The following is a 51,947-nucleotide window of genomic DNA, read 5'->3' on the forward strand; positions in this document are numbered from 1 at the left end:
TACATCGATTTAACGTTGCTAAATTCGACCTAAAGTCCTAGTGTAGACCAGAGCCGAGTGTGGAACCAGTGGAAACTCAAGGGGAGGGGTTTATACATAGGAGGAGTTGGAGTCAGTGTTGGAGACTCGGTGGTGGAGCAGCACAAGGCCCGGAAAGGTCTGCTATAGGGGTTGTATTCTAGGGATTTTGCCAATTTGTTGGATTTAAATTATAGGCTCCCTTCACCCCACTGGAGAAGAAGAGGACTGGAACTGCTGCAGACTGCAGATTAAGACTGTCACTGCAGAGCCACATAGGGAGTTTGAAGAGAGACCGTAGCTTGTTTCCTGGCCTTTAAGGAGGTTGCAGTCCCTACAGAGGATCAGGACACCATCCCACAGTGACTGAGAAGTGTAAATCCTCTCGGAGAAGAGCCCTAAGGGACTATATTTGTGTGTGTGTATGCATAATTATATTTGGTATTTGCAATTGTGATAGTAACAAGTACAAAAACTTGGGGAAACCCCCCTCGAAAGTGTTCTCTTTCAAGAGTTATTAGTGACCATGTTCATAGTGGTTTCAAGGGGTATAAGTAAACATATGTATTCACAATTGATATTTAGTAAATATTTTCCTTTAGAAATAGTGTGTCACTCTCCTATTGAAGATTTAACTCTGCATAACATATTAAGTCCTGATAAGGCTAAATTTTGGTGTGTACCACAGCAGAAAGGTACGCTGAGGTACTATACATGATGTTAGCATAGTGCTGTCTCCAAACTCATTACATACGCAGTCAGTGCTGTTGGATGTGCTATCAGCTGATGCTGAAGTATAAAGCCAAGGTTTTGAGTACTTGTGGTCATTAAATGACCTCAGGAAACTTTTTTTTTTTAAGAATATAGTTTTAATTCCCTTGTGCTGACCACATTCCCAGTTTGAGAAAATGGATTCTTCTTGTCAAAAATTGCCCATGTTGTTTGAGTTTCACACCATATCCCTTTTCACTTCCTGCCCTAACTCATTGTACAGAGTGCGATGCACTGACCAACAGATTTGACAATCTACCCCAGAGATGGTGAATTGGTTCCAATATTTTGTATTTCAATGTATCTGTGCTCTGAGATCTTTCTAGATGAAAGACCCTGCCACAATCACTGAGCTAACTGCAGCTCTGACCACTCTTGGTCTCTTCAAGAGCTCACCCTCTCAGACTTCTAACCGTCACCTCTCTCTTGGGGTGGAATCTTATGATTCTCCCATTTTCAGGCTGAGCCCTGGGCTGCAGTCCCCTGTGATTACCTCAGGAGATCTGACTTATCTTCAGCACCTGCAATCTGTCTCCTCTGGGAGCAATGACAGTGGTAACCTTAAAGCAACATTTCCTTCAAGCAAAGTATTTAGAACAAAATAATTTCAGATAAAATTTAAGGTAAATTCAGATAAAACAGATCTTAAAAGAATAAATGGTCTACATACTTGCCTGTCTTTCCCAAAGGCCATCTCAGTCTGTTCTACCTAGGAACAGCAGCCAATGGGAGCTGTGGGGGTGGTGTCTGTGAGTAGTGTGCAGAGCCTCCTGGCCACGCCTCCGCCGAGGGGCCGGACATACCAGACACTTCTGGGAGCCACGTGGAGCCAGGGCAGGCAGGGAACCTGCCTTAACTCTACTGTGCCACCGACCAGGAGTTGCCTGAGGTAAGCACTGCTCAGGCAGTGCCTGCATCCCAAACCCACTCCTACACTCCAATCCTCTGCCCCAGGTCAGAACCCCCTCCTGCACCCTAACTTCCACCCAACCCTCCCACCTGCACCCCAACCCTCTGCACCAGCCCTGAGGCCCCTCCCACACCCAAACTCCCCCCCAGAGCCTGCACCCCAAACTTCCTCCCACACCCCAACCATGAGCCCCCTTCCACACTCCAAACCCCTCAGCCGCAGCCTGGAGCCCCCTCCTCTATCCCAAGCCCTTCATCCTGGGCCCCATTCCAAAGCCCACACCCCCTCCCACACCCCAACCCCCTTCTCCAGCCCTGAGCCTGCTCCCACACTCCAAACCCCTGGGCCTCTGCCTGGAGCCCCATCCTACACCACAAACCTCTCATCCCCACCCCAGAGCCCGCACCCCCAGCTGGAGCCCTTACCTCTCCCACATCCCAAGCCCCTTCCCCAGCCCAGAGCCCCCTCCTGCACCCTGAACCCCTCATTTCTGGCCCCACCCTGGAGCCTGCACCCCCAGCTGGAGCCCTCACCCCCTCCCGCAGTCCAACCCCCTGCCCCAGCCCAGTGAAAGTGGAGTGAGGGAGGGGGGCTGGAGTGAGTGAGGGGCAGGGCCTCGGAGAAGGGGTGGGGCCTTGGGAAAGGGACAGGGCAGGGGCAGGGCAAGGGTGTTTGGTTTTGTGCAATTAGAGAGTTGTCAGCCCTCCTTTCCCTCACTGATACCAATCCTATTTTGAGGGCTGATCCTTCAAACCCTTACTTCTCCAAGTAGTCCTTACATGAGTTGAGTTCAGTGGGGCACGGGTAAGTAAAGATGGATGTATTGGACCCAGTACTTTTATTTACCTTGCATGCAGTAGGCTTCCAATGGAAGTCCTCCCTGTTTTTCTCCCAGATCCCCACCCCAGCACAAGCAATCGCTTCTTTTCAGAACAGCATCCTGAAGAGTTGCTTCAGGTCTCAACATTTCAGGTGCAATCAATGTAGCAGCCCACCTGAGTGATGTGCTTGCCTGCTCCACAGGGTCCCAGAGGCACCCAGCACAGGCAAAGGATGCACAGGAGGCAGGGCCTGCTTTAGTTTTCAGTGGTCTTCACACACCTCATTGTGGGCCTGAGGGGGGCTGAGCACTCAAAGTCCCATTGACTGCAGCTGGAGCTGCATGTTCTTGGCACTGTTCAGGGACAGGTCTAGAGAGAGATGTAAAGTAATGCAACAGAAGGGACTCAACGTAGAGAGAATAGGAACAGCATGCTGGGTTTGCCTACCCCGTCTAGATGTCACCAGCTTTCACTCTGATTTTACCAGTTCACAAAACTTATTAATATAATACTTCTAACTTCTTCTCTTTATCATTTGTTAGATGCTACCATCAATGTGCCCTCAGCACTGGGCAAGACAAAACCAAGGCAATCCCTCCTCAAAGATCTAACAATGTCAGAGACAAACAGAGAAGGCAGGATGCGGAATGCAGGAACTTGGAGCAACATTATGCTGTGGTTTCTTGTGAGCCCTGGGGAAGAAGCGTCTCTTGGAGGGACTTTGTGTGGGGTGGGCAATGGCTGGGGAACTGTTCCTTGGTGATGGAGTCGGAGGAGATGAATGGAGTGGTGAAGCTCTCCAGGGAGCAGCAGAAGGCGTAATGTGTCCCAAGTCCCAGAATTGGGATTGATGAGTTGTATAAGAGATTATTTTATTGCTGGCAATGGCCCTTTAAGGAAGAATGAGACTGGTGTCATGGACAATACCCATTCAAACCAGAGCGAGCATGTGAACCCTACCCACTGGCTTTCAGGCTGGCACAGAAAGGAAACCTCTCCAAATAGATGAGGAAGTCTGATTGGAGCTCACTGATTCACACCCACTCTGCTCACCTTGCCCCATGAGCCAATCAGAAGAACTCATGAGCAGACACAAGACTTTGGGGGCATGTGTCACAGAAACAAGCCTGGCAATTTGCAGACTGTCCCCTCTGACTCCGATCTGGGGCTCCTGAGTGTTCAGTGCAATAACCATCCTTACACCCTGGCTCTCACACAGATAATTAGGCTTGCTGCATTATTTCTGAGTGTGCGCACTCTCTCTCTCTCTCTCTCTCTCTCTCTCTCTGTATTCCTAGTCTGTAGCTCTATTCAGCCCTCTGACTCATGGGCTGAGACCTTTGCGCTCTCCGTAATGCATCACAAAGTGATACAAAATGAAGACACTTTCATCATCTCTGCATCGGAGGAGAATTATCGCCTGAGCACTGAGCAGTCCTGTTATTGATTTAAACCATAGCCTCAGTCTCTCTGTTGGAGTGGCTGGTAATGTCCTTCTGGGTCATTGCATTTAATTGGATTCCCTGAGCTGCCAGGCAAAGGGGGAGAGTTAGAATAAAATCCGTCTATGATGTTCACTTCAAAATCCAACTCTGTCTCCCCTTCTCCATCCATGGAACAGGCAGATTCGGATGTCTTGGATATCAGCACGAAAGTGCAGCTGTATGGCGTGCTCTGGAAGAGACCCTTTGGGAGGCAGTCTGCCAAATGGTCCAGGAGGTAAGATGCAGGATTTGGCTGTGATGAGGTGCAATCACTGCAGGACTCTGTCTGGTCAGTGGAAAATGCAAAGTTCAAGGGGGGAGGGGAGGGCTAGATAAGCAGCTAGACCCTCTGAGGGGTTGACAAGCTGGGGCAGAGAGGATAAAATTAGGTGTTCAATTAGATGGGTTTGGGTGAATCTCTGAAAGAGCCATTGGGTGAGCAGGGAAGGATACACAGGCAGGCTCCAAGTGGGATAGGGAGGGCTCAGAGGCAGGGGTTAGATTAGCAGTGTGAACCTCTGGGGACAGCTCCCCCATTCTGAGACTGCTGTACACACCGGGCATCTCAGCCAGTTTCCTTCTAGCCCTGCTTCACCCCTGTGCCATATACACATCACTTCAGCATTGGAACTGGTTCCAAATGTTAGTGTGATAATTGTGTGATAGCGGCCGAGGTTGCTTCTCTACCTTGTTCTGGAGTTGAGGCTTGATTCATTAGTGTTTGTAAAGCTCCTTGAGATGCTTGGCTAGTGTGTGTGTGTACTGCTGCCTTCTGGGGGGTGGAATCAGAACTGCTTCACTCTGAGTCATAGGTACTATACTGCTAACAGCAAAAAGAGATTCTCTTTCTGCTTCTGAAGAGGGAGAGTACAAGTTCTATCCCCACTGTTGCTATAAAGTTGGTATGGTGTGTTGCATACTGGTGACCAGGAAGTTTGCAGGTGGCTATACCTTTGTTACTTATTATCTGGGTAAAAGTATGTACTTTACTACAGAAGCAGTGGGTGGTTCTTTGTTTGTTTAAAGTTGATGTTATTTCAGTGTAAGTTTCCCTACATTTTTAAAAAATTTCCGGTGACCTTCAAACAACAAAAGGTGACTATTTACATATATATGCTCTTCTTATAACACTTCACACTTTTATTGCACCTTCTGTTTAAGGCTCTCAGTATGTTACACACTCAAACAGATTAAGCCTTTCAACACCACGAGAAGCAGGGAAATACCATTATCCGTCCGAATTGTGGTCTAACAGTTCAGATCTCGACCTGGCAGTCAGGAGACCTGTATTTCTCTCCTGCTACTGTCAGTGATTTGCTTTGTGATCTTATGCAAGTGACTTAACCTTTCTGAGTTTCAGCTTCCCCTTCTGTAAAAAGGAGATGACAGTTCTTCCCCAGAAAGGGGCTTTGTCACCACCTGTGGGAGAGCACTGTAAAAGGCAGAGTTATTTATTTATTTAGTCCCATTTTACAGGTGGGGAAACTGAGGCACACAGTGGTTAAGTCTTTTGCACAAGGCCCCCCCCCCACACACACACCTTTGTGTGTACTGCAACATTTTTCTGCAAACTGAGGCGTTATTTTCTGGGAGGTGCTTTGTGATAAGTAACCGCAGCTTCGCCTACATACATTTGTTACATGAATTATGTTTCAAAACAAACGTGATTGTGCTGCTGAAAAGAGCCAAGGATTGGTGTTTTCCCAGCAAGAGAGAATAACCAAGGGCAAGATCTCCTTCAAGGCAGATTAAAAAGAGTCCTTAACACGCTCATTTCCTCTCAATCAGAATCTCTTGCAACCAAACTGTCCAACTCTATCCGACGTTTGAGTCATTATTTATTTAACACTGTTCTATTCCTAGAAGTCACCCCCTTCGGCAGCGAGTTGTAAATATTTTAGTGATAGCAGGTGGCAAGAGGTGGGGGAGACGCTCATGAGACAGCAATGCGATGGGATGGAATGTTTGCTGCAGCTGGAACTCTGAGGTACTCTGGGAGAAAAGAAATGGGGAGGGATTTGGGCTTGGAAGGAGAGGAATTGATTGGGTATCCTGAAGTCAGGAGGCTGGGGTAAATGGTGAAAGGGAACAAGAGGAAGCCAGGAGGCATGAAGAGAATGGGGAGATGCGTGAGGGTATGGCTTCATGGCAGTTAGCGTGGGTGATTGCCACCTAGGTCTGAGCACCCAGGTTCACTTAGCCCGGGGGCAACTGGCCCCATTTCAAAGCCCTACTTGCATTACTGTGTCCTCACATTTCTGTACTTGCCCATGTGTATCTGTGGGCATAGCCCATGGTTCTTTGCACTGAGATGCTCTAGGATTCTTTTCCAGTCAGTTATGTCAACTGCAAGAGAAATTGTCTATCTTCTGCAGAGAACTGTGGGAGGGCTTTGGAGGACTGTCAGCACTTGGGTGACTTTTTTGCCTACATCCTCACTGCAAAGTGGGTGAGTTCCAGTGAATGAAAGTGAATCCCGGACTTTAACACCCCACTCTACCCAGCCGAGTAAGCTAGCTCAGTCTTAAAGGACTACCAACCCTGGGTCAGATGGTTTGCTGTGTGGTTGGTAGGGGGGTTGGGGCTAGAACCTGCATAAGAGCCTGGGCTGACTCTGGTGCAGTGAAGACATACCCTAGGAAGGAAAGGGAGACGCCTGGAAGTGAAGCATATGGAAGGCTGGGGCATAGGAGCAAGAGGTTACAGGGGACTTGAAAGCAAGGGGTGTGGAGTGGCACTGGGGTCCTGGAAGAAAAAAAGAGAGTTTGAGCAGGGGAAGGGAAGTCAGAGGAACCGTTGGAAGAAAATGGGACATAAACTTGCTGAGGCTTTCAGGTTCTGCAGCATGTTGAATCTTTCTCAGACTTTCCCAACCCGTGTTTCTTTTTGCTGTCTTCCCTCCTGCAAGCCTCGCAGTTTGGATGTGCATTTGCATCAGTGCACATTACAGATGGCAACTCCTTGCAGAGCTCTCAGGGCTTTTAACATGTCAGGATTTGCAGAGGGCTGGATTTTAAGATGCCGTGTCACCAGTTTCTGCTTAAAGATGCTAGCTCTTGAAGTTCTTGGTAGAACTAGCATTACTTTCTCAAGCACAGAAGGGTTTTACTGTGAAATCATCTCTTGCAGGCTTGTGTAAACTGATCATGATGAGGCTCAAGAAATAATCCACCCACCCCAGTATAACAAAACATGCTTGGTCAGGTATATTAGGTCAGAGGGTAGGGGGACTTAGTGTTTTGCATCTTAATTTAATTCAATGGATATTATTGGTCAATGCTGGAGACAGGTGACTTGATGCACTAGTGGTCTTGTTGATTATGGCGAAGCCTTTGTTGTTATGAAATCCTATTATTATTGTTTGTTTGTTACTATTATTTGCATTGCACCTTGCATAAAACCTAAAGGCCCATTCCCTGCCCTGAGGTGCCTACAACCTAAGTGAAGTATGACATCATGTGATGCGGGGAGAGACCAGATCAGGAGATGAGGGAAGAAGGTTTACACAGCTAAAGGTGCGCACCTGCTAGAGCTGCATGCTTCACGTGTTGGTTTCTGCTTTATAGGGTTGTACTAAGGTCATTGCTGGAGAGACTGGAAAGAAACGTATGTAGAGGGGGGGACTCAGGGATGTCCATGGGCTACTTCATCAGGCAGGTCACTCCGGGCACGGGCAACAACATTTTACTGATTGGTTGGGTGAAACTTTGGCTATGTCTACACGACACCACTTATAGAGGCGCAGTTGCCTCTTTGTAGCGTTTCTGGTGAAGATGCTCTAAGCTGACAGGAGAGAGCTCTCCCACTGGCATAATTAAACCATCCCCAGTGAGCAGCGGTAGCTATGTCAGTGGGAGAGCATCTCTCAGAGGGGTGTTTTTTTACACCCCTCAGCAACATAAGTTACACTGACAAAAGTGCTAGTGTAGACATAGCCTTAGACAAGTGGTTCTCAGCTGTGGTCCACCACTTGTTCAGAGAAAGCCCTTGGCGCACTGGGCCAGTTTGTTTACCTACTGCGTCCACAGGTTCGGCCGATCGCGGCTCCCACTGGCCGAGGTTCGCTGTGCCCATCCAATGGGGGCTGCGGGAAGCGGCTCAGGCCGAGGGATATGCTGGCCACCCTTCCTGCAGCCCCCATTGGTCTGGAGCAGCGAACCGCGGCCAGTGGGAGCCGCGAATGGCCGAACCTGCGGACGTGGCCGATAAACAAACCAGCCCAGCCCACCAGGGGCTTTCCCTGAACAAGCGGCGGACCACAGTTGAGAACCACTGCCTTACACAATAGCTGTGTGTGCACCTGCCTTGGCGCTATGGGCTGAATATTGTTTTCAGTAGGGCCGTGGAAGGTGGGGAGGAGAGATCTCAAAGACACTGAGCTTAGACAAGAACAGATTCAGAGGCAGCCTGAAGGAGTAGCTAAAAGCATGTGGCTGACCCCAGAAGAAACCTGCGGAGAGGTTTTTGGGTCAGGTTGCAGGCTGAAAACAGTGTTCTTGGTGCTGTGAGCAAAAGCAGCTCTTTCCCACTATTTGATTCCTTTTGAGTTCAGAGACACAGGAATTTGGTGCAATTTGATTTACAAAGAATGTACAGAGAAATACCTGACTACCACCAATTTCTGCTCCAACTGGAACACCCACCGGGCCCCCAACTTTGACTAGCTGCTCGGGTCAAACAGCAGCAGCCGGCATTTATACAGCACTTATCACCACGATGGCTGAGTGCCTCACTCACATTTGATTCATCCTTGCAACCCCCTCTGTGAGGCAGGGGAATATTCTCATCAAGCCTATATTGTAGACCAGAAGTTGAGAAACCAAAAGGCAAAGTGACTTGTCCAAGGTCAACCAGGAAATTATATTCCAGCATAAGGAACAGCCCAGATCTCCTGAGTCCCCTTTGCTGCCACTGGAGTGGAGTGTGGATGTGGATCCGGCCCTGAGCTGGTATGTATGAGGGGACTATAGTCCTGTTTCTGCAAACTCATATGTATGGGCAGGCCCTTGCACCTGCCCCCTGTCCTATTGACTTCAGTGGGGCTCTGTGGGGCTGCAGGGGTCCACCTGCACAGAGCTCCGTGCAGGATCAAGGCTCAGTCATACCTTGTATGGGGATGAACTTGATGATATCGAGCCCTGTCCCACAAGACACTGAGTGTCCTGACTTCCCTTTGAAGTTAGGTGGAGTAGGTGGCACTCAGCACCTGACAGGATCAGGACCCTCATTATTACAGTGGTAATAAACTCTTTCATGTTGTGGACCACTCCTTCAGAAGGACCTTCTCATGCACCATCTCCTGCTCCACCCCCAATGACACCTTCTTCCAGGAAATGTAATATCCCAGTGGTAAGGAGTTAGGATAAATTCAATGCAATGAGTGCACGGGCAGTTACCTACCTCCACCTTGTACCTCTGCTGTTTATTTACTCTCTACGTATAAAGGGCTTTAGATCTATTAGGACCAAATTTACCCTCTTTCCAGCAGTGCTCAATGCCCCAGTCTTCCCAGACAACAGATGCTTTTTGGCTCTGTCCTTTTCTGTGGTTTGCTACCTCTCACTTTGAATCATGGTTGAATTTACAACAAAGAAACAGTTGATTAAGGGAGCCGTGAAGCTGCTGCACAGGATGCAAAAAATTTTGTTTGGAGTCTAGTTGGCCTAAACAGTCTCTGGAGGTTTGTTAGAAGCGCTGCATCTAGTAGAAACTGTCGTTGCTTGAAGACCAACACAGGTTCCATCTTTGTTGCAGAATCAGCTGTGTGGGCCACCTGGAAATATTTATTTTGCAGATCACCAGCCCTTTATGGACCACACTTTGAGAATCACTGCTCTAATGGGATCTCATGTCTGATTACTATGGGGCAGGGCAGATGGGGTTCCTATTTGGTGATTCCACATGTGGAATTTGACATACAATTCACCTTTTTGCCACAGAAATGTGTTCAAGCATCCAAGATTTCATTTTTTAAAAATTCTGGTCCTTGTGGTTCTGAAAATAATCTTGAGAACAGAATATGTAGACTGTAGCAGTTTTTTCTTCCTGAATTTGCAGACAGCCTGAAATAATAGTTTGGAGAGGTGTGAACTGCCCCTAGGCGTCTCAATGAGTTATTAACTCTACAACTCTGAGATCCAGTTTCTACATGGTTAACTATTTCCCTTATCTCTGTCACAAACAACCCTCTCCTGGAGGAGAATTTACTATTAAAATAAACAGAAGGGACAGAGAACTGATTTTATTATTAATTTTTCATATTTAATTAAAAACTTCAATTTTAAATGTAAAGGAAGATGCCTCAGAGCTCCCAGCCTGCTGCACCAGAGAGCTGCAGAGCCCAGGGACCTTGTCAAAGAAAGTAGGTCTAACTGGCTGCAGAGTGCAGGGGGACTTGGGAGTAATAATTAACACCTTTTATGTTGGAACGCTGATGATAATAGCCACCTTCCACCTCATCTAGACCCTGTGCAGTTGTTATAGCCAGATACCATAGAGCCAATTTGGGTGGAGGGGCAAACAGGGTTAAAAAGCAAGTAGGGGGAGACCTTCCGAAGTCAGAGCATCATTTGTAGCAGAGTGTCAGCAAATGTTGGATGCGGGCCAGCTGGAAAAACAAGTTTTCCTAGATGAGTTCCCTTAGTTAGCATTTTATTATGCAGCCCTCCCATCACTCTCCATATGTTCATACACCACACTGCCCTCCCCACCTCCTGTCTCATCATCAACAGCGGAAATGCTCTTTCCTGCCCTGGGACTATCAAAGACAGGGGTTGGAATGGAGCAAACACAGATTAATGGTAATTAATCCATCTACCAGTATAAGGAGGAATTCAGCTTCTAACCCCTGAAGAATCTTCATTGACCATACCCGGCTCCATCAAACTAAGTGCTTGTGACTGAATGAGTTTAGGGACAGGGAGCTGGGGCATGTGGACCAAATCCTGCAGTGCTGGCTTAGGCAAAATTCCTGTTGAAGTCAATGAGAGCTTTGCCTCTATAAAGACTACTGGATTTGGCCATGTGTGTATAAATGAGCGAGAATGGACCTGATTCTCCACTGCTTTGCCCCTGGTGTAGCCATTTACATAAGATCAGAACAGTAGCAACTTACGCTCACTTTGCACAGGTGTAAATAACTGCTGAGGGTACAAGGCAGTGGAGAATCAGGTGAAGACTCCTGCAGAGATCAGAGGGCTATAGGGAAAAACAGCAGAGAAAAGGGCTGTCTCAATCTACCAACCTATACTGTGGCAAAGCCCAGGTTATTTCATTTGGTTGCTTGTCTCTGTTACTGATCCAGAGTGGCTGGGGGAGGTCTGGTACTGGAACAAGGCTGACAGCCTGAGTTCATCTGTCATTATTGTGACATCTGTGTGCTGTGCTTTGTATAAGCAATAATCTGAAGTGATATTTGCAGCATCCTCTCCAGCCAGGAGGAGAGGGAGAGATTAATGCCTCGGGCAATGCAACGTCTTTCAGTGGAAAAGAGCTCCCTTCCCAGCAGCCCCCTGAGAGAGAAGCAGCAGTCTTGGTTCCCTGACTGGACACTGCTGGTGCTTTTGACTGGTCAAGTCCAAGTTGGGTGACTGCTGTGGTACAGAGCAACTTTGGAAAGAAATTTCTGCTGCCTGACTTGTGATTTCCCCCCTCTTCTCCCTGCAGCTGCTTATTCCTCCCATGGTTCCCAACTAGCAGCTCAACCCCTTTCCCTGCCATGGACACTACAACACTAATGCCGACGGCAGGAGTGGAGCCAGAGTGAAATGCACAAGACCTATCCCTGCACTGAGGGGCTCATCTGCAGGAGAGCAGGGCAGGAGCGTGTGTCCTTTTCATCCCCATCTCCAGCATTATGTGTATGCTCCCTGCAGCCTGACCATCCTGCTACCACCTGCTGAGCAACCAGACCCCTGCCCAGGACTCCAGGCCTCCCAATACCTCCAACAAGTAAATCGATCCTCTCCTGCCTGCTGAAGGTGGCTGAGCAGACCCAGGGAAGAGGCAGTCAGGGTCCCAGGCTGTTGCTGAGCTGGAATGCACATGGAGCAATTAGGAGGGAGTACCAAGTCTTGCTTGCCCTAGGGAGCTAATACTGAGGTTGCACATGGCCTGGTTTCCAGCAGGATGGCTACTACAGGTACTGGCAGCTCAGAAAAAACAGTGGCAATGAGAATGTTTATTCCCAGGGGACTGAAGGGATTAGAAGCGATGAAGAGGCTTTCCCAGCTTAGCTTGCCTGTCTGACTCCTGCCTAGGGCTCTGGCCCTGCAGGTGGTAGCACGTGGGCAGCTTGCTGTGTCCATGTGGAGCCCCTTGCAATAGATGGGGCTCTGTGTAGGGGCAGCAGCCCACTGTGCTCTAACTATTGCAGGATCGAGGCCTAAGCTGGCAGCGTCTGCAGGCTGTTACCATCTCACACCTATTTGGTGATCTACAAGGAACGAAATTGAGGGCCAGGGGGTGTCTCAATCCAACTCCTAGTGGACAAATGTGAGCTCCCCATCCAAAACCCACCACCACTGACTGGCACCGTGTTGGCCATTTCAGCAGAGGTCAAGGTCGTTAATGGGCCTTGGAGATTGAACTCCCCTCTCCTCGTTGGACATGGTCCCTCCAGCTCCGGAGTCAGGTTTGAGCGGAAGCGGGGTTGAGAAGTGCTGCTGTTCCTGTAGCTGCTCTGTGGATAAACAGAAGCCATCAGTCTTCAGCGCTCTCATCAGCTCTGAAAATCACAGGCAACCTGCATGGTGATTTTTTTTTAAAAAGTGTTACTTAAAAGCACACTGTGGATGTCCAAATGTATACGCCGCAAGGACTGATTTTCACTGTGTGGCTGCCCTGAAAAGGACTGCCACAGCGGGCTCCCCGCCCTGGAGGGAGAGAGAAAAATGTTCATCAAAAGCCCGCCCTTCCTGGTGTGTTATTTCCGTGATCTGTGCACCTGTTCCCCATAGCATGGCCTTCACTGCGATCTCCTTCTCCAGCTGAAACTCACCAGCATATAAGACAGACAAAGAAAACCTATATCTATCCCGAGGGGCAGAAGAAATTACAGGTGCTGCCGCCTCTGAGTTAACTTGTTTTTCAGGCCGCCACTGTCCAAGTATTCCTGAGATAGCCTCAGGGAATGCCAATCATACTGGTCCAGCATCTGGGACTTGCTGTATTTAATCCTGGACCAGTGCCAAAAAAGCACTGCGAGACTAAAGCCCCAGTGATGGTTTTAAAGTCTAATGATCCTGATACTTAGTGTGTGGCACGTTATCACCTCAAAACACTTCGCAGACATTCACTAACCAACCTCATTAGCCATCAGTGCTAGAAAAAAGGCACTTTGTCAGCAGAGATCAGGGGCCTCAGCTTCTGAATGGGATGTAGCTTTGCTTTCTGACCCTAGAAATGCCTCTGACCTTCACCTGAGTCCCATAATTCTGATTACTATAATTTCTTCTCCTTCCCTACTTTAATTGCAACATGATTTCAGCAGCTGTTACCTTGAGATTGGCTGGAGCTAGAAACAAATATGACAGCTGGAACCAATCTGAGAGCTGGGCATGCGGATTCCAAGTGACATAAAACAACCGGGTCAAATTGTTCTTTCAGTGAAATTGATGTGCAAGGGGAATCTGGCTTGCTGAGCCTAATTCAACCCTGGTGTAACGCAAGTGAATTCAGTAAAGTCACACTAGGGAGAAATCTAGCCAATTGTTTCTGACATTCGTAGTATGGGCCTAACGCTGGAGATAGGATTTTAGGGACTCATCTGCTGTAACCTACAAGGGTGGATTTAAAAGAGAGGTTCTGCAGGCAAATGGCATGAGGGGCCCAATGGCAGAGTGTTACATTTGGGGGATAGGGAGGCAAAGAGCCCAGGGTGACTAAACAGATGCAAAGGGTGAATGTTTCCATTGTGCAATATTTCCTGCTTTTCGTTTGTTCCATGCTCTTCTCTCCTGTCCCTCACCTTCCCTTTCGTTCTCCTGCCAGTCTGTCTGTCTCCCTTCCTGCTCCTCCCACAATCTTGTCCTGTCTCCCCACCACCCCCTCTTTCCCTCCCATTCCCCAAGATGCCCCTACCTTACTTCCTATGCTCATTCTGTGTCTCTCAGCTCTCTGCTGGGTGTCTCTCTCACAGCCCCCAGGCTTCTCTGGGTCTTTCGCTCCCCTCTTCACACTGCCTTAGCCATCCTCCCCTTCAGGGTCTCTCAGGGTCCTTCCATAGTGATGTGATGACTGTGTTCTAGAGGCCAACGATTATAAAGTGGCAATCTTATTGATGATAGCCTCCCTTGTAGGGAGAGACCATGAGATATGCATGTAACATTTCATGAGGTGCCCATCAATAGTTCAGGTTTGAAATGGTTTTCTTTTCCTTTATTATTATTCATGTGTATTATTGTATTATTTATCATTGAATTCTATTTCATTTATTTATAATTCCAAATCCCCCTGGATTCTGCCAACCTCTCGGAGGCCAGGACTTTAATCCCCCAGAAGCACAGCGCTGCTCAGAACTCAACTCTGTTTTCTCAGAGCAAAATCTAAATCATAGGGATTATTGGGAGCACTAAGCAGCCGAAAAACTAATACTATAGAGCTTGGATTTAAAGGAGGGGGCTCTGCTGACTTTTATTAATTATATGTACATAACAATAAAATGTCCTTACTTGTATTGCAAATAACACCTGATGTTGAAACTGAAATAATTTTTAAAAAATTTAATGTACTTTTCACCATTTACACTGTTTGCTGCTTGCATTTTTCTTAGTGCAATAGACCACTCCATTTTGTATTTGTGGGTAGTCAGTTTCACATTCTGATTTCCATGCGCTAGCAGAGTGCTGCAGCGTTTGAGTTGCAAGCCCTACAGGAGAAGATATGTTTAATATATATTTTTTTAAAATTGTTGCAGAAGTGGTGCGAGATCCAAATCAGGCATCGAGTCCTCACACTGCTAGACACTGTAGAAACTTGTAATAAAAAGACAGCCCCTGTGTGATGGGTTGGATCACAGAAACCCCCTTTTGGACTGCCACCTGATGTGCCGAGACTACCTCTGAGCCCGTTTTCCCTGCCAGCTTGGGACTTCAGTGCCCTGCCTGGTTTGAGTTAGACACTCTAGCCTGCTACAAACACAGACCCAGGTCTGAACAACGTCCCTCAAAAACTGCAGGCTTAACTGAAAACAGTTTAAGCGTTCCTGTCTCCAACACTCAGATGCCCAGCTCCCAATGGGGTCTAAACCCCAAATAAATCCGTTTTACCCACTATAAAGCTTACAGAGGGTAAACTCATAAATTGTCCGCCCTCTATAACGCTGATAGAGAGATATGCACAGCTGTTTCCCCTCCAGGTATTAATACATACTCTGGGTTAATTAATAAGTAAAAAGTGATTTTATTAAATACAAAAAGTAGGATTTAAGTGGTTCCAAACTTAGACAGAACAAAGTGAATTACCAAGCAAAATAAAATAAAACACCCAAATCTAAGCCTAATACATTAAGAAACTGATTACAGATGAAATCTCACCCTCAGAGATGTTTCAGTAAGCTTCTATCATAGACTCGACACCTTCCTAGTCTGGGCCCAATCCTTTCCCCTGGTACAATCCTTATTCCAGCTCAGGTGATAGCTAGGGGATTTCTCATGATTGCAGCCCCCTTTGTTCTGTTCCACCCCTTATATAGCTTTGGCACAAAGCGGGAATCTTTTGTCTCTCTGGGTCCCCACCTCTCCTCCTAAATGGAAAAGCACCAGGTTTAAGATGGATTCCAGTACCAGGACCCCAAGCCTTCATTCCTCCCAGCCTGGCTCATAGAAAGGCCTGCCTGCAAACAGAGCCATCCACAGTCAATTGTCCTGGTTCATGGGAGCCATCAAGCTTCCAAACCACCATTAATGGCCCACACTTTGCATAACTACAATAGTCCCTCAGAGTTCTATTTCATATTTCTAGTTGCAGACACAAGAATGATACATACATACATACAAATAGGATGACCACACTCGTAGATTATAAGCTTTGTAACGATACCTTACAAGACATCTTTTGCATGAAGCATATTCCAGATACATTATATTCACACTCATTTGCATATTTTCATAAAATCATGTAGAGTGCAACGTCACACCCTGACCTAAAGAGCTTACAGTCTGGGTTAATGATCAAGGGTAACAGGTGGATGAAACAAACAAAAAGCTAGGATGCTGGCATGCAGTGGAGAGGAACAAAAGACTGGGGCAAAGAGCTTTGGGATCAAAACGAGCTAGTCAGCTGGTATGGATATTTCTGATGTCTTGCCTGGGCACCATGACAGGGCACTTTAGAGTTAACAAAGTAGAATGAATCCCTGGGTGCCAGCAGGTCTGGAGCTGCTGCAGCAGTAAATGCTGATGCATTTTCCATTAGTGTAAATGTATTGGAAAATCCCATCACTCAGAGGTGAAACCTAAATGGAACCACTGCATCAGGAGGGGTTCACACAGAGCCATGTTCAGCTTTGGCAAATGGGCTTTGATCTTTTTTGAAACAGTAATGGCAAAGAGTGCTAGAGGCATGGGGATGTCTCAGCCCCCTCCCTTCTCTGAGTCTCTCAGTCCCTCCCCGTGCTGTCCCCAGGGATTAGTATAAACCCTGGTCCCTGACATGGGTCAGGAGGTAACTCATGGGATACACCTGAGGTTTCTAGAGACACCTGTGAGGGTGTTGTCAAGATCCACTGAAAGTGCGGTGAGCCAGCTGGGCAGTCCAGCATCTAGCACATCTTGGGCATAACTTTAACACAATAATAATCATTACCAGGATAAGCCTGAGATCTTTAGAAACACTGAGGGAAGAGAAAATATTTAGTCCTTTGTCATTTCTCACTGGCCTCAGGACTGAGATTTTCCAGTTTCAAGATATTTCTTATGCCACTTCTTGTGCAGTTTAATTTAATCTCACTCAGTGAAGGCCCTTGTTTTTTCTAATTCTAATTTGCAGGTAGCCTACTAAATGCTTGCACTCCAAGCACAAGAGAGAAGAGCCTAGTAAGAAGAGCAGCGAAGATATTAAATGAGCAACTTTAGAAAACAGTTCAGAGGTCAGCACCGAGGTACTGTGCTGGTTCTGTGAGCGCGTGTGCTAACTGCCTTGCCCATACATCACCATCTGTTAGCTAGTGTACAACAAAGCATTGACAGTGGCTACAGATCAGGCCAGCCATCGCTTTACCAGCTGGAGGAATGGTGTTGCTAAGGCTCCTCTGAGGAGTAAGTTGAGAAATTAGTAACTGCTTGGAGGGGACCAGGTGCATGAGAATGAAGCGGTGGTCAACAGGTTCTGTTCAGATGATTTGTTGTAGAGGGAGCTACGACCCTTCTTTGACCCTATGATCAGTGAGTTTACCCTGAGTGGTGCTCTTAGATCTAGAAAGATACTGCTGGGCTGAGTGCAGGAGCAGGTGCTTGTGTGGGGAACAGAATGCGGAGCAGCCAGCCAGGCCTGAGGCTCTGGGAGTGTGAATCAAAAGGGCTATGTTCTGCTGACGCAGCAAACTGCCTTCACCTTGCCTAACTCTGGAAATGCACACAGTCCAAAATATACTCCTGGGCAGGAGTGGCTGGAGTCTGAGGTTTGGCAAGCCTCTCAAACTGTTTGTTATGTTCACAAAACTTTTGGGTGTAAAGCCAGGGCACTGACCCACTGGCCATTGTTAAAGATGACATGGCACTTTTCAGAAGATGAAGCGCTGACCAAATTCTGAGCTGGATAATTACATTCTGCCTCATTCAAAATTCCCTCTGCAATTTCAGTGCGGTAGGAGATTATTGTTTACTTGGTGTCTTAAACGGCTGCATAGTGTTGCTGGGCTGTCCTGTACTAGGACACGGCTGCTTAGTTCCACCTGATAGACGTCTGCATTGCAGTGGTGGGCAGAGTGTGTTAAATGGGAGCTGCCATTCTGGATCAGAGTTATTGTCCATCTAGCCCGGTATCTGGTCTCTGATACTGGCCAGCACCCGATGCTTCAGAGGAAGGTGCAAGAATTGTTCAAAGAATGCAGTTATTAATTATTATTATTATTAATTATTATTTAACAGGCCTATGATGCTAGGGCTCCTCTCCTCTTTACACTAGAGGGAGGGGGTAAAATGGGGCCCAGCTGGATCCACCCCTTCCCCAGCACAGAACCGTGTAGGGGAGACCCCACACACAGTGTGAGGGCAGTAGTGTCCAGGGGGTGCCTCCCCCATGTGTCTTTGGGAAAAAACCACAGAGAGAATCCAGCCTGACTCCAGCTGGCAGGTGCAGAAGAGGCCAAAGCAGGGACCTCTGGACATTCAAAGAACTTTCTACGGTGTTGACTGGGCTTTCTCTGTCCCTGTCCTGATTGGCTGTTTGCTCTAAACCTTCTTCCCCCACCCCCAGTCTCTTACCCTCAGCTTCACTCCATACCTGCCCCTCTCACCTTCTCCTTCCCTGTCCCATCCCCCTCACCTCTACCCTTCCCGTCTCTTTTTTTCCATTTAGTTGATCCCCTCCTAACACCCTCCCCCGCAATAAAATCAGTCCTGGCACTAACAGGCCATTTGCTGCCATCACATTATTCACTCTGTCTGTGTCCTGTCCCTTCCTCCATCCTATGTTTGTCTTGACTATTTAGATTGTAAGCTCGTCAGGGGAGGGACTGTGTGTTGCTCTCTGTCTGTACAGCACCTAGCACAATGGGTCCCCATCTTGTTTGGCTCTTAGGCACTACTATAATAAACATTATTATTCATAAAAAACAGTATGGGATTAGCCTGCCCATAGGGGGAAGTTTCTTCCTGACCCCTCTCTGTTAGTGGCTGGTTTATGCCCTGACACGTGAGGTTATAACGCTTCTCATTTTTTTAATCCTGTCTAATGGAACTCAGGAATATTTTCATTATTCATATAAACATCTAATTCTTTTTTTGAACTTTACTAAGCTCTTGGCCTCCAGACCTTGCGATAGTGACTTCCATAGGTGTGTTTTGCAAAATGTGTAAAAACATATTTCCTCTTATCAGTTTCAAATTTGTTGCCTTTCATTTTCGTCAAGGATCCCCTGGTTCTTGTATAAGGAAAGGCTTACCTTCTTTGTGCCACTAATTATTTTTTAAACCTCTGTCATGTCCCCACTAAATCTGCTCTTTGTATGGCAGTCTTTCCATGCCTCTTATCACTGGACCCCTTCTATTTCTGTTATGTCCCATGTGAGCTAGAAGAGAACTCAGCATACCAGAGAGAGTACCATCGCTTTATAAAAGGGCCTTCTGATACTTTCAGCATTATTTTCTATCTCATTCTTTATATATGTTAACAAACATGCTAAAAGGAAATAAAATACATTCAAAAAATAAATAAAGCCCTGTAATAAACAAATCAACAAATAAAGCAACCAAAAAATACCCAGTCAGAGGGGATTTTCCCCCCAAAAGGAGAAAAGCTAGAGATTCCATTAAGTCCACTAGGGATTTTGCTGTTCTGACTGTTGCGTCACATTGATCCCAGGGTATTGTTGAGCCATCCAGTGACGCTTCCCTCCCACCACCCACCTCAACCACCTCTACCGGCCTCTTTCCTGAGTTGTTACATTTAAATTTGAACTGCTCATATGGCAATTAATTATTCCTTACAATGTATATTGCTTACCATGGTTTTCAACACTGGATTCCATCTGCTATCATGTTGTCCTTTCCCTTAAGTTTGGCGGGTCCCTTGGAAGTTCCTCACAGGTTTCTCTAGATTTGACTGATCTACATAATGTTGTGTTGCAATTTTTGCCACTTCACTGTTCACCCCTTTTTTGCAGCTTATTGATAAATGTACTGAAGAACACCAGTCCTAAGACCAGATCCTCAGCTGGTATAAAGGGTCATAACTTCTCCCCTGGTATGAAATGTTGGGCCTATGTTTTACCATGTTGAAAATTGACCATTTAACCCTGTTCTTTGTGTTTTGTTTCGTAGCCAGCTTCTGCACACTGCAGTACCTTATCTCTTAACTCATGGATTCCTAAACAGAGGGAGGCTTTTGTCAACAGCATTTTGAAAGTCCCAAAAAATTACAACTGGTGCTCCTTCATTCACAATTTTGAGGCAATGCTCAAAGAATTCTAATAGATCAGGGAGGCCTGATTTTTCCTTTACAGAAGCTGTGATGTTTTGCGCCTATTATACCATGTTCATCTGGGTATAGTGAAACCTAACCAAACAGGGCAAGAAAGAGTTAATGTGATACATATTTCAGAGACTTTATTTCCTTTGTATTTCCGGATGACAAAGAATGACAACTTTGCCGGGATCTCTGCTTAGTAATTCCTGGGAAACTATCTTCCATTCGTTAGTGGAGTGAGCACAGGACAGGGCAGGGCAAAAGGAATTTTGAAGTTCTAATCCCACTTCTAATGCTGATTCACCGGGTCAACTTCACTACTAGCATATACTACTACAACTCTATTGTCCTTGACAGTGGCCAACCCACTTATCCCAAGCATAAATTTGAGTTGCCTAATGACCTGGAGCAAGTCACTTGACCTCTCTTTGCCTAGGTTTTTCCATGTATAGAATGGAAATAATAAAACCTCGCAGCTGAGAGAGCTGTTGTAAGGGTAAATTAGGTAATGTTTGTTCAGTGCTCTGATGAAATAAGTGCTTTTTAAAGGATGACTATTAGTAGGAATTTATTGCTTTCCTCCTCTTCCCCCTTTTAGGTTCTTCATCATCAAGGAGAGTTTTCTGCTTTACTATTCTGAGAGTGAAAAGAAGAGCTTTGAAAGCAATAAGTACTTCAATATCCATCCCAAGGTGAGCACCCCCCAGCTATTTCCTCTCTGACTCCACCTGGCCTCTCACAGGCACCTGGAGATCATAACAGGCAGGTTCTCTGACTCCAGCCTTGTAATTAGATCCAGAGGAACCTCCAAGAAGCATGGGGACATGGATTAACCTCTTCTGAAAACTAAAATTAATTCAGGTTCCCCACTACCACACCAGCTGCTTGGCAGGGTATAAATCTAACATGATACTGGATTTATACCCTGCCTTGTTTTAGCGATTTTCTCATCATACCATCGATCCTGCAGCCACTTGAATAGCCTCTGCGAGGCTAGCCTGCTAATCAGGAAGTTTATTGCTTTACTCATCATCACTAATTGTAATTAATTCATAGTCACATATGCGGATTAGAAGCCCACTAAACCACACACCTGCAGCGTAGGGAAGAGGACTCAGGATCTTTCAGCTCCCTGGGCTTTATCACCTGAGCTGAAGCAGAATGTGTATTTCTGTTAGTGATATTAGTCTTATTCTCTGTGGATCTCCAGCTTCTCCAGGACAACACAATCGCATGCACTTCAGCAGGTCTGATTCCATCCAGCACTGGGTAGCAGTGACACACTAGCCCTGGATGCATTATGTACGTGGGAAACAGAATCATGTAGGGAAATAAAATGGGGGGGGCTACACGTGAGGACACTCCCTCCTCATTTTAGCTCTTGTCGTTATGCTCTCCAGGAGAACTTTTAGACCATTGGGAAGATCTGCACATCCCTGATAAAACAGCTCCTGTTCCCTGTTGCCTACGTATCCCAGCCACCAATCTCCCAGCTCAGGTGGACGGGATGAGACTCTCTTTGATGTGAGCGAACACCTCTTTTTAGTCAGCTCCAGGGAGTTCCCCTGGGTGATGTGAGGCACTCCTGCTTCTCAGGATCTCAACATACTGCCTCCATGATGCTTCCTGCGCAGGGGAAGAGCCAGCAGCAAAAACTGGGGCTAGGAATCAGTGTCCAGTTCCTGACGTTTATTGTTTATAGTTATGCCTTGTAGTAAAACTTCACTGACCCGTTCAAATTCTCTGGTTCATCGCTAGGGCGTCATACCTCTGGCCGGCTGCATCGTGGAAGCCAAAGAAGAGCCCAACATGCCTTTTGCCATGAAGATCTCCCATGAGGACTTCCATGTGCGTGAACTTTTCCCTTTTCAGGTCAATGAACTTAGTGCTGGGGAAAGGTGTTGGATTGACAGCCCTGGAAATTCCTCTCCTTTGTTTTGCAACCCTCCTCGCCATGCCCCACTGCCCTCCCAGTGTGCCTCAACACCCCCCCCCCCCGACAGTCTCCATGGCACCAAAGCAGCAGAATGGGCTAACAGGAGGAAACGAGTTAGTACCAGTTGCAGTGGTGGCAGTTCCTGCATTATGTCCACTTGGAACCGGACTAGGGATGGGGGTTGTTTTGTGCATGATGGCGGGCACGTCTGCATGTGCTCACGTCAGCATCTCTCGTTTGATTCTTCTTTTCCAGGGTAACATTGTGCTGGCGGCGGAGTCAGAATTTGAGCAGGCTCAGTGGTTGGAGATGCTGCAGGAGTCTGGAAAAGTGTAAGCACCGGGGATATATTTCCATTATTTTCTTCTCTTTGAAGCATTGCGGGAGGTGCTGGGGTTTTGAGGAGAACAAGGCCCAGCATTGCGGGAGGTGCTGGGGTTTTGAGGAGAACAAGGCCCAGCATCGCGGGAGGTGCTGGGGTTTTGAGGAGAAGAAGGTCTAACAAGAGTGACAGTGTGGAAGAGCTGAGGTGCTCCTTCATGGCTCCTCGCTTTCTGCTCCCAACAGACACCAAAACGTTTCAAAGTTCAAGTGAAGCATCCTCCATCATACTAATGTTTCACTGTGTTGCTAATACAACCCTGGTTGTGGTGAGGACTGGGAGTGATAAAATGCCACATGGCCTCTGCTGTCCTGCTCCTTCTCCTCAGGTGTGGAGGTCCTTGGACTTTGAGAAAACAGTGCAATTCTGCTGTGTGTGGGGAGCAAGATCCTGCTCTGGGGTTATGCTTCACAGAAGCTCCCTGCGCCTCAGGGAGAAGGACTTTTGGGTGAGATGGGGGCAGGATGAAGGAGAGCTAGGGGTCAAATCATGACTATGTAGATGTACCAGTCAAACTTCCCCATGGACAGGGAGCACAGGTGTCACAAGGGCTACTTCCACCCTGAGGCTTCAATTGCAGCTGTAGAATGGATCTGTGGCCTTGGGGTCCTTTTGCCCAGATCCCAGTAGGCTCAGGCTGTGCAGAGGGAGGTGTATTTAGCTCTGAAAATCAGGAAGTAAAGTAAATCCCCTGAAAGAGTCTGTTATCATGGGATTTCCAGCCCACTTCTACAGCGTTCCGATGCTGTAAGTGTCTGGATGTTTGGTTGCTTATCTGACTGGAACCTTTGAAAGATTTAAGGTTTGGCCAGCACTAGCCCTAGCATGTTGTCACTGCTAAGTGCGCTGCAGAGGAAGTAAGCAGCTGGCTCTAATACCAACATGCTCCTCTTAGGCCTTAGCAGCAATATCAAAAGGCAGGGGCTAGGAAGGGAGCTGAGTGACGGGAACTTTCCCAAAGCACATGGGAACTTTCAGAACCTCCGGAGCCTGGTAATCAGCTAAGCTTCTTAGAGGAAAGAGAGCTTTTCAGCTTTTCCTCAGAGAGCTATTACACTGGACTTATTCCTTTGAGCCCCACTAGAAAAAGGCTTCTCCTTCAGATGAGTTTATCCTTGGGTATCAGCATGTGCAGATGGGGAATGCTCATTTCTGTGAAGAGGAAAGTGTGTGTGTGTGTGGGGGGGGGGGAATATCACAGTCAAGTGAAAAGTACTACAAAGGCTCACTTTTTATTAGTGGTGACCACACTACAAAGCACCCCACCCAGGGCTGCACGGAGTATGTGCCCAGCTCAGCCCTAACCCAGCATCCCTCTCTGAGTTCAGTCCTGCCCACCATCCATGAGATCTCACGCACAAGACGAGAAGAGAGGCCAACTTGTATGTTTCTCTTTGGCTTTGTCTACTCTACACTACCATTTTTGTTCCACAGTCCACACCCGGCCCTATCCCCAGTGCAGCTCCTCTTGTGCTAGCCACAGCTGGGATGCTAGTGTTGATTGGCCATTGGGGTTTTTTTATCTCCTTGTTTTCTAATACCACTCAGCTCAGGTGTAGCTGACACGGTGGTTAATACCCCTTGAGAGCAGCACTGTGGACAGGGAAATGGGAGGGAGACTTTAACAGGAGTGCTAGTGTAGGCAAGGGGTTTGATCCCTGTATGTACCGACCAGAGATGAGCCGGGTTTGGCAGGACAAGGTGCAAGATATGCCAGGCCTGAGGCAGATCTCTGTGACCTACATAGTGTACCTGGGGGTGGAAGGGTTTGGCTGCTGGAGAGGACGAGGGGACCAAATTCAGCCCTAGTGTAAATAGGAGGATTTTCGTAGAGCTGCACTCACTTATATCAATGTTGAATTTAGCCCTGGGATTTTTCTTGCTGGTAACTTTACCTTTCAGCATGCAGGTGAGAACATGGTAGGGGTGGCTGTGGGCAGAGGCTGGGAGGGGCACTAATAAAGAGAGGGCTCCCAAAAGGATAAGGCCCTGTGTGCTTTCAGCTTCATCCCGTGCCTAGAACCAGCCATGTTCTAGGCCCCGACTCTGTTCTTCCAACCCCTTGTGTTTGATACAGAAGCTGATCCGGCTGCTGGAACATTTCTAGCAGTGCAGCAGGGTAACCCACTGTGCTGGATGAAAATAGGCTTGTGGCATCTGTCTTGCCTCTCCATGCACCATCGCTGCAGGAAGGATTTGGCTCCAGCATTCACCTAATCACTTTCGATGAGAGTGTGTGTGTGTGTGTGTGTGTGTGTGTGTGTGTGAAGGAGAGCGGAGATAATGTGACTTGTGTTAGCAAGGTCGGGAGTGGAGCTGAGCAACAGCGAAAAAAGTGCAGACCAGCCAGTAAATTGAGCAGTGATGAAAGGGAAAGTTAAAAGGACAGTGTTTGAGTCATTTAGGCACCACATTTTACTGCCCTTTTGTTCCTAGAGGAAAAGCATGCTGCTTATTCCACTGTAGGGTTTATACTTTATCATCATTGCAGCCTATCGCTTCATAATAATAACGTAAGAGAGCATAGATAGACAAGGGTTACAATAAATAAGGAAGGAACATAGGAAAGAATGAGACTGGTATGGGGTAACATCCTCTCCCCAGAATCCTTTGTTTGTGCTGTGTGAGGATACGTGTACTGTTTCTTTAAATCTGGAGCAGGGGGAGTGTGCAAATATACTGGGGTATAGATCGTTTAAAACATCAGAAAGATGGGCTGGTCTGGTGTCTCAGTGAAAATGCACTGTCACCTGGGGATGGTTGAACTGATTGCCCATCCTGAGCTCTCATTCCCTAGCTTAATGACTAATCCCAAAGCCCTCTGATTAATTAAAGACTAGAGTTTATGGCTTCTCAAAGGGAAGCCTCCCTTCACTCTGTTGTGGCCAGAAGGACAGCAGCCACAGTGCACATAAGGCCCTGAAAGCTTTTGAGTGTGAAGTCGTGCAAACAAGATAGGGATCTTCTAGCTCTGACAGGCATTCAGAAGACTCCACCAGTCTGGGGAGGGGGCCATATACCCATGATGCTAGGGAGATGCATATTATTTTTCAGAGTAGCAGCCGTGTTAGTCTGTATTCACAAAAAGAAAAGGAGTACTTGTGGCACCTTAGAGACTAACCATAATATTATTTTTGGAGCTGCTTTTGCTGTGTTCTCTTGGGTTGGTTAGAAGTAGCTCTGGTCAGAAAATAGAGAAAAGTCACAAAAGTGTTGATTAATAAATACCTTTTTCAGCAAAAAATATACCGACCGCCAGTAATTGGGAGCGTCTATGGTCAACTGTGAATAATAGCCAGGCTAGTTCTACAGGGGCTGACTTTGCAGGCTGGGATCACAAGTTCTCGTCATATAGCAGGCAAGTCTTCGTAAGATCAACCCATAAAGGTGAGATTTTCAAAGGCATGAAGGGTAGTTAGGCTCTCAACTACTATTGATTTTCCACTGGGTGTTGGGAACCTTACTGGCCTTTGTGCCTTTGGCTGTCTCTCCCTGAATAACTTATTCCTGCTACAATTTAGTGTGTAGCCCTTTCACTTTCCGATCCATGGCAGCTGATTTTCGTGAATCTATTCTGGGTTCCACCGGTGGCCATCTAGCATTTGTAGGGCAGCTAAAGAATCTGCCACTGATTTGGAGCAACAATGGGCCAGTCCATTACAGTAGTAGGGAGTGCATGTACCTATTAAATCAATTCAGATGAATAAATAAGAGGTTAATCGATGGGTAAGGGTGGTAACCTCACATGTGATTCCAATTCAGATGATCCCCTTTTGTAGCTGGGTCTTGTCCCTTCTGACCACTGGCCTTTTCCTAAGCCTACTCCTTTCGACTCTTGACCCTACCACTGCAATGTCCTTTTCTGACCTTTGCCCTCTCCTCTCTCTCTTTCCCTTCCGATAGTTTTCTCTATCCCTTCAAGCACCTCTTTTTTTGCCCCATGAACATCCAGAAGTTGCTCCCTGCCTAGGCTGTTAACCAGTAGGAACTCGTATATAGCCTGGAACCTGGAATGGTTGGCTGATGAGTAGCTAAAATACCTGACATGAGCAATTTGAGAGGAAAATGATTTTTAAAATAAGGGATTATTATAAATAAGTGTGATGTGTAATAGGTATGTGCAGAGCCTAGCACAATGGGATCATGATTTCACATAGGGCCCCTATGTGCTATTGCAGTAATCATAATTGTCATTATTGCTCAAGAGCAAATTTATACTCTGTATTATAAATTTTATTTCCTCCTCCAGAAATAGGCTAATGCTAACAGGGCCAACCGTCATTCGGGAAAGCATGCAGGTACGCTGTCTATGCTATAACTGATTTTTAAAGTAAACAGTGAGTGTTGGGGGAAGGAAACGCTTGTAATGTCACAAACATATGAGTGTTGTTTGCAGATTGTTTCTTATACCCTGTTATAATAATGAATGGAGAAGATGTGCAAGGTAATATTTTGTTAGAAAATAAATGCAATTCGTAATCATGACACAGTGTCTCCTACATATCCCAAGAAGAAAATGTACTAATAATGCCTAGCTCTTACCTTGCTAAGGCTTGCTGGGCTAAACAGTGTAAGTGAAGGAGGCACATGGTTTGACCCCGCTTCAGGAAAGCACTTAAGTAAGTCCTTAAAGTTAAGTGCATCCTTATATGCTGTCCTCCAAAGGGATGCTTTCCTAATCTGGGGCCTCTGTGCTGTGGCAGAATTTAAAATCAAAGTTCATAGCCACAGATTTACCACACATCCTTCTTGGAAAGGAATAACCACCATAAATAGAAAGAATGAAAAGCCAGTAAAGAAGAAACTCTTTAAAAGAAAAGTGTATCTTTAGATAGGTTTACAAAAACAGGGTTAAGACCCCAATTTAGCAGAGCACTTAAGCACGTGTATAATTTTAAACACATATGCAAAGCTTTGTTGAATAGGGATGGACTTAAGCGTGTGCTTAACGTTCAGCATGTGGTTAAGTTCTTTGTTGGAGCAGGGCCAAAATTCTATAACAGCCAAGGTTTGTCTAACTGAAAGTGATGCCACAAAGTGCACAGGCATTCTTTCCCCTCATGAAAATAGTCTAATGTAACTAATTTCTAAATCCATAAGCAAACAACCCCTAAACCAGCTAAACATGCATTCATACTAGTTGATATAATATTTGATGGAAAACAACTCACCCACACAAGCACAGATTGCAAATACCAACAGAGGTTCTCAGTTGTCTGCCAGCTACAGTAGAACTTTAGATATCAATTATTTAGTGTCCCAAAGTCCTAAGGGAAGTTCTTTGAGAAATACATGGTTGGTTTCTGACTGAACTTTCAAGGCAGTTGGGCCGCTGGTCATAAGACTGCAGCTTTCATTTATAATGCACATAAAATAAACGTGTTGATTACTTCTGAAATATGAGCCAGGCTATGCAGACATGGGAGACCCATCTGCTTTTAAGTTCAGCTTCAATGGGCTTAAGATTGTATCATAGGGACAGGGTGAGGGGATGACAATTTCAGGGCAGTATTTGTGAAAAAGTTAACCTAAATAAACAGGCATTCTAAATGCTTTCATCATTTTCAAGCCATTAGTATAACAATGTATGAAATCCTGGCCCCATTGAAGAAAATGGGAGTTTTGCCAGTGACTTCAATGAGGTCGCCCAGTGTCTCAGCATTTCAGAAACTACCCATACCCCTTGTGCACATCTCTCTCTCTCACACACAGACACGCACAGACACACACGGTTCTCTGGGTACCCAAGACTGTGAGTCATCTTGTTAACCCCCCCGCCCCACACGCTTTCAACATGAGGGAGACCTACTTGTACTTAACTGGTGTTAGCTCCCTGACTCCTCCTCTGGGCTATGCCAGCCCATGGTTTGCCTTGTGGGTTAACAATTGGTACATCCCAGTCCCCAAACCCCTTTGAAGCATTCCCCTGTAGTGTTCAGCCCCTTATCCACTGAACAATCCTAGTAATACACAGTCTGCTGTCCCCGAGGGAACAGTACACACCAGCTTGAATGATTCAACTCAGAATCAGCTCCTTGTACAATACCACAGCACTGAGATATATCTATAGTGAAAACAAGAATAAGTTTATTATCAGAGATTCAAGATTCAAATGATAGTGAGTAAGAATATTGGAAACAAATGGTTAGATACAAAACAAAATCATAACATGCTTTCTAGAGACTAAACTTAACTAACAGGTTAACCTCCTGTCTAAAGAAGTTTATCTCATCCCCATGGTTCTGTGCAGTGTTTCCCCCGAGGTTGGCTGAGATCCTGTTTTCATGAGTGTAAACAAGCAGTCTGTTTACTTCTAGGTGCAGGATCAGGGGATGTCGTCTTTGACTTCTATTTATACACCCCAAAGTTCATTGTCTGTACTCAGAGACAGTATAGCCACCTGTGGCTTGTTTTTCCTGCATGCTCCTTCCCTGTTGACGTCCCATGCCTTTGTTGCTATTGCATGTAAAGTGACGTCCATTGTGTTAGCTTGCAATGATTCATTTACATTTGACAGAAAGAGCAGTGAATAAACATCTCTTGTTTGACAGAAATGCGGTTTCTGCTGGTGACTCATACCTCGATACAGTATCTAAGAGCGTATTTTCGGTCTACATACATAGCTCCTTACGTAGTATCGGCACGTGCATTTCACAGTGACATTAATGACGAGTGTGACCCCGGCTTTCATTTGAGGCCTCACATGATTTTCTTTGTGAACCAGAATGTACAGACCAGTATCAGGACATTCCGTAACCCCAGCTGGCATTAACGTGTTCTTGGGTCACGTGGGCACACATTGACATATTTTGCACATAATTGGATGCTGAACCTGTACATTTTTATTAATTTTCTTCTAATTTCTCAGCATTTTAGATATCATGGACACACATTAGCTTAAAAGAAATCCAGTTGTGTGCAAATAATAGTTAAAGCCATACATTTTTACTAATTCTCTTCTAATTTGCTGTTAGAACAATGAGCTGTCTCAGTCTTCTCTCAAAAAGAAAAGGAGTACTTATGGCACCTTAGAGACTAACCAATTTATTTGAGCATGAGCTTTCGTGAGCTACAGCTCACTTCATCGGATGCATCTTCTCTCACTTTGCTTTTCCTGTGGATTCAGATGCAAATGAGCATCACCTTGCTCAGTTTACACTGGAGACACACATTGTCTCTGGCATCATCTTGCTCATTTTACACTGGAGACACAGGCCAACAGGCAAAACAACATTACTTTGCCTGGGGCAAACTTGTTTATCACATCTGCCCCCAGAACACATTGTAGGAATATGTTTCTAGAACACTTTACATAACTCTTTACACACCATCTGTACATGTATCACACAGTGATATTCATGATATTCATGACTAATGTGGCACCAGTGTTTATGATACTTTACTCAATACACTTCTATAGTTCAGCTGATTTAATTGCTTATTTTTGGAGTTCAGATCCCCTGTTCTCCTGCTGATGTGTCTGGACCCTGATTGTCACAGTGGGTTAGTAGGGATGGTAAAGAACTGAGAAATTCCTAAATGAGGCATGCTATTCATATGTGCATATAATTAACTGGTCTGCATTTTAAGTATAAAAAGGGCTGTGTTTTTTCTAGTGGTTGAAGCCGAGGACTGAGAAGCTGGAGCTCTGCCTTTGGCTTATTATTAGTCCTTGGGATTGTCACTTAAGCTCTGTACCACAGCCTACTGTATCTTTAAAGTGTGGCCAGTGATGCATACCAGGAGGATTGTGTGGCTTTATTTAATAATGTTTGCAAAGCACTTTGAGGTCTTCTGGCAGATACTGCATGCAAAGTATTGTTATAACGTACCCCCTTCTCTCTTTACATTTTAGCTTTTCTTTTGATGTTTAGTTATGGCTCTTCGTTGTTTCTAGAGGTAGTAACCATGGGCTAGGCAGGGGCTCCAGGACATACATCAAATCCTACTGGCTAATTGCCCATCAGGGAGAGATTTCCAGTTGGTCATGGGATACCAAAAGGGATGAGGACAAAAATCAGAAGGGGAGGAGCTGGGGACAGGGTAATGCCCAAATGGAAATTGGTAGTGGTGGGCCAAAGCATTGGAAAGGGGTGGAACCAGGGGAGGTACAAGTGGCTAGAAGAGATGGGTCTTAGACAGGAGGTGCGATGGCATTGGTCATCATCCTCATCTATTAATCAGTGTCTTACCAATCCATCAGGATCAATTTGACAGGCCCAGTGCACATCCTACTACCAGGTACCTGGAAAATCCCTCTCTATTGATTGTATGCCAGGAAATTTTACAACTCATTTTAGCAGAAATAATATTTTATTTTTAAAAAAGATAATTCATCAAATGCATGGGACTCTGTTTGAAGTTGTAGGCAATTTAAGCCTGAGTTTCCCTCCTCACTCAATAATTCCTAGCCATGCTTCCTTCCCAATTCTCTTTATTTATTTCTGTTCATTCTCTTTTTAGGACCTGGAAGAATGCTCAACTGGGAGAAGCCATGATTGAGAGCCTGGAAGCTCAGGGGCTCCAGCTGGCCAAGGAGAAGCAGGAATACTTAGGTTAGCTTGAGCAGCTTTTTGTACTGGGGACTCTTTAGGTTCAGAAGTGCCCGAGGGTTGCAGAATCCTAAATAGCACCCCTGTCTCCACTTTCTGTAACTGCTGGTGAGGTCCAGGCTGGTCAGCTGCAGGCTTTTATGAAATCAGGCATTTCTATTCAGCTATCAAGGGAGATGAACATAAAAGCAAATACTAGGGTTGAGTTCAGGACATTTATTGTAGGTGCTTAAAAGTATGCATGTGTCCAGTCAGATGTGATCCTTTGGCTCCTAATAAATGGACAATGTGACTCTTGTTCTTGAAAAGTTTGAGGGTCCTGACTCTGGGAGTTAGCGCATGCCGGGCATACATAGGTACTCGTGTGCCAGTTTTAATTCCTCAGGAGTGGCATTTCTTATGTTGACTACAATTTTGGGGTTGTTGTTTTTTTCCATCGGGGTTTTATTTTCACACTGCTGAATCCCCATCTCAATTCACCCCTGTGTTAGTGGTGACAATGTGTATGGTGGCAATTCTAGCCTGGTAGATTATGGGTTCATGAGCAGGCAAATGGCTCAGCTAGTGCATGTGTACATTTCAGATAATTAGTGGCTTCTCTGGGTAATTGAGACTACTTACACCTTAAGCTAAGGCACCTGGTAAAATAATAATTAATATGAATGCTGTGAGCTACACTCTGTCATCCAACTCCTGCTAATAAAACTTTAATATATTTAGATATTAAGAACAACTTGTTAACTATAAGGGTTGTTAAGCTCTGGAATAGGCTTCCAAGGGAGGTTGTGGAATCCCTATCACTGGAGGTTTCTAAGAACAGGTTGGACAAATACCTGTCAGGTATGGTCTAGGTATACTTGGTCCTGCCTCAGTACAGGGGACTGGACCTGATGACCTCTCAAGATCCCTTCCAGCCCTACATTTCTGTGATTTTTTTGTATGGAAATCTGAAGATGAAGAAATATTTCTGTTTTACATTATTGCATTCACTGTGCTCCAGGATGATCTCAGTACATTGCCAGGGATATAATAGTAGTAACAATAATTAGAGCTCTAAAGCACTTTCAGTCTGAAGATCTCAAAGCCATTTATAAAAGTTTTATTTATTTATAATGAATAAATTAAGCCTCACAACCCACAAGTGAGGTAGGAAAATAATACCATCCCCATTTGCCAAAGGGATAAACAGAAACCCAGAGAGGATAACTTGTAGAGCTGGTCAAAATGTTTTGGAAGAAAACTTTGTCTAAAATTGGCAAGAATTTTTTCATGAAAAGCTGGTGTATTTCAAATCTTGTTCATACATTTTGTGGTGATATTTTTATCAACACCTTTATTGTAATTTTTATTTTAAAAAGTTATGGAAATGGTTACTGACCATTTTCATTTACATCACAGTTCGATAACATTTTCAGTTAAAATATTGATGAAACAAATTGGTGCAAAAAATTCTCTTTGGCCCCTGTGCACCAGAAGTAGTGCTGACAGGGAGTTATTAATGACTTTTAATTAACAAAAAATTTCCCCCCCATTTTTCAAACAAATCTGATGACTTTGCCCACAGCCACACCGTGAGTCTGTTAGAGCTGGGAACAGAGCCCAGATCACCAGATTCCCGTTCCCCTGCTCTAATCCCCGGCCTTGCTTTCCAACCTTCCATGGACTGACCCGGGACTGATCTATGGGAGGATTCTCTCAACCAAACCCTCTTTCTCCAGGATGTTTCCAGACACCTGCATCATGGTCTCTCAGTTCCCTCCCCACCCCACTTCAGGTGGTATAATACCATTACCAAATTCTGTAGGGAGGCTGCAGAACGCTATGCAGCTTTGTGGGAGTGGAACCCTAGCGGAATGTGGTAGATATGAGAGAGATTCTCCCTATAAGAACATAACAGGATCTTAGCGGGAAGACCTGTCCCTCATCGCTGAATGTCACAGGTTAGCGGGTTTTCGCTATTAGTGGCCAAACATCCCCTTCATAACCCCCAGGATAGCATAAGAATTGTTAGTCCTTTCCCAGGTTGCAGTCCTATACGGGGGGAGGAAGAGAGATCTTCTCCGCTAATTAGCAGCTATGTATATACAGGGATCTTTGATCCATAGCAGGGACATTCAGGCTGACTATTCAGTACTGTCATGCCTGGCCACTTTCATTTGACAGCTTTTGCTTTGGTTTGCTTTGTTCCAATATAACTGCTGAGGTTTCTGCCTTATTATTAGCATCCTGGTCAGCGCCCCGTGTCCCTCCAGTGGTTAGTGCTTTGAGGACAACAGAGTTTCTGGCCACTGGGAGATCAGGTCAAGACTCTGGGAGGCACACATACTGCTCTACCTCCCTTCTGTTGGGAGCGTCTGTACTTCCCCCGACCCCCTCCGGAGTGACCATCCACCTCCTACCCTCCCCCCTGTGCCCAGTCCTGCCCCCAGGCTGGGAACCACAGGGATTGGTGGACTGCATCAGAAGGTCAGACCCTGCAGGACCTGGTCCTCCCAAGACGGGCAGGAGTTCGAAGAAAGGGAAGAATTGGCACATTGCCAGCAGGGTGGCACATGGGGCAGGCAGCATAGGTTCTTCAGCCTACAGCACGGGTGGGGAGCTGTGGGTTTGGCAGCATCTTCCAGCGCTCACAGGGAGATAGTGGAAGGGTCTGGGGTTTTGGATGGGGGAGAGGGAACAGGAGGGAGGAAGGAGAGGAGTAGAGGTTCTCAGAAAGAATAGAATAATGATATTATTCATCTGTATTACTGTAGCATCTAGGAGCTCTAGTTGTAGATCTGGATCCCATTGTGCCCAATAATAATAATACCTAACTGTTAGCTCGTGCTTTTAATCTTTAGATCTCAAAGTGCTTTCCACAGGAGGTCAGTATCGCCATCCCCATTTGACAGATGGGGAAACTGAGGCACAGAGCAGTGAAGTGACTTGCCCAAGGTCACCCAGTAGGCCAGTGGCAGAACTAGGAATTGAACCCATTCTGCTGAGTCCCACTAATGCTCTCTAAGAGCTAATCTCAGAGTGCGCAGGAACTCTGGGTACTGACCTTGTTAATAAACCAATAGGTGCTCTTTTCAGCATGGCCAAAGTCCAGCTGGAGACCTTAGGAAGGGGCAGGGCTGAGATACTTCGTTACTCACAGGAATCCTTCTGAGGCTTTGAGCTTTTCAAGACAACTGAAGGAACCCAGTTTTAGCTGGGGCATCATAACAGTGCGACCAGTTTCTTCACAACGTCATGCCACAGAGATGGAAATGGGACATAGATGCTATAGTCATCTCACTGGATGGCTGGTGGCATCCCTGGTAGTAGTGAGCAGCTGATTATCAGCATGACATAGGCAATGGCAACCTCAGAGAGAGCAAATTTTGTTGAATAAACAGGTGGAGTGAGCACAATACTGAGCATGAAAGGAAATGAGGGCTAGACAAGGGTGTCTAGTAGCAGATGGCTGAGATCATGACCCAGAGTCTAGTCCTAGCTTAAGAACAGAATGTGGCCTGCTAGTTCGGGTAAGGGACAGGGAGTCAGGACACCTGGATTTTGTTCTTGGCTCTGCCACTTTGTAAAACTTTGGGCAAGTCACTGAACCCATCTGTGCTTCAGTTTCCCCAGCTGTGTAATGGAGAGAATGATATTTTCCTACCTCACATGAGGGTTGTGAGGGTTCCCTCACTGATATGCTCTAAGAGTCTTAGAAGGAAGACATCAGAGGGAGTGCAAAATATTAGTGTTTGTTTGTTTGTTAAAAATTTGGCAGGAGAAGGATAACAGAAAATCCCATTAAAGTCGTCTTGGCCTTAGGAAACACCCAGACGGATGTATGCAATGCAAGAGGGAAGTCTGCATTTTCCAGCTCTGTGTGATCAGTGCCCCAAGATCATAAACACCCCACTGCATTATCAATTGCTTTTCTTCCTGCATTTGGCCCAGGGTGATCAGATAGCAAGTGTGAAAAATCGGGACGGGGGTGGGGGGTAATAGGTGCCTATATAAGAAAAAGCCCCAAATATCGTGACTGTCCCTATAAAATTGGGACATCTGGTCACTCTAATTTGGCCTATGTTGTGTGTGTTTGCAGATAAGCTGATGGAAGAGACAGAGGAGCTGTGTCTGCAGAGGGAGCAAAAAGAGGTGGGTGCCCATCCAAAGCCAATCAAATCATACCCCTTCCTATTCCCTGCAGAGTGTAGGGCAATCTGTTGATTGGAGGGGCTAGCACCATGCAAAGCCCAAAGGCAACCATGCTCCTGGATGCCCCTTGGATGAGTAAAGGGATGACAGCCAAGCCCTGTAGATGGATCCTGCACACCTTTGGGTTTCATCTCTTCTCACTGCACCATCTCGCCTTCCTTGATGTTAGCATCTAGTCACATGTAGGAAAGGTTGAAAGTTGTTGTGAGAGGGAATAAGGATGCTATTTGAATTACAACCTGGACCAGGATGGGTTTCTGCTGGTCAGGACTCTCTCTTTCTAGTCCTTGCCCCTCATTGCCGGTGTACCTCAGTCTCGACCTGCAGTAGTACCCTGGCCCATTCTAGTCTTGAGCAGAGACAGTTAATTATGGGTGAAATTCAAGAGGTTTGGGGCTTTGGGTTCAGTTCAAATAAATACCCAATCATTCAAATGCTACTATGAAACTTACCCAAATTATTAGAACCGATTCAGCACTTGCTCTCTCCCCTGGCATCACCACAAACACCTTTCAAAGACCCCTCCTACTTTATTATGTCTTCTTGAGGGGTGGGGGTTTCAGAAAGTTTCTGCTCCCTTCCGGGGTCTACAGAAGTGGCGGGTCCACTTCTCCCTCTTTTAGGGCTAATCTACTGTCCCCTCTAGCTCCTTTGGGCAGCTGGCTAGTAGACCTGCAGTGGAGAGGGAGTAATTTTGTCCGAGAGCACTGGGCTGGATCCCTACTCTTACAAAGCCTGCCAGGGTGCTTTAACATTCACAGATAGACAGGAGCAAGGGCAGTTTTGAGGTCCTTTATTCCTAAAGGAGGGAGAAAAATATAATCTACAGGGAACGTAATTGGTCTGACATTTTACAGGCCTGCAGGGCTTCTCAGGAATGGTTTGGGAGTGCACTTTGTTTGAACTGTTGGATCTGCCATAAGGATGTACAGTCTTTATTATTAATTTATCTTGTCAGTTTCAATCAATGGTTCTATGACACTAACGGAGCCACTGTAAGAGCTTCACCTAGTGGCTAACTCTAGTACGTTTTAAACCAAGACTCCTGAGACAAAAGTCCTTTGTTATTCAGTTATTGAGCGGATCCTTCTCCTGTGCAGTGTCCACCTCACTGGTGTAAAAAAATAGCCATTTTGACTGGGGAGCATAAGCTTGTTGAGACTGGGAAGATGGGTGGTGTTACTTATCAGCCTTTTTAAACACCACTTATCACCAAGTGTAGACAAAGGCAGTGATGATTCATAGATACTAAGGTCAGAAGGGACCATTATGATCATCTAGTCCGACCTCCTGCACAACGCAGGCCACAGAATCTCATCCACCCACTCCTGCGAAAAACCTCTCACCTATGTCTGAGCTATTGAAGTCCTCAAATCGTGGTTTAAAGACTTCAAGGAGCAGAGAATCCTCCAGCAAGTGCCCCATGCTACAGAGGAAGGTGAAAAACCTCCAGGGCCTCTTCCAATCTGCCCTGGAGGAAAATTCCTTCCCGACCCCAAATATGGCGATCAGCTAAACCCTGAGCATATGGGCAAGATTCACCAGCCAGATACCCAGGAAAGAATTTCCTGTAGTAACTCAGATCCCATCCCATCTAACATCCCATCACAGGCCATTGGGCCTATTTACTATGAATGTTTAAAGATCAATTAATTACCAAAATCATGTTATCCCATCATTAAAAACGTTAGCTGGTTATGGATAGCAGCTAGCACACATTTCAAACACTACTCAATGCCAATACTCAGAAGCAAACTAGGGAAATGTGGTCTAGATGAAATTACTATAAAGAGGGTGCACAACTGGTTGAAAAACTATATTCAGAAAGTAGTTATCAATGGTTTGCTGTCAAACTGGGAGGATAGATCAAGTGAGGTCCTGCAGGAGTCAGCCCTGAGTTCAGTACTAGTCAATATTTTCATTAATGACTTGGATAATAGAGTGGAGAGTATTCTTGTAAAACTTGCAGATGACACGAGGCCAGGAGGAGTTGCAAACACTTTGGAGGAAAGATTAGGATTCAAAACAACCTTGACAAATCGGAAAGTTGGTCTGGATTCAACAAGATGAAATTCAATACAGATAAATGCCAAGTACTACACTTAGAAAGGAAAATCAAATGTACAACTACAAAATGGGGAATAACTGGCTAGGTGGTAGAACTGCTGAAAATGATCTAGGACTTATAGTGGATCACAAATAGAATATCAACCAACAATGTGTTGCAGTTATGAAAAAGGCTAATATCACTCTGGGGTATATTAACAGGAGTGTCATACATAAAAGCACTGGTGAGGCTTCAGATGGTATACTGTGTACAGTTTGGGGCTCAATACGTTAAGAAAGATGTGAACAAACTGGAAAGAGCCCAGAGGAGAGCAACAATGAAAAAAGGTTTAAAAAATCTGACCTAAGAGAAAAAGTTAAGAACACTGGACATGTTTAGTCTTGAGAGGAGATGACTGAGGAAGGACCTGATAACAATCTTAAAATATGTTAAGGGCTGTTATTTAAAGAGGATGGTGATCAGTTGTTCTTCATGTCCACTAAAGGTAGGACAAGAAGTAATTGGTTTAATGTGGAGTAAGGGAGAGTTAGGTTAGATATTAGGGAAAGCAACCTAACTACAGTACAAGGAGAGTTAAGCTCTGGAGTAGGTTACCAAGGGATGTTGTGGAATCCCCGTCATTGGAGGTTTTTGGCAACTGGTTAGGCAAACACCTGTCAGGGATCGTCTAGGTTTACTGGGTCCAGCCTCAGTGCGGGGGATGGAGTAGATAACCTCTTGAGTTCCCTTCCAGCCATACATTCCTGTGGTTCTGTGATTTAATAATTATGCATTTCATGTCTTTACTGTTTTGGATTTGGAGGCAACACTAGTGCTCATGTGGGATGGTGGGGAAGGCCAAGTTAGAAAAGGGTAGTGTGACTATAACATAAAATGAATTGAGTTACTGAAGGGGTAACCATTTAACCCTCTGAGCGCTGCAGCCGAGTGCACTTATTTCCCCATGTTACCTCTCAGGAGCTGGAGCGTCTTAACCAGGTGCTAGAAGCAGAGAAGCAGCAGTTTGAAGAAGTGGTCCAGGAGCTGCGGCTGGAGCAACAGCAGATTAAACGGTAATGAATCCAAGAAACCAGGTGGGCGACAAGACAGCTGGCACTTCCACAGGTGAAGAGAAGCGATCTCGGTTTCACTTTGCATTCAGGACCCCAACAGCCTTTTTAGAGCAGTGCAGTAAATAGGATGGAAGAGTGACCACCCCATAAACTCTGAGTACTATGGCGATAAGCACACACATGGGTGCATATTCCAGACTAGGGCATTTCCCATGGCCGGTCATGGCATGTGGGAGCATATGTACATTATTGGCACGTGTCACAATTCTCGACCGTGGAAGTCACCATGCCACAACTGCACTGAAGTCAGTGGAGTGACACTGTGGATGGATTTGAACCCTAAGTGCCTAGAATTTATAAGGCACATATGCCCATATGCAGTGGTTAAAGTCGATTGAAAGAGGCTCTCACCACACTGGCCAAGGAGGGATGGGAGCTGGGGGAGCACTGCCTACCCAAGCCAGGGAGAGGAGGAGGAATGCTTCCTCTGTTTTTAGTAAAGGAGGGGAGCTATGGTTGTGCCCCCCAGCTCCACCTGAAGTTAACTTGTGCCTGGCATTTCTGATTCCTGACAGCACCCCTTCCAAATCAGTACTAGAGCATCCTATGGCAATGGCCAACTCTACAGCCTGTGGTAGTGTGAGTGCAGTGTTTGGGGCTATTATTCCCCCACAAAGTGCATAACCATTGTCCTTTTAGGGAGCTGGAATTGACAGCCCAATCCCTCAAAGGAGTGGAGGAGGAGAAGAAGGAACTGCGAAGCCTGACAGAGTCCTTACAGAAAACACTGGAGGTCAGTGATAGATTTTTCTCCTCATGGTGACAGCCTTTCGGGGAAAGTGCTATAGAACTAAACAGGGATTAAACTAATAGTGTCCTGTAGCAATTACTCTAAAAGCCTATAGAGTTTGACAGAGAATCAGATCCTTCTACAGGTCAATTGATCCAGCTTATAGAACTCTTTAGCAGGGACATATGTCAAGATCCTCTCCTGTGTTGAGATCTCTTCAGGACAGGGCTGGAGCTGTCAAGGACCCAGCTATAGCTCCCTGATTCTCAAGCTGCAGCTTCCCTGGCCCTAGCCCTGGTCTAAATTAGAGCAACCAGGTGGCAGCTCTAATTTACAAAGCTGCATATGGTCTCTGAGAAATCATATACCAGCTGAGAATGTGGCACAGAGTGGAGCTCCATCACACCTCTTCCCTCCCCTATTATAACCCCTATGTCAGGGTGGCTCCTCTAGCTTTATGCCCTCTGAGAGATCCCTCCCCACACGCTGGGAATTCTCAGCTAGGCAGTAGCACCCAGAATATGGCCAATAATTTTCCACTGAACTCTGCAGGATGGTCCAAATATCCTATGGAAAGGATCTCATTCTGTATTACATTCTGCGGGTTCTTAGAGAAATGGCCATAGAACCCTGTTGATTTAATCCCTTTTTGATTCTACAGGACTTTCCCATAATACAGATCCTCTCTCATTTGCTCTTGCTCTTTAGTTTTTTTGCTGGGTGGTTTGGGTTTCAGTTTGAGCATGGGGCAAAAACCAGGAGTTCATAGTTCAGGTCACTTACGTTGCCCGACCTGGTCTGCTCCACCATTGTTGCAGGTACTGGTAAGACAAAGTTTGGGAATGACAGTATTAAGGAAGGAATGATTCTGTCCTGACTACAGTCAATAGGTTGAGCAGTACAGAGGAAAACAGTGTCGTGTGCCCTCCTCCTGTAGCTGATAGGGATTCATCAGCATGCAAGGGGAGAGTCTGCTGGCGCGCAAGGATGCAGAGAGGCCTGAAGGGAGTAGGAAGAAGGGCAGTGAGGTTGTACAGTATTAGTGATGAGTAGAGGAAGTAAAGCTCCCCTTTCTTGGAGTACTGTCTGCTGAATAATCATGAGCCCGCATTGGCAGATTCCTTTAGAGAAGCCCCAAGTGATGGCCCGTCTTCCTGCATAAAGAGAGAACATTAAGGAGGTTATTGCTCCCAGGGTTGCCTGGGAGAAGGGGAATCCAAGGTTTAAGTGGGTGGAGAAAGGAGGGCAGCAGAAGGAAGGAGGGGCAATAGGGAGCCATTGGAGAGGAGTTATCTGGGAAGGTGCCTAGCCTAGGAACCTCCATGTCAGAATGTCGGTGGCCTGGCTAGTAATGACATGCTCTGTTCCTTCTCTGACCCAAGGAGCTCTCCTGGGAAAAGCAAAGAACCCTGGAAATGCTGGAGGAGAATGAGAGCCAACTTCAGCCCCTGGCCAATGCTAACAAGCAGCCAAACCCCACCGGGTGTCTGCACAGCAACCTGCGCCAGATTGAGGAGAAGATGCACCAGCTCCTGGAGGAGAAAGTCTTGGCAGAGAGAAGGTAAGGTGGGAAATGTAGCTTACAGAATCCCAGAAGAGGAAGGACGAAGTGTTACTCCTTGCAGAAGGAACGTGGTGTTGGGAAAGGAGCTACCATTACTCCTGCAGAGGGAAGGTCATAGTAAGAGGAGACACTGGAATAAATTCCAGACTTACAACTATAATCATATTAAAGCATTTTCTCTATTTTCATTAACATTGGCTATTTCCTGGTGGCCAACAGCCTTCTGCAGAGTTGTTAGACCTTTTGTCGTTTCCCCTCATGGGTGCTGGCTGAGGAGTGGGAAAGTGCTAGTCAGGCAATTCAGATTGCCAGGAAGGTTCAAATTCATTCTGGTCAGTGTGGCCATCTGTGGCTGTGCTGCTTGGTTGCCAGTGTGAAATGAGCTGGTTGACCTTTCTAATTCCCTGTGGTCAAGTGTTCATATTGCAGACACTTGACAGTCTAAGCAGAGAGGCTAAGGGTTCCAGGGGCCATGGAGAATGAACTCCTCTTTTGACTCTAGAGCTGCTCCTTTCAGATCAGGATTGGGGCACATTAGCCCAACAATAGGCCAGAAGCATGTGCTACTGGTGGACCTGTTCTGTTCATAGAGAACTTCACCCTCCAGAGCTGTCAATCTGGGATCACTGCATTTACCTGTTTCAAAAATGGAGATAAAGTTCTAAGGGAATGCCGCAGTGAATATGTACAACTAAAACTGAGGCCAACTGGATTTGCAAGACCAGCCCTGCTCTGTCTGACCCATCAGAGCAGCTTTCAACCAAGGTCTTCTTTCCCTCCCTTTCTGGGAGTTGCAATGGCCAGGGAGAGGTCTTCTCTAATGCTCTTTTGTCATGCTGTGTGGTAGGATGAAGGAGAATGAGGAGCGGTCCCGAGCCTTGGAGGAGGAGCGGGAGTTTTACTCATCTCAGTCGCAGGTGCTGCAGAACTCGCTCTCAGAACTGACTGCAGAGAAACAGCAGACAGAGAGAGACCTCAAGGTACTGCATATGTTGCTCACTAACTCTGCCCCTGCTTTGGGCCCAACAGATTATCTCCTTCTTCTCCACTCAGACTTCTTCAGGGATCTCAGAGTGTTGTAGCTTTTCTTTTGAGGCCTAAGATGGGAGTGGGGAGAGCTTCGGGGCCTGCACTTGGTCAGAGAGATGCTTATTGGCAATGTCAACCTAAATGAACTCAATCTCTGAAGAAGAACATGATCAGCCCTTCCACTCCAGAGGCAAAAAGCATGCATGGATAGAGTAGAGACTTATACCAGACCCTGTAGGTCAACAGGTTTAGGCTCTGATGGGACAAGCAGTTGAATTCCACTAAGCAGGGCTATCCTCTGAGAGATTGTCCTGCCTCTGCAACCAGTTGCTCATATCCAGGGACTCCTGGACTCTCCTGATGATCTCAGCTGTCATAGTGCTGTATAGAGGGACTCCTCTCAACTAGCCAGGACCCAGATCTTGTAGGTATTTATAGATCAACACCAGAGCTGAACAGGATCGGCACAGTCTCTGGGGAGCGGGGCTTAGATGTTCCTGACTGCTGACATGATTGGGCTGCAGTCTTCACCAAGGGAATCATATGAGTGGTCTTGGCTGTCCCATGTCAATCTCATTGCAATAAATGGACCAAACATCACAGTTTGGGAAGCACTGGTCTATTAGTCCACCAGATGCTTCCTCTTGAAAAAGTGGGATAGAGTTTCTGATTTTAGCCAAAGGGCAAAGGAAAATGGATTTCCACCTATCTTATCATGATGGGTGAATGCAGAAGGGCTGGCGGTTCAGTTTGGATAAGCACCCAAAAGTCTCAATGTTTTTACCCTTATCTTGAGTCAGTAACATTTAGCTAGAAATGTCACAAGGACAGTTTTTTTCCCCCTCCATGAGATTCCATATATTTCCTGTTCTTTTTCAGCTAGCAATACCTGCACAAACAGCCTTTCTTATGGTATTTCAACACCTCTGATTCCAAACAGAACCTAGAATGGTGGGGGCAGCTGTGAAATCAGGAAGTTGGAGTAATAGACAGTTACCCAAACACTGCTGAGCCTCAAGGAGGGGTTCAGTTTGAGGAACTGATGAACAGCTTGCATGGTTTCTATCTAAACTGGCAATCCCTTCATATTCAATGCCACCCTCAGCTTTGGGTTCCTTGCAACTCTTGAGTCAGCAGCAGTATCACTGTTGTGTTGAATGGTTTTCCAGAGTGACTGATTTCCTTCCGTCCTCCTCAGGCTGAGATGAAGGTGCGTATGGATCTAGAGAAGAGACTGAGGGAGGCTGAGGAAGCCCTACAGAGCTTGGAGCAAGGCTTGAATTCTCTGGATTGCAACAAAGAGAAGGAGGAGAAAATGAAAACAGATGTCAGCAATTTGAAAAGTAAGTCATCTATCCTCCATCCCCCTCTCTGCTGGTGAATACACTCCACAGAAGGGTCCATCTCCACAAGTCAAGCAAAGTGGTGTTTAGTGAGTTCTCAAAACACTTTGCAGCTTCCCTCTGCAGATTGCAAAAGCACTTTGCAAACATTAGTGAGTTAAGTCTCACTCTCCTGCAAAGGTCAGTGTTGTTCTCCCTTGTTTTACGGATGAAAAAACTGAGGCATAGAGAGGTTAAGTTACTTGTCGTAGGTCATATAGGAAAGCTGTGGCAGATCAGGGAGCAGAACTGAATGGAGCTCAGCATCTCAGTCCTGTGATTCCACCACCATACAGTCCTTACAATCTGATCCTTCTGTATTTGGATGACAGCAGCCTAAGGAGCATTCAGCTTGGTGCTGGATGATTCAGTAGGTTTGTGTAGTGGGGCAGCTGCCCCACTGCGGCGGAACAGGGATTAAAAGCACCCCTGGAGAGAGCTATTGCTGGATAAAAAGAGTGAGAGCAGCTGAGGGAGTAGCTGACCACAGGTGTGGCCAGCTCAATTAGGGCCCAGCTGGCCCTGATAAGAGGGCTGGGGGCCAGGAGCTTGAAGGAGTTTCACTCTAGCCTTGGAGTGGGAAGGGCTAGCTGCCTGGGAGCAAGGTACCTGAAGCAGAGCAGTTCTGGGGAAGGGCATAGGGAGCTGGGGAGCTCCAGCCTGGTAAACGCGCAGGCTGCAGGCCTTGTTGAAGGCCTACGAAAGGTACTGGGGCCGCAGAGAGGCATCCTGGGGATAGGCAAAAGCAGCAGGTCCTACCCCCTTGCCAAAGATGAGTGGCCATTATAGATTGCAGTCTGCCTCAGGCAAAGGGGGCTAGATGATGACTGGCAGTAGCCACTGAGGCAAGGTGGGCTTAGAGGGTTGGGGGTTCACCGGGAGGGGAGTGTGTGGGACTGCTGTGGGGCAGAACCCCAAGATAAGAGGGCACTGGGATCTGGGATGGACATGGGGCCTGAGGCAGGCGAGACACCGGCCACCAGGAGGTGCTCTGACTACTGGGCGAGCTAATTCCCAGATGACCAGCAGGAGGCGCCGTGCCAGTGAGTCTGCAATCTGCTACCGTTAACCTTGTACTGTGACTCAGTGTTGCATCAGTGCCCCAGCCTAGCATTACAGGGTGTTGTGTTGTTGGAGGTGCAGTCTTTGAGATGAAACATAAAGCTGAGTTCCTGACCATGTGTCACTGAAGTTCCAAAGATGCTTTCAATAAGAGATAAGGGGGTTGACTCTAGGGTCCTGGATGATTGAGCTTTGGGTAATATCCCTTCCTTAACTCCCTTGCAGCTCCAACTGAATGCAGTATTCTTCACTTCCTGTCCTATAATGTTGCTGGGAGCTGTTAAAGAACTGCCAGGCTTCATTTCAGTGCAGGGTGGGTGACGTGGGCCTGTGTATAGAGTGTGCAAAGTCATTTGGGATCCTGAGGGTGAGATGCATCATAGAAATACAAGTGATTAGCATTCAGTCCATTTACGTGAATCAGTAGATTCCAAAGTAGCAGCAAAGCAAAGGGCATGGTTCTCCACTACATTGCTCCAGCAGACTGTGGTGGAGTGAAAACCAGGTCCTGGTTCACTGTGCAGCTGGATCCCCCAGTCATCTGTTCCCCCATACGTCTCCTCCGCCTTCCTTGCTGTTCATGGCAGGAGCCTGTGACTTGGGCTCCTCAGACGTATCCACGGTGCTGTTGTGGGGGAGGGTCTCCACTGAGGATGGCATATAGTTCTTTGTAAAAGCAGCAGGTCTGTTGCTTGGCACCCGATTGTTTGTTGGCCTCCCAATATGCCTGCTGCAGCTCCTTGGCTATCACACAGCACTCCTGCTGGTCCCTGTAGTACCTGTTCTCCAGCGTCCCCTGAGCAATCTGTTCATAGATGTCCATGCTTCTATGGCTGGGGTGGGAGCTGTGTCTGCATAGCATCTCCCCACAGGTCCAGGAGAGCCAACATCTCCTGTCTGCTCCAGGCAGGAGCATGTCTGGAGTGTGTAGGTGGCATGGTCAGGTGGGCATTCGCACACAACAATGGAGAACTGTGAGGGGTGCTCACCAAGCTGGAAAAGGAATTTCAAAAATTCACAGGGCTTTAAAAGTGTCTATGTGGCGATGGGGATGGGGCGGTTCTGGTCTCTGTGACCCCAGGCAGTGGAGTTTACAAAGGTGACCAGAGCGTTGAGGTCAACATAAGTAACACAGCATCTCCACTTGCACTGCGTCAACCTAAGTACATTGACCGTGGCTCTACGTAGCTCAAGTAGGTGGTGTTGCCGTGTCAGCGCTTACAGCGGTGGGAAGCCAATTTGAGTGTAGACGCATTAACAACTAGGTCAGCATAAGCTGCCTTGCATCAAACTAACTTTGTAGTGTAGACCAGGCCTTAGAGAATGGAAAATCAGGTTCAAAATCTACATTGTCAGCACGGAATTCTACCTTGTGTTGAGTTATCTGAACGAAACCTTCGCTCTGGCACAGAAAAGGCGGGTAACTTTTCGCACAGGGACTAGAACTCCTCCCAGCTTTAATTTTCTGCCCTAGGTTTTACTGTGTCTCCTCTTAAAAGAATTGAAGAGTATGGGTGAATTAAGTGCTTATAAAGGTTAGGGGTCAATACCACACACCTCAAGCCTGGCCTGCAAACCCCATCTCACTCCTGTTCTTTCAGGTCAGGATCAAGATGTGGTAGCAAAGATGTCTGGGGGCCTGTGACTAGCAGGGGAGTTGCAGAGGAGACATAAGGTGTGTTTGTGCGGATGGGGGAGGAGAGCCAGGCTGAAATGGTCCAAGATGTAGCTGGCTAGGGCAGAGGAGGTGCGCTGGCATAGCATGAAGGGAGCTGGGCCGAGGGCTGGAATAGAAGGGTATGTAGCAGGTCAGGATGTGGGTGCATTGGCAGAGCTGTGGGGTGGAGGGGGACTGAGGCTGGAATAGCAGGAGATGCTGCAGGTCAGGGAAGAAACGCATCAGCAGAGCTGCTCGGCAATGTTTGCCCAGCATGTGCCCGTGTCGTTAGTCCCTCCATTTCCAAAGCTCACTTGGAGAGAGAATAAAACACGTGCAAATTCTCTTTCTTTGGAGATATATGGAAACATTTGCAGGACTTCCCCTTTTCCACCTTGGAGAACCCCATCTCTTTGAAGCATTTGAGAAACAAGGAGTGCAGTGGCCAGGGGCACAGTCCCACTCTCTGCTTCCACTGAGCCATGAAATATGGCTATGCTTACCAGTGGCCACAGCGTCCATCTGTCTTGATTACTTTCCTGATTTCAGGCTCTCTGAACCAAAGCACAACCACTAGTGCTTCAAAGGGTTGCATTTCTGGAGACCCATGAAGAGAGACTTTCTCCTGCTAAATACCAAGGAAAGAGCTAGCTGGCTCCTGGCTAGTGACTGTGACGCTGAGATATTCTTGCTGCAGCTGTAGGAATAACTGAGGGGGGATTGAATGGCTCCTGTGGGACTGGTAATGGGCTCTTGTGCCTTCACTTCACCAGCCTGAATCCAGCCCAGATCAATAGAGTCTGGAAGTTGCTACCCCCTGACAGTGCTTAGAGTGCAAAGAGGGGGGATTGCCAGTGGGTGCAGACCTGGAAAAAGTTGGCTTTAATTGCATGGGGTCACTGTGGGACACACTCTACGGAGTGTCGTACCAAAGCTGCTGTTCCTAGGTTGTGATCGATGCCCCACTTACTTTCAAACCACTTTAAGCACCGTCCCCTGGTGGTGACGTGGGGCTTTGTGAATGAGTGTCTGTGAATGTGCTCCAGGATCAGATCCTCCTCTAAATGGTGCTATAGACATACAAGGTATGAGCACCTGGTCCATCTCTATGGGCAGTGCAGGACTGTTCTGAGCAGGACAGTGTAGCTGGTATCTAGTGTGCCCAACTGGGATAAGCTCGCTCTGGGGCCAACGTTAACGTTTAAAGTGCCTCCCTCACGTGGCTTCCTGGAATCTCTCCTCCCCAGAGTTCTTTGAGGAGTGCATCCGGAATGCCGAGCTGGAAGCCAAGATGCCCATGATCATGAAGAACTCTGTGTACCTCCACAAGGCTGCCACCCGCCGGATAAAGAGCTGCCGGCTTCACCGCAGGAGGTCCAGCGCTTCATGTAGGTGTTGGCGGCTCTTCCCACATTATGCTGTGGGGAGTGGGGATGGGGGGAGGTTTGCTGGAGGAGGTGAGGATTTTGTTCCACGAGGACTTTGTGTTTCTTGCCCCCTTGTGGCATCACCCACTCATGGGGCTGCTTGCAGAGAAACCTCAGGCACCAATTCTCCACCTGAATTCCCTGGCTTTTCACATACCTGGAAACATGGGGGTGAACCCCTTCAGTGCCATCGGGTCTCTGTGTGCATGCTGGGGAAGCATGCTGCTGCCGCTGGGTTGGTTTGAGTGGTTGATCCATAGGAAGCCCCCTTTCTGGGGCCCTTGTGCAACCTGACAGCAGCAAAGGGAGCGGGGGGGGGGGGGGGAAGGGGGGGAGGGAACAGGCACTGCCTTGCCCTCATTCTTGCCCCTCTCTGAGGAGAGCAAGATGGACTTATTCCATGTGCTCTCAAATGTCATCATAGGTTACTATCTCCTCCCCCACCAGAGCCCAGGGTCATAAAGATGGCACTGCTCAACTCCAACTGCTCTGCATTGGCTCCCTGTTGAATCTGGGTCTTGGACAATGTTGGGGCGGTCTCCGGCATGGGAGCGCTCACCTGTTTTACTGCTGCTGTTGTTTCAGTGAAACAGTCCCAGTCGTTCATCTTCTCCCAGACAGAAGCCGATAACATTGAGGAGCTGAAGGAGGCAGCCAAGAGGCTCAGCCGGGACCAGCACTTCCGGGAAACCCTCTATCAAATCATGATGTCACAAAAAAATTCTGCTTCAGGGGAGGAAAAGTGAATCCTCATCTCCTCCCATCAGCAGGGGGCTTCTGATCTCAACTCGTTGTTCAACTCATCAGAAGTTAAACCACTGGGGTCAGGGGGAGGATTTGCTCCTCTGTGGGGAAAGGGGAAGGATGGATGAATGCACCACCCTCCAGGGTTGTGGCTTTTAGTGTGTGTTCCTGAGCAGTGCCAATCTCTCTTTCCCCAGACTGCAGGGAGGCTCTGCCATTCCCCCCCAGATCACCTCCGTTTACTTCAGCCATTTCCACTAGGACATGTTCTGCCAAAATCCCACAATCAGTGTTCAAATGAATCACACACTTTAGGTTAGAGAGTGTCGGGTCATTTCTTCACAGTCAAGTTCTGTGGCCAAATGTAGGTGCTGCTAATAAACCCCTTTCTTTGCCTAATGTCCAGCTAGTGAAACTAGCAGATGAGACACAGCCCAATTGCTCTGGCTCGCCTTCTTTCTCACCTGGTCCAATACATCCCTCAGTATCTGTGCTGGGAAGGGGGATGTTCCTCAGCGTGTTGCCTAGACACGGCAGTTATATCAGTCTCCTGAGGTGTGCAATGATGTCAAGCCCGGAACAACCTCTTGATGTAGCACCCTTTAAGCAGGTAATAAAGCAAGGCTGAGAGTACCATCCAGAGGCACCAGCTTCCTAAATTCTGGGGGCGGGGGTTACTTGACCCCTGCTCTGCCCCAGGCCCCACCCCACTCCATCTCCCAAGCCCCTGCCTCTTCCCGCCCCCTCTCCGCCCCACCCCGCCTCTTCCCGCCCCTGCTCCTTCCCTTCCTCCCCCTGCTCCTCCTGCATGCCACTGAACAGCTGATTGCAGTGGGCTGGAGACGCTGGGAGGGAGGGGAAGGAGCTGACTCATGGGGCTGCCAGTGGTTGGGAGGGAGGGGAAGGAGCTGATCTGCGGGGCTGCCAGTGGGTGCTGAGCACCCACTTTTTTTTTTCCATGCAGGTGCTCCAGCCCCGGAGCACCCACAGAGTCAGCGCCTATGGTGCCATTGCCATCAGTGGCAACAAGACAACGTGGGGTGGGTGGGTGAGGAGAACCCAGCAATGAGTCCTGCTACCACAGACTTAGTTAATTAACACACAACCTGAGAAGCACTAGCTTCCTCACTGCCCAGAATAACACCACCATTGTCATGTCAGCTACCTACCAGGTTTAAGTTCGGGAAACTATCCAGGTTGTAGCAGGATGGACACCATCCATGGTTTATCCAAGTGTTATCCATGGTGGTGCCCCTATTGAGAGATCAGGGCTTTTCCTTCCATTCCCTTTCCATCATGGCCTGCATCCTTCCTGGAATGCTGTAGATGATGTGTTTGTCATGGAAGCCCAGACTTAACCTAGACTAGAAGAGAGGATTTGCCCAGCATTTAATAATACTGTAAATTGCTGAAGAGAGAGGAATCATTTTTTTATACAAACCTGATGGCCACTAGCACCTTCTTTTAAGTAACTAGCCGTACAAGGCTTGTATCCAGAATACAATAATAATAGTCCTTAGCACTCAGATATAACTTACAGACATACGTGGTAGGTGAGTATTAATATCCCCATTGTATGGATTGGGAAACTGAGGCACAGAAAAGTTAAGTGACTTACCCTAAGTCACAAAGTTAGTGGCAGAACCTGTATTAAAGTTCAGGGGATCTTGGCTTCCAACTACCTGCTCATTCTAGTAGGCCACTTTTCCGATCTATGAAGTGTTGTTTATAGGTAGACAGCAGCAGTGAGGCTGGCACCAGGCCTCATGCTGTCCCAGTGAACATGGTGTTTGTTAAGCTTGAAGAGCAGCTCTGCTGCTGTAATTCAGCAGGGTCTGTTTTGTATATTATGCAGAATTCCATTCTCCCCTCTCCATCCTAAAGCAGGGCCAAACAGTGATTCAGGAGATGCAGATGTTACCTGGGCAATAAACAGGAAATTTGAGGGGGAGGTCATGAAGGCATGGCTCGTGTCTCATTTTATACCTTTGTGCAGGCAGTCGCAGGCATCCTTCTGCCAGGCAATGAGATGTGCCTAATGATTCCAGTGTCCAACATCAAAGGCATAAAATGTCATCATCAGATAAGTGACCTTGTCAAAATGCCTCCTTAACAGTTTTGATCCTTTTGTGTTTTCAAATCCTATTTGCTCTGCAGAGCCAGTCATAAGTGCTGGAATTAGGGGTGCTGCAGAACCCCCTAACTTGAAGAGGTTTTCATCATATACAGGATTCACAGATTGGTTCAATGGCTCTCAGCACCCCCACTGTACAAATTGTTCCAGCACCCCTGGAGCCAATACAGCTATGGGAGACCAAGCTGGAGTCTATTCTTCCTTGCACATTCCTGACTAAAATACCATTTAATTTCCAGTTGCAGAATCTTTGTTATTTGGCGACGTAAGAGGGAGAAAGACAAATCTAGATCCCAGCAAGAGAGTTTGCAATTCTGGCAATTAGAAAAATCACCTTTTGATTTGTTAACACAACACCTTTCATCTGCAGTGTTTGGTGTTGATGTGACATTGCAGTATTGATCAGTACTTCTCCTCTATGAAAATCAATCAAATCAGTCTAGCAGTGTTCAGTAATTACTAGAGTGAATTTATTGTTATTGTTGTTTATTATTATTTGCATTGCAGTAGCGCCTAAGAGCTTTGGTTGTGGACCAAGACTGCACTGTGCTAGGTGCTGTACATTGCCGGACTGTGACAGGACTGCACCTAAAATGCCATCTCCCTGGCCTCCCACTTTCACACACCTTCCTCGAGTGTGGTAGAGACCTAGTGTTTAAAGCCAGAAGGGATCACTAGACCATCCACTCTGACCTCCTGTATATCACAGGCCACCAATGCCACCCGCACACTAAGCCAACAACGAGACCAAAGTGTTACAGCTCGCAGGAGACTAGACTGCTGTGTGTCACAGACAAAGATGAGGAGGGAACAAAGTGTACCAGTACGTGAGGCCCCTGCAATGGCCTGGAAATGATTAAATGAGCTATACCTGATAATTCTAGCAAGTGACCTGCACTCATGCAGCAGAGAAAGGTGAAAACCCTCCAAGGTCACTGCCAATCGGATCTGGGAGGAAATTCCTTCCTGACCCCACATAAAGTGATTAGTTAGACCCTGAGCATGGGAGCAAGAACCAGCCAGTAAAGCAGCTGAGAGAGAGAGAGAGAACGCTCAGAGCCCTCCCAACCCAATGTCCCATCTCCCGCCATGGTCTTCCCTGATGCTTCAGAGGAAGAAGATTTAAAAAAAAAAAAACAACCCTCTTCCTTTGTCTTTGACAAACAGGTTTACCTACTCCCCAGACTTGTCTGGTAAACACACTTGTCATAATTTCAGCTGATGTTCATAACTTTACACATACTGTTGCTACATGCATTTCACCATGATACTCTTGACCTGCAAGTTATTAGTTTTCAGGTGATACCTCACAAGGCATATTCTGTACACAGATTTTGACAGTGTGTAGGGGATGAATACAGGGTGCATTCTGTCACAATCTCCCAGAATACCCTGGGGAAGAAAAAAATCCACTTCTTACCCCTGCCAGTGGCCAGCTGAAACCCTGAAGTATAAGCTTTAGGAACATAAAACAGAAATGGCTGAGCCCTGCCCACTACCATCACAAGCAACCCTGTCCTACAATGGCACTCATAAATGTGTCCAGCACTTTCTTAAAACTAATTGAGTTGTTTGCCCTCTTGAGGCCTAGTTGGGGGGCTGTTCCAGAACCTCACTCCTTTGATGGTTAGAAACCACCTAATTTCCAGCCTGACTTTGTTCCTGGCCAGTTTATAACCATTTATTCACATGCCAACATTGTCCTTTAGCTTAAATAGCTCTCCACTCCGCCCCGGTATTTACCCCCCTGATGTATTTATAAAGAACAAGCATATTCCTTCTCAGCTTTCTTTTGGCTAGGCCAAACAAGCCAAGCTCCTCCAGTCTCCTCTCATAAGATAGGCCCTA

At 46.7% G+C, this 51,947-nt stretch overlaps 1 protein-coding gene across 2 annotated transcripts; it reads left to right on the plus strand.

Annotated features, from left to right (window-relative positions):
* Window positions 1-4,081: 4,081 nt before the first annotated feature.
* Window positions 4,082-50,333, plus strand: PLEKHD1 (pleckstrin homology and coiled-coil domain containing D1). 2 transcript variants are annotated; one of them, XM_037898610.2, is made up of 14 exons: window positions 4,108-4,239; window positions 16,992-17,103; window positions 20,728-20,821; window positions 21,888-21,977; window positions 22,321-22,397; window positions 30,911-31,002; window positions 35,078-35,130; window positions 38,216-38,310; window positions 39,010-39,103; window positions 40,483-40,661; window positions 41,512-41,644; window positions 42,892-43,036; window positions 47,042-47,182; window positions 47,807-50,333. In XM_037898610.2, exons 4-14 carry the CDS (start codon window positions 21,939-21,941, stop codon window positions 47,965-47,967), a joined length of 1,209 nt encoding a protein of 402 aa, XP_037754538.1. In that variant the 5' UTR covers window positions 4,108-4,239; window positions 16,992-17,103; window positions 20,728-20,821; window positions 21,888-21,938; the 3' UTR covers window positions 47,968-50,333. The 2 variants fall into 2 exon arrangements, with proteins under 2 accessions (XP_037754537.1, XP_037754538.1); XM_037898609.2 differs by lacking the exon at window positions 16,992-17,103 and having other exon boundaries at window positions 4,082-4,239.
* The last annotated feature ends 1,614 nt before the right edge of the window (window positions 50,334-51,947 follow it).

This window comes from Chelonia mydas, chromosome 6, assembly GCF_015237465.2.
Source record: "Chelonia mydas isolate rCheMyd1 chromosome 6, rCheMyd1.pri.v2, whole genome shotgun sequence".
NCBI classification, from domain to species: Eukaryota; Metazoa; Chordata; order Testudines; family Cheloniidae; genus Chelonia; species Chelonia mydas.

What these genes read in the sequence shown, in the direction of transcription:
- PLEKHD1 (XM_037898609.2), top strand. Translation starts at nt 4,088, where the DNA reads ATGATGTTCACTTCAAAATCCAACTCTGTCTCCCCTTCTCCATCCATG. An exon ending in TCTGCCAAATGGTCCAGGAG is followed by an intron (nt 4,240 to 20,727) that starts GTAAGATGCAGG and finishes TCCCCCTTTTAG; the next exon opens with GTTCTTCATCATCAAGGAGA. An exon ending in AGACAGAGAGAGACCTCAAG is followed by an intron (nt 41,645 to 42,891) that starts GTACTGCATATG and finishes CGTCCTCCTCAG; the next exon opens with GCTGAGATGAAGGTGCGTAT.